General features: G+C 46.9%; 2 protein-coding genes across 4 annotated transcripts; both read right to left on the reverse strand.

Annotated features, from left to right (window-relative positions):
- Positions 1-2,534: 2,534 nt before the first annotated feature.
- Positions 2,535-49,107, reverse strand: LOC115399363 (mitogen-activated protein kinase kinase kinase kinase 4-like). Of its 3 annotated transcripts, none has more exons than XM_030106694.1 (32): positions 48,938-49,107; positions 46,957-47,022; positions 38,188-38,244; positions 35,885-36,010; positions 35,623-35,733; positions 34,419-34,509; positions 34,173-34,303; positions 32,877-32,931; positions 32,704-32,782; positions 29,749-29,921; positions 26,182-26,254; positions 25,265-25,499; positions 25,028-25,159; positions 21,972-22,037; positions 19,721-20,014; positions 19,165-19,299; positions 18,919-19,056; positions 16,133-16,203; positions 15,335-15,414; positions 15,090-15,172; positions 14,892-14,986; positions 14,724-14,808; positions 14,496-14,651; positions 14,136-14,244; positions 13,811-13,966; positions 13,003-13,146; positions 11,895-12,029; positions 11,586-11,686; positions 10,510-10,659; positions 6,603-6,762; positions 6,359-6,498; positions 2,535-6,231 (listed from the first exon to the last, which is right to left on the reverse strand). In XM_030106694.1, the coding sequence occupies exons 1-32, from the start codon at positions 48,992-48,994 to the stop codon at positions 6,148-6,150; spliced, it is 3,768 nt and encodes a 1,255-aa protein (XP_029962554.1). In that variant the 5' UTR covers positions 48,995-49,107; the 3' UTR covers positions 2,535-6,147. The 3 variants fall into 3 exon arrangements, with proteins under 3 accessions (XP_029962554.1, XP_029962548.1, XP_029962560.1); XM_030106688.1 differs by having other exon boundaries at positions 25,028-25,162; XM_030106700.1 differs by lacking the exon at positions 19,721-20,014 and having other exon boundaries at positions 25,028-25,162; positions 48,938-49,106.
- An 8,306-nt stretch (positions 49,108-57,413) lies between these two features.
- Positions 57,414-65,587, reverse strand: LOC115407341 (beta-1,3-galactosyltransferase 2-like). Its single transcript, XM_030117764.1, has 4 exons — positions 65,186-65,587; positions 61,623-61,806; positions 60,720-60,956; positions 57,414-60,580 (listed from the first exon to the last, which is right to left on the reverse strand). Exons 1-4 carry the CDS (start codon positions 65,209-65,211, stop codon positions 59,981-59,983), a joined length of 1,047 nt encoding a protein of 348 aa, XP_029973624.1. The 5' UTR covers positions 65,212-65,587; the 3' UTR covers positions 57,414-59,980.
- Between the last annotated feature and the right edge of the window lie 5,452 nt (positions 65,588-71,039).

The raw sequence follows: 71,039 nt of genomic DNA on the forward strand, positions 1-71,039 counted from the left end.
GGCGTCCCTGGATATCTGAGCTCCAGAGGGGGGAGGAGGAGGACCGAGAGCACCGCCTGTTCAGATTCACCTTAAAACTTACCACAGTGATTCACGTCAAAAGAGGAGAAATCTGTTTTCTGCACTTTGACTTTCTGAGATGACTCAACATGAAGACTGCTAAATGTTCTCAGAAAGTTGCAAAACTTGCCACACACATTAGTCTTGCTGCAGTTTTTGTATCAAAAGCTCAACAGCGCCACCTGCAAGAAGATGAATCTCCTGCATCATGTTTCACCTAACGCTACGAAAATTGGTACACATATGTAACAACCCTGGACGCACACAACAGCCTGATGATAGGCACTGACCGATGGACCCAGGCTCCCAGCGTCTCTGCAAAATAAGAAAACTACTTCAAATGAAGTTTCAGAAAAAGTGTCATATTCATGTTTTGGTAAATGTTCTACACTGATATAACTCTTAGAATCAGGGGTAGAATCAAACTAACAACCTCCTGATTGTAAAACAACTGCTCCACCAACTGGGCCAGTGAGACGTACTCCATGATTTTTAACATTTTGTGTCAAACAGCAGTTTGGATCATGCTCTCCCTGAGGTTCTTAACGACAACATGAACTCAGTGACTTCTGCAGGGCCGTGGACTTTTTGGCTGTTCAGAGTGTTTCCAGTTAGTTTTGGACAATAATTTTGTTTTCTGCAACAACAGGGATGCCTGGTGTTTTGGGTCCTTCTCCTCTAATGTCACACCTTCATTCAGTAAATTCACAGAAATGAGTGTTTTATGCTCAATGGAAAATGTCTGGTTATCCACCAGTGCGACACACTCCATGATTTCCTTACTGATTGCTAATTGCTTTCACACTGGCGTTGTCTGTGTTGCATTTTTGCTTTTTCATCATCAACATAAAATCTGATAATTATATTTACAGATAAAACATGATTATGCTAATATGATCCTGATATTATCGACCATCCTTCAAAACAGCAAACTGCAAGACTTGGTCTATATTAAGGATCGACTGATTATCAGCCTGACCGATTATTTATTTTTTTAATCTGACAGCCAATAAGAGATTACTATAAAACAGTATTATTTTGACTCAGATTCAGCTGCGTCTCTGTTGAGTCTACTCACCCTGCAGCATTGTCCCGCCCTCAGCTCCATCTAATTGGTCACATTCAGAGCCAGCAGGGCTAACAGCCAATCAGCACAGTGCCTGTCGAGCCATAGATATATGTGCATAAAGGACAGACACGAAGAAGCTCTGACAGTGAAACGCGCTCTGGAGACCAGAGAAATGTCTCCTGACTGGCAGATTAATCCTGTAAAGGCTGAATTCTGCTTTCCACACGGACGAGACGCCGTAAAGCACAGTAAATCACAACATGTATTATGAAAAAAGTCCCACTAGCTTTATGCTAACTTAAATGGGAAAACCCATTCACATGCTAACAGAACTACACAGACTTACTGGAACAAATTAAACTGAGCAACATTTCACTTACTAAATACAAAACACAAAAGCTAATTATTACAATATTAACAGGCAGACATTTCTCTAACTCGGAAATAAACTAGTGTTAATGAAACACTCTGCTGTTAGCCTACAAAACACAAACAGGAAGTAGCTATGGAAGCCTAAGAGGCTTTGTACCATTCGAAATTGTGACACCAACATTTTCACTTGTACCGAAAAAGAATATCGACTGTAATTATCAGTTCTCAGCCTCCTTGACTACCAATAATTGGTATCGGCCCAGAGAAACCCATACGGGTCAGTTTGTAGCTGATACATACCCTCCTCCTCTGTTGTTACCGGAGTGGCTGGTCCTGTGGGGGTCCTGTCGAAGCCCCCGTGGTGTGAAGCATGTCGCTCTGTAGCCATGCTTCTGTTCCCTGGCCGGTCCGCCTGCTCAGCATCTCTTCTTCCTCCTCGCTGGGATCGTGATCCATGAAGCCGCTGCATCTGGGCGCACCGCCACATTCAACTGTATCAAGTAATAACCTGCCAATGATGTATTAAAACACAAACCATGTTTGAGGATGTGTTTTTGTCATTTGTGAGTTTATATGAATACGTTGCCTATCCTGTCCACTATTTCTATCTTTCATCAGAAAACTGCACAAAACCTGCATTAAGAGCTTTTATTTCCAAGAAATAAAATTTTCTTAGTGTATTATCAGAGTTTTGGCTGTTGTTATGAATTGAAAGTTCTTTTTCACACTGTTGCCACTTATATTTTATTACAATATCAGAAAAATGTTACCAGAAAAGCACAAATATGTTATTAAACTGACAGCAAATTATGACATTACTGGTTTTTCACTTTTTAGTTCAGCCTTGTTTGGAATTTTCCATTTGTGTTTTGAGCCTTACAGGCATCCATAGCTTCTTAATGTTTCTGTTTTGCAGAGTAGTGGCAGACTTATTGATTTTTAATCATTTTGCTGCTCAGTGTTGTGTGAACAGAGTCCCGGACTGTCCTGGTGTGAAAGAAGCCAAAGAGTCAACGACACTGAAGCACATCAGTGGACTCAACACTTTTATTGTCACAAAGAAACGAGTATGAGAGAGTTCATCTGGAAGCAGTACAGTGTGTGATGCATCAAACAGGGGTCCAGTGCATAAATCATACAAAGTAACTCAAGGCTCATCTTTATTAAAGATACATGGGGACATTTTCATTTTTCTATAATATCTGGTTTTATATCATCTATTCTTCTTGAAACAGAAAAGTCTGAGTATTATGGAACTAAGCACTCTCCAATATGTCACCTGTTGGATTTAAATGAATTAAGGATCTCTAAAATGGAAGCAGTAGGTTTGTTTTGGCCAATCAGGCTTTCAATACAATCAACGTGTCACTTCCTCTTCATCCGTCTCTTCGTAACTCCTGTCAACTCCAGACAACTGAGTGGAATACTGATTTGTTTTTTGGTTTATAACTTGAAATGAATTCAAACTAAACCCAAAAAATGTGAAGAAACAACAGTCAGGTTGAGATTATCAGCTAGGAATTCTCAAGTCGACCAGCCCGAACAGTGGTTTCTCCACAATGATCAAATCAAACCCTTCATGTTGCACCTTTAGAGATCAGCACCGCTCCTTCAGCCAGCCGACTCAGTCCACCGCAGCGACTTGCTCTGACTCCGCTCCTCACGCTAAATCCTTCCTCTTTCTGAACACCTGCTTCCACGACACACCCGCCCACGAGACAACGCTGGCCGCAGAACCCTGACGGAGATCCGCCGTCACGCAGACACTCTCAGCAGCCATGGCCGACACTGTTCATTCACCAAACACAACGAAAGTCAATCAATGCTCAACCGTTACAGTTCAACCCAACCTACCTGAGAGGCTATTCTAAAACAAGCAATTTCAAAAGTTTATAAAGTATAAAACAGTCTGACTTTGGTCCCACACAATCTTACATTTATCTGATCATATATTCTTTAAAAAAAAGAGAGAGAATATCAATCTTGACATACAACACTGCATTGCATATAATTACTGTTTCCTGTGCTTCCAATATCTTATGGCAAAATCTATCACAAAATAAAGCATTTCTGATTAACATTAGTTACTAATACTACGACAGTTGGTTTGTAAAGGTCCTTTTTTTCCAATGGTGCTTCTGTTTTGGACTTCAGAGAAAAGGTTGATGCACTAAAGAAGTCTGAATGATGAGTGAAAGTGAAATGAGAGAACAGAGAGAAAGCACAGGATCATCAGCGTAGAGGAGTTTCCTCTCAGAGCTGAACGGAGCCAGGTTCTCTCAAGAGACCGGTTTCTCCTCACTGATGGACAGATGAGGAAGAGAGACGGAAGAAAACCTCTGGAGGAAGAAAAAGGGAACAAAAAGATAAGTGGCTGATCATAGATCTAACAAAAAGTGCATTTTTAAGGTTTCCTTGGTGTTTGTTATCAATACTGATCTGGATCCAAAGAGATCAATCAAACTGGGTTCTGCGTCCTCAATGAGCTGAAATGAGTGACCAGCAGTGAGCGCAGTGGCAAGAAGGTGTCTATTGACTTTGAACACAACTTCGGATTTGAAGATGTTAAAAACGAGTCATTAGCAAGATTTGGTTTGTCCAATTTTCACTGCTGGTTTTAGCCTCAAAGCAGAAAGACTGAAGAATAAAACAGATTAATAAGCTTTTGAATCTGTACGATTCTGTGTTGAATACAAGCGACTCCACTCAAACCGACACTTTTAGACATGTGGTTAATAATAATAATAATAATAATAATAATAATAATAAAAAACACTGTGAAGAAGTTGACTTTCCAGTTTAAAACATTCTCACAGAACCAGCTGTAATATTCAATATTCAAGTCTAAAACTCACTGAATATAAAAACACTGAGAACTTCTGAGAACCACAGAATTCAGGAGGAAATAGGATGCAGAGAAGAAAGAAAGGCAGAAATTAATGAAGGACAAAAACAGGATGTGGTGAAGGAAGAAAGACACTAGAGCTAATTCACAGTTCAAACCAATTCTTCCTTTTCTGACACAGCGACTGTTATTTTACACTGACTTGGATATAATGGGTCCTGAAGGAATTCGGATTCAGATCTTACACTGAATAGTAACTTCGTCTTTGGTTTCCTGATAATCAGAAGATTAATTTTTATTATAATATCTCTTCTGAAAAGGACACGCCTCTCATAGTATTTAACGTCTCTAAAAAACTCATAATACTGACTGTGGACCGGGTTTCAGCTCTGTCACTGTGAACCAACGTGTTTTAAGGTAGAGCAATGGAAAACAAATCACGTCCGGGACGCCTTTTGTGCAAAACACCCGGCGCCAACAAACCGAAACCCAAAGGACGAGCTCCCAGTCGATCCTGGAGGGAAACCGCCTCCGGTCACTCCACGTTAGTAGCTCAGATTCACCTCCGCAAACATTCAACGATGGTGGTAAGAACGTGTTCCACCGTCACATTCATCTGCCTTAATCAACCACACACACACTCACACACATACACACACATAAAGATGGCTTGTCGTTTATAAAATATTTAGAAAAACAGTGCATCATACGAGATTATATACATCTGGAGCTGTACAGAAAAACACAGAATCTTGTCGGGAATGAACTGGATCTCCTGGAGCTGTTCCAGAGACGCAGACCCAGGACGGTGTGGGACGGACCTCTCAGGCTCACCTTTCCTGCCGTTCCACTAACTGGAGCTGAAAACCCCACAATATGAGCAAGAAATGAGGAAATACTGTCACATCTGAAAGTGCATTAACTGCCATTAACGAGGAGCAGGGGAGTTCAGCATGAGGCCCAGGTGCTAAAACTGGGCCGTCGGTTGGTCCATTTGGGTCTGTCTGGTGGCCAGACCAGATGAAACCATTATAGAGTCAGTCCTTTAGTAGAACTGGCTCAGACTCAGTGAAATAAGAACATTTTAACAATGCAGGCTTTTATCATTTGTGGTAAAACTTCAGGGAAACATTTGGAGTTGTCTAAAGGTTGTCCACCTTTACTTCACTGACAGCGACTCCACATGCTTCAGCTTTCATCTGTTTGGGTTCTGGGATCAGCTTCAGTGAGGACAGCGAAGAAAACCTCCAGTTTTAAAATGGTTTCAGCCAATACTTCAATAAAGGGAGGAAATGAAGTGGTGAGATCAGAAGCAGTGGAGATAAAACACGGAATGAGATGGAGAGGCCGTCCTGCTCAGAGTCCTGGAAATGCCCACAAGACGCTCATGTGCTGAAGAAGTCTGGCGGAAGAGGAAGACGGAGAGGAGGCTCACGGATCCAGCTGGTGGACGGTGAGCCGGCAACGCATGAACATCAGAGGGAACCAGAGGATCCAGGAGAGCCGGACGTGGAAACAATCCCATCTGAAATCCAGACGCAGAGCGGGAATCCCCACACCATGGTCCAAACGGGGTCCTCCAGGCGGGGGTCCTCCAGGGAAAGGCTCGGGATGTGGAGGGGCTTCCGTGACCTGGGCTTCAGTAGTTGAAGTGATGCATTCAAGCTTTTGTGCTCGGACTGAGGAACGGACGGAGGATTATCGGCCGTCATCACCCCTCTGATCCAAAACTGAGGCACCACTGGTCCAGCACCGGTCCAACCAACACCCGGCAGACTGCAGACGGGAACCAGACCGGGCGTTACCAGTTGAAGAGCGAGTTCTGCCCCAGGGTCATGAAGTAGATCTGACTGCTGCCTCCCGACTGCACCGAGGCGAAGAACACCTGGGAGGACAGAGGAGAGACCGTGAAGCTGCTTCCAGGCACACAACTCGCTCTCAAAGACATCATTTAAACGTAGGAGGAACCTCCTGCGGACCACGGCGGCAGGAGTCCATCCAGTCTGTCCTACCTTGTCGTTCCGTTCACACAGGAACTTGAGCTTCTGGGCCTTCTTGTGCATGAACACGCCCTCCAGGTTCCCCGTGGTGGCCGACCGCAGCTCGATGGCCTTCTCCCCCCAGCCCATCACCTGGTTCGACTGCAGGTACGCTGGAAAGAGACGCCAAGCGTCACCACACCATCGTCTGGATCGCCGGCACAGGTACCAAAGGTTCTACCGCATTTCAGTTTGTTAGAGATCATCTGATGCTTACCGACGGACGCAGGCATCTCGCCCCACTGCAGCACCGTGTCCTTGGTGATCCGGCCGTACGTGTCGATGTAGACGCCCTCGTCCTCGTAGCAAACCAGGACCTCGGTCCCCGCTTTGTTGGGCAGAATGATGATGGCGTGAGGACGGATGGATCCCTGGATCTGTCGAGCAGACAGCCGTTTCAGAGGAATGAGTGAAGATCTGGATCCGAGCATCAGAGTGTCTCGGAGGGGAAGGTTTGTGTCGGACTGATCCCGTAAACATGACACTTCCTGTAAAAACACAACTGAAGCTCATGCTCCAACAACCGACACCTTTCAACTCTGCTTTGTCTTCTTGTTTCCTCGAACTGTTTCCTTTACAGGTCTGAGGATTTTAACTCGCAGACGCTGTTTTAATGTTGTTTTCGCAGCATTTATTTTCAGGTCATTACAGCTGGGACTCATTCTGAAGCGCTATCTGTGGGCGTTCCTGAGAATGAAATGCACTGTTTATGTGTTTCCATGTCTCCTGCATCCACACTGAAGATGCACATTTTACCGTGAAACACTGAAGAAAATCAAAAATCACACGGCTCAGACACAGCTGGCGTAAATACGGGGCGAGAGAAAGAGCACTGGTGTTAGGAGGAAAATATCTCAGAGCAGAAAAACATTAAAATCACCTCACAAGGAGAACAATATCAACACATTCCCCTCATAGTGCGGAGTCTCAGAAACGACTGGACAAGAGGTCGTTCTCACAACTCCCTGAGATCACGTTTCATAAACCAAGTGGTTCCTTTCTACAAAGCTATCAATGAGCAATCATCAACAACTAATGAGGAAGATGGCAGCGAGTTCAATGGAAGCACTCATTCTGTTGCTTTAAGACACGTTTGACTCTGAAATAAACTCAGAAACACAACAATACAAACTGAGCTGAAGTGACGGCTGCTCCACATGTTCTTCAATTAACTGTAAAACCAATAACTCCTTCATTTTTTTGAACACTGTTTCGTATTATATAAGCATGAGAACCACATGGGCTTTAAAATTAGAGTTTAATGACTTAACAGATTACTAAAGAGAAGCCAGACAAGAGATCCGAAGTGAAACTATAAACTATGGCCAAAAAACTAAAGCTTTTATGGCCACAAGTTAGTAAAATGTGGCACAAAATATCAATTCAGGCTACAAAATACTGAATTGTGACCATGAAATTGTAATTTTAGGCCACAACACAGTATTTTTTAGTCAAAAAATGGTAGTTTGAGGCACTTAAATAGTAACTTGAGAACATGAAATTCTGTTTAGTTGGTTTACAACAGTATCGTCTCTCGACCAGGAGTAAAAACAGTAAAAAACGAAGAAGCTGCGCCAAATATCTGCAGGTGACACAACTAAAGACAGAGAAAACCCAACAGAGAGCTGCTAAAACACTGAAACCCTTTCTGGCTGTTAGACAGAAAACCTTCAGTGAGACGTCTGATAAACCACTGATCGAACTGACTGAAAAGGAGCGTCACCCGGTGCATGCTGGGTACGTTACCGGAGGACGAGCCACCACGATCCTGAGCACCAGAACGGGCATCCAGAGGCGCAGCGCGATCTTAATCCTCTGCCTGGGAACCTGCATGGCTGCATGCTCTGCTCGGCGGCGTGTGTGTGTGTGTGTGTGTGTGTTCTCTGAGTGTGTGTGAGGACGGAAAGCAGAGGGAGCGAGTGGGAGGGCGGGATGGGGCGGCGGCGGCGGCGGAAGGCAGCGGTGTGAGGAGACACTGTGTGGAGACTGGGTTATATACTGCAGGAAGATGGAATAAAAAAGCGGCGGAGGTCAGAGGTCAGGGGGACGAGCAGGACGGCGCGCCGGTATTTTTAGAGCCGAGTTCTAGTTCGAGCGGCTCCAAACCCTCCTGGAGGACTGAAAGTAGCACGCGCTGAACACCGCGGCTTCACTGGGAAGATGAGTGGAGTGGATGAATCCGCTCACGGGCAGAGGAGGGAATCAAACCTGGAACCTTCCGATTGAGAGATAAGCTGCCGAGCTTCAGGCGTCCAGGAGGACACTCGGTCTGTTCCAGTCTCATGTCAAAACCGCAATGACTTCATTAGACTCTGAATGGCCGCCGCCATGCGTGCAGTGGTTGGCACCGTCACCTCACATCCAGACGGCTCACGGTTCAAACCTGCTGGCTGAAGTTTCTCCTCTGAAAACCAACATTTCCATGAAGATTAAATAAAAATTCTTCAGTGTAACCTGTCACATTCTCTGACATGCAGCAGCGGGTGCTTGTAATTTGACGCCAGCCTCACTGCCATGTGATTTACCTGGGACAAATGGGAGAGTTAAAGAGAAACGAGCCTGCGCCAGCCTCCCACTCAGCTCTCACACTGCAGAAACAAACCATGAACCTCCTCCCACCTCGACGCCCAGCGCCGCGCCAGGAGCCCCGACGTGGCGGTGACTCACCGGAGACCGCAGCGCCCACGTGCCGCCGAGCACAGCGGGAACGACGGGACTAAAACTCTGATGCAGAGGGGGAATCGAACCAACGCCAGCAGAGTCCAGCACACAGAGAAAGGCTGGTTCGCAGTTCTCTGACTGTTCGTCAGATTTCTGCAACATTTGTGACCAAATTCAGACGAACGGAAGATTTTCCAACCAAACCAACAAAGTAGCCTGGAGCCGCGAGCGGGCTGAACGTCTGGGATGAAGATGAAGCTGGTTTTTAAAATGTCCTCTTTTCTTTCCCATTTTTTTCTCCATTACTTTCATTCATTCTCCTTTTTTCTTTATCCTGTAAAGAAAAGCAACTTCAATCACTTTATTTTCCGTCCTACTTGTTTCCTATTTGAGCAGATAAAGTAAAAAAAGAAGCACGTTTATCTGTAGATCATCAGAGGAGATGAAGAGTCGATGCAGGTACAGGTAGAAGAAGGTAATCTGATTACCATGAAGCCTGAATAAACATGAGTCAGTCGCTCTTCAGCTGCCCACAGACGCCGAAGAGGCGAGAGAAGAAAGAGAACAGGCACTGTGGGGAAACGAGAAGGTGGAGGGCAGAGTGACGGAGTGCCGCCGAGCAGGGGAGAGGGGGATGCTGGGAACTCTTTTATAGAGCGTGGGAGGCGACTGGAGACAGACGGAAAGAAAGAGAGGAACCTGGTATGATCTGCAGTCTGAGTGGGAGAGGAGGAGTCAGACTGACAGGGATCAGACCCACAACCTGAGGCCCGGCGGGGTTCGTGGCACGGTGGGGTAGTGGTCGGCACGACGGAGGTTTGGAGTCGGCCTGCACCGCGTCAGGTGGAGGATAAAGCAGCAGATTACTGCCACGATCAGCTGATTTCCGATAAATCCAGCTATACTTAACATGCTAACTTGTTGATATACGTGTCTCACTGTGAAGCACTTGGTGATTTTTAGCCAATGCTAGCCCATATTAGCCCATATTAGCTCATATTAGCCTAGGTTAACCGTGTTAGCCCATGCTATCTTGACAATCCATACTAGCCCATATCACTTTATGCTAGCTCATGTTAACCCATATTAGCCCATGTTAGCCCACATTAACACATGTTAGCTCATGTTAGCCAACATTAACTTGTGTTAGCTCATGTCACCCAATGCTAACCCATACAGTAGTAGCCCATGTTGGTCCATGTAGGCTCACGTTAGCCCATATTAGCCCATATTAGCCTGTGTTAGCCTATGTTAGCTCATGTTAGCCTATGCTAGCATCTGTTAGCCCTGTGTCAGTCTGATAACTGTCCGCCCTCAGCAGCAGCAGGGACAGAGGACAGACAGCTGAAGAGCTCAGTGTGAGGACAGACAGTGAGACCGGGTCTTCTGTCCTGTTGTTTAGAAAGGAGACGAAGCAGGAGAAGGGAAATCAAACAGAGGGAAAGATGAGGGGAGCTGCTTACATGTGTGGGCAGGTAGAGGTCGTACGGCGTCCCAGAGTCCACGTCGATGGCGTGGAACCCCGACAGCGAGCCGTAGATGACCTTTAACCTCTGACCTTCCTCCACGGTCAGGTCCACGGACAGAGGCTTCTGAGGCAGAGACCTGAAGGACTGAACACACACAGGAAGATGTGAACACACACATCCTAACCAGGAAGCCAGCATGAGGGACGGCGCGGTTCTAAGAAAGGGTTAAAGCTGAGAACACAGGAAGTAGCTCAGGCCACGGAGGACGGCAGGAAGTGGGACACGGCTCCGCTGTCTGCACAGCGGAGCCTCGTAGCCTGGTTCGTGTCGTGTGGAGGTAAAAGTGGAAGCGTTCGGTTCTAGGTGACCCCGTTAGATCGTGTTCTACACCGGAGGAGACTGATCAGAGGGGCAGATGATCCATAATCCTGACCAATGAGAGTCCTCAGAGTTCAGTCAGCAGGCTTCAGGACAGTTCCTCCACTAGAAAGTAACGTGTCTGACATTTATTTTAATCCTTCAGGGAGCAGGAAACGGTTCAGTCCACGGAGAAACACTTTTGACAGAGAGTGAAGCCTGAGCATCTTAACCAGCTTGTCGTGGCTATTTGTCCCGAATACAACTAAAATCAAAAATCAAAACTGCCACTGATGCTCCGGGTTGCGGTTTACACAGGCAAAGAAAGCACTGTCCAACAAATTCCACTAAGGTTTATCGTGGTTTATTCTCCATGGCAAGCAAACAATTAGGGCAATCACTTCCTGCTGTCTTTCTTGCGCTGGTAAAACACCATAGCCCCACCCAGGTGTGTGCTCGTCCTCTACCTGCAACCCCCCTACACAACCTCCAAGTGCACGTGGTACCAATTCACTCTACAAAATTAAGCTTAACAGAAAATAACGTGTCAATTACCCAAATCAACCATGCAAGATAAACAAATAATACATCGAAACAAAATAAACACTTTATGCAATAACACAAAAAAAGAAATGAGGAAATATTCAGAAAATATTCACAGACGAGTAAATAGCTCCAACACAGCTGAAATCGGCGGCGGTCTCCGTTCTCACCTTGAAGGCCATGAACTTGTGGTACGGCTTCGGGGCCCAGGCGTAAACCTCCACGGCGTTCTTCAGGGCGATCACCAAGAATTTAATCTTCTCGTAACGCACTGAAACAAAACGGAAACACACTGTGAAGAGTCTGAGGCGCTGCAGAGATTCAGTGAAAGCCGTCCAGAAGACGCGGCGTCGGACTCGTCCTCTTGGACCGGACCCGTCCCGTCGGACCGGACCTGTCCCCACGGACCGGACCCGTCCTGTCACCTCGGACCGGACCCGTCCCCTCGGACTGGACTCGTCCCCTCGGACTGCACTCACCCACTTTGTAATGCACGCAGCCCTCCAGGTCGCCCACCGACGTCCAGCCCTGCCGCTTCTCCACCTCGGGGTCGTTGTGGAGGATTTTGTTGCGCAGCCAGGACAGGTAGTAGAGACGCAGCTTGTTCTTTTTCCCTGCAGAGAGGAAACGAAGCGGCGTCAGAGGAAAATCAGCCCTGAAGGCCTGTGAGACTGAGACCGACGCTGGGACAAGAGTTAGATACTCAGCTTTAAAATGAAACAAACAAAAACAATCATGAAATCAGTTAAGTAAACTTTTTTTTTCATCAGGAGGCTATTCAGTGTTTATATTTTATTTTATTTTTTTCTAAATTCTATTCGGATTCCACACTGATTTTCGGAAATGGGTCTAATCTAATCTCAGATCAGACAGAATAGTTGGGAGATGAATGCTAAGAGGAGTACAAAAAAAATTCAGGTAAACAGTCAAACTAAAACAATAAAAAAAATTATATTCCACATTTGTCAAGAAAAAAATAAGAAAAAAGGAAAAAATGGAAAAATAAATGGAAAAAAGGAAAAAAAACCAGAAAAAAAAACCCAGAAAAATGTCTGGTATATCTAAATCGGCTTTAACCAAGAGGAAACTTGCAGCGGCTCAACAGATAAAACAGCCAAGATGCAAAAAGTCGCTAAAGTAGGAAAATCCATGAAAAAAAGGAAAATTCTTCAAAATGGCCACAAGAGCTAAAAATATAATGAAATAGATCTAAATTGTACCTGAAACTTCAGCTTTGTATGTCTCAGCATGTCTTTATATTCTTTAGCTTTTTGTCTTCATTTCACATAATGAAGATGTTTTGAGCTCCAGACATTTATTTTGGCGGGGAATCACTAAAACGGGTCATAAAGGCTGCAGACCCTGGACTACAAGAAGTGATCACTACACACTTAAGATCCACTTCCAGCTGGTTTGTAACCATAAACGACACAAAGGAGTCATTTCTATTTGTAAAGGGGGAGCACAGGGTCAGTGAGGGGTTATGGGTTCAGTCCAGGGTTAAAATGCGGCTCTCCTGGTTCACGGGTGTTTGGATCCAGCATGTGAGCCTCGCGGCTGTACAGAGTGTGAGCTGCTCCTCCACACCTGATATGGTGATGAGAACGTTGAGTCCTTCCAGAACGTCCATCTGCTGGAACCTGCGCCTGCTGATCAGAGAGTAGACTTTCCCCTGACCGCTGCGGTCCAGCAGCCACAGCCCGTTCTCCGTCCCCACCAGCAGGTTCACCCCTGCAGCGCCGGACACACAGGACACACAGGACACACACAGGACACACACAGGACACACACAGGACACACAGGACACACAGGACACACAGGGCACATCTGCATCAACATCTGCATCAGCATCTGTATCAGCTTTAGCATCAATATCTGCATCCACATCTGCATTAACATCTGTATAGACATCTGCATTAACATCTGTATAGACATCTGCATTAACATCTGTATAGACATCTGCATTAACATCTGCATCCACATCTGCAAAAGCATCTGTATTAACAGCTGCATCATTATCTGCACCAACATCTGCATCCCCCAGGACTCCCTTGAAAAAGAGGTTTTTAATCTCATCGGGACCTTCCTGGCTAAATAAAGGTTAAATAAAAAAAAAAAAAAATCAACAGTTGCATCCTAATTTGTATGAACATCTGCATCCACATTGTTATCTGCATTAACATCTGATATCAACATCTGCACTGATATCTGCATCCACATCTACATCAGCAGCTGCATCTACATCCGCATCAGCATTAATATTTGTACTAACATCTGCGTCCACATCTGTATTAGGATGTGTTTTAGCACATGCATCAACATCTACATTAGCATGTGGATCAGCATGTGTATTAACATCTGCATTAACATCTGCAGGCGACCCTGGAGTACCGACCCCACAGTCCGGCACACAGGACCTCGGCGGTGAACTTCTTCTTGTACTTGCGGATCTCGGGCGTGTCGCTCTGCGGCCGGATGTTGGTGGGATTCACGTTGACCACCGAGCCCTTCCTGTGGTTCTCTCTCTTGAGGGGCTCGCCTTTGATGCCCGCTGCGCACAGAGACGTGGAGCCAGTAAGAGGAATATTAGAAACACTGTGGCTGACGGCTTCTGCGAGTTTCTTTGTCAACCCTCGTTTCGCTGAGACCTCTGCTTTGTGCTGCTGAACCTAAACCCTGCAGGTCGAATGAAGACGGGGTGGAGTGTGTGAGCGACTCACTGGGGCTCTGCGGTGGAGAGGAGATGGGGATCAGCCTGGGATCGATGAAGGACAGGAAGGAGGAAGATGACGATGAAGAGGTGCTTTTCCCAGAGGGACTGCAGACAGCCTGAATGAAAGCAGACAGAAACAGTTCAAGGCTTCAGACGTTACAGATGCAGCTCTAAGCAGGTCGTCTTCAGGAGAGTCGCTGTGGATACATTCAGCAGCTGGTTCCACTTTCTCTCTGCACCACAGCGCCCTCTGCTGGATGAAGGTAACTGATGCAACAGTTTTAAAGTCATTCATAATCCAGCGATTAATCTTTCATTTCCAGTTAAAAAGCCGTTCCAGCAGGATCTGCTGAGGCCTCAGACTGACGTGCAGCTCCGGGTGTGTCGGGGATCCCGGAGCGTTGGCCGAGCGCAGGAAGCCCAGCTGCTGCTGGCCCAGTGCATTGTGGGAGGGGCTGGAGAAGGAGGTCTTCTGCAGCAGGTCCGGCAGCAGGTAGGTCTCGTCGGAGCCCAGCCGGGAGATCTGGGGAGCACAGAGTCCAGGCTGAGCCGAGCCAGGCGTGGACGGAGGAGGAGCGGCGGCACCGGCGGGTACCTGGTTCAGATTGTGATGCGGCTGCAAGACGATGCCGTCGGGGATTCCTCGGAAGTACTTTCCTTTTCCATTGGAGAGCCCAGACCTGGAAACACGCAGAGGAAGACGTTCCGTCGGACTGACCAGACTATCAGAGCCGGGACAGAGAATGTGGAGACCCGTCTTCACCGGTGTCTTTCCTCCTCGTCGCTGCTCCCGACCTCGTCGCTGGAGGACGAGTACTCTGTGGCCTTGTGGAGCCGACCGGCGGCGGGTTTCCCTGCCTGGAGAGACGGAGCGAGGGGACAGAAAGACAGCAACATCAAGAGAGGGAAGGCAGCAGAACCCTGCTGGTACTTAAAGGAAGTCCACTGAGACGGCCTTTACCTGTGTGTGTCCGCTGCCGACGTCTGGATTCCTGTGCTGCTGCAGACGGTGATGCAGGACGGGACTCTCCAGGAAGAAGTAGCCTGAGACACACACACACACACACACACACACACACACACACACACACACACACACAGGTTCACATTATTCTGATCGGACTCCATCAGGTCCAGATTCCCTCCGACGCTGGAGTTTCACCAGTAATTCTACAGGACAGACGTGTGAGGTGAGGTGGCACAGACCGGGGCTTCTGCTGCTCGAGGAGGAAACCGCGTGAGAGCCAGACCTTCCAGCCTTCTCTGCTGCAGACACCGGACTGCCACTAGGTGGAGACAGAGACACACACACAGCGGGAGCTGATTCTTAAATCAAGCCTTCACCCTGCCAGTGAAATGAACCATTTTCACCTTCATCTGACTGAAAACAGACTGACGCACTAAAGACCTCCTGCTGTCTGAAACTTACATAAATAAAGTATAAATACTGGTTAGTTTATCACTAATTTACAGCCTGAGACAGACGACTGGAGGGAAAACTGCAGCGAGCAAACAAGAGAAGATGAGGAGCTAAAAGACATTTTATTCATGAAATCTCAGAGTGCTAAAATGTGTCAATAAAAGGTGATTTAAAAGCTTTGGACATTTTTTATCAGCTTTATTAGAACTTGAGAAAACTTTTATAACTATATGTTCTAACTAAAATGAGTGCAGGTTTCTAAGAAACTAGTTATTGTGAAAAGGCAACAGTCCTTCATGAAGAACTTCAGCTTTAACTGGATTCTGGAAGTAAAAAAAAAAAAAAATTCCCCCTAAAACCAAACATTTGGTCAAATTTCAATTCTGTAAAACTAAGTATAATTTATGTTTGGCGTTCAGTCACCTGATATGACTGAAGGCGACTCAAATGGTGAAACTGACTCCCGAAATGGAGTTAATTTACAGTGCGTTAGCACTGCCACCCAGTTAATCCTGAGTTTGCATGTTCTTCCAGAGCAGGTGTGGGTTTTCCTCTCTGAGACGGTTCATTGGGAGGCGCCGTACCTTGACGCCGCCCTCTTGTGTCCCATCACCAGCTCCCGACAGTAGAACTTGGAGGTAGTGCGTTCCGGGACCTGGGAGACACAGACGTCACGCCGTTACCAGGATGGACGAAATCAGAGAGAGAGAGCAGAGAACGGGTTCTGCTGGCGAGTCCCGGCTGCCTCCTTCAGCCTCCACGCAGAGCCCAGTGGGTAATCAGAGAAACCTGTGTGAACGACGACAGTGAAACTTCTAATGAACCAGAGAGAGAGAGAGAGAGAGAGAGAGAGAGAGAGAGAGAGAGAGAGAGAGAGAGAGAGAGAGAGAGAGAGGGAGAGAGAGAGAGAGAGAGAGAGAGAGAGATGTATCGCTGGGAGTGTTTCAGTGGCGTCTCCATCCTCCCTGACCTTTTCCCGTTAACGTACTGGGAGCTCACTGACAGATCAGTGTGTGTGTGTGTGTGTGTGTGTGTGTGTGTGTGTGTGTGTGTGAGAGAGCATGTGACTCCGGCCTGGCCTCTGGTCCCCTGGGTCGCAGCGAACAGACGCAGAGAGGAAGACACACCCGGCAGAGCAGGAAGACAGCAGTGGGATTACCCATCATGCCCCTGACAAGGTGCCCACATCCTGCAGCTGGACGCACCCACACACATGCTTGCACACACACACACACACACACACACACACACACACACACACACACACGCGCGCGCGCGAGCAGCACGATGCCTGCCGCTTCCTGTCTCACACACAGAAGCAGAATGCCTCCTCAGACTTTGAGCTGAAAATGAAATCACACCAGAAAAGTTGAAACGCTGCAAAAGATACGAATGAAAACAAACAAACCGGATTTAATAAAGTTGAGAAGAGATGATGAGAGAAGCATCGCAACGACACGCTTTGAGACGGAAACAAACTCGTATGCTGACGATGTTTTTCTCTGAATCTCATAACCATTGATCATGATCTAAATACTGACTGAACTGAACTGGGATTATTTTTGACCATTCACGAAAAGCTGCACAACTAATGACCTGAAACTACAAAGTGTTTGTATTTATGTCAAGTTGTATCATTTTTCACCATATGCAATGCATGCAGGCCCCATTTGACCAGATCATTTTCTATTTTGTGTGAAATAATAGAGATTATTCACAATTTTCATTCGAACAGTGCCTCAGAATTCTCAGAATAGTTCAGTTTTATGTTGGTTGAAAAAGGAACACCATTAAAAAGGTGCGGTGCTTTCCTAACAACAAGCCGTGGATAAATGTCAACATCAAGGCCCTCCTGACGAGAAAGAGGAGGCTGTTTAAAGCAGGGGACGCCGAGGGAGCCAAGGCCGCTCAGAAGGAGGTGAAGAAGGAGCTGAGGGCAGCCAGACAGCTGCAGGAGGAAGCTGGAGGGAGGGCTGCTGGCCCACAGCTCTACGGAGGTGTGAAGATCACGGGTCTCAAGCAGCCACACACCGTGGTGGAGGGGACCCGAGAGCAGGCAGGTGATCTCAACTGCTTTTTTAACAGGTCTGACCAACCTGTCCCCTGTCACCCCTCCTCCTCTCTCCATTGCACCCCACCCGAGGCCGCTGTAGCCCCCACTTCTCCTGACCCCCTCACACCCCAGCAGCAGGAGCCTCCCACCACCACCGGGTGGAACCAGGGAGCATGCTCCACACCTGGAGACGCCCACAGCTCAGTAACATCTGAGCAGGTGAGGAAGCGGCTCTCCAGAGCGGACATACACAAGGCCAGAGGACCAGACAACATCAACCCCAGGGCACTGGAGGTGTGTGCCGGAGAGCTAGCGGGCACATTCCAGCATCTCTTCAGTCTATCTCTGAGACTGAGGAAGGTTCCACAGCTCTGGAAGACCTCATGCATCGTCCCGGTGCCAAAGAATGGACGGCCCAGCACTCCAAACGACTATAGACCTGTTGCCCTGACATCTCAGGTCATGAAGATCCTGGAGAGGCTGGTGCTGCAACATCTTCAGCCCCAGGTGAAGGACCACCTGGACCCCCGGCAGTTTGCATATCAGGAGAGTGTGGGGGTGGAGGATGCCATCATCTACATGCTCCACAGGGCCTACACACACCTGGAGAAGCCACGGAGCACGGTGAGGATCATGTTCTTCGACTTCTCCAGCGCATTTAATACCATCAAGCAGCACTGCTGGCAGACTGGCAGTGATGTGAGTAGAAGACTCCCTGACAGGGACGCTGGACAAGCCGTAGAAAATGGATGGATGGATGGAAATAAATCGGGAACAAATTAATTTAAAAAAATGTTGAGAAGACACTTTAAAAATAAATATAAAAGCTCATTTTATGCCTTTTGTCTCTCTGAACATGTTTTAACCAGCTTCTATATGGCGGCGTGACGAAGCGGCGCCGCGGCGATTCAGCACGGCGGCTTGTTCTCAGTTCACTGGCGGCGTCACACTGCAGCGTTTCCCACTGGAGGGGAGAGCGCCGAGCCATGACCTGCTCCACACCGCCTCCTGGTGGCCCGGCGGCAGCTTTACGAGGTTCTCCTCCTCACTGCCTTCATCAACTCCATATGGTTCTCACCTGGCTGCGGGGAAACGCTGGACGGTTTGTGTTGGAGGTGTTTTCAGTTAGGAGCTGCTCAGTGATACATCCTGTGGCGACACACTCTCACACTCTCACACTCTCACACACATGATGCCGACCCGGCGGTGTGTGTGTGGCGGTGCTTCCTCAGCCTGGCGTGACCGGAACACGAGACGCTCGTGACGGCGCCTGGCACCATAACTTCCTCTTTCCAGCGGCCGGGTCTCTGGACTCACCTTGGGCGGGGCGTCCACGGCGTCGAAGAAGACGCTGTCGGTCGGGGACAGGGGGGAGAAGGGGGACAGCGGGGACAGGGCCATGTCGGACATGGAGCTGCTGTGGTGGGCGTCTCGGCTGGAGCGCAGGTTGGCGTTCTGGACGGGGAAACGAAACAGAAAAACGGTCACGGCAGCTCTGCGGCAGGACGGCGGCCGTGTCCCCGTCCCCGGTGGAGCCGACCGAGGGGACGGGGCCGAGCTCACCTGGCTGAACTGGGCCCTCTGCATGGCCGGGGTGCACGGGCTGGAGCTGCTCCCCGAGCCCAGCCGGGGGTGGACGGGGCCGGGCAGGCCGGCGGCCAGCAGCAGCCGGGCCAGGCCGGACTCCTGCAGCTCCATCTGGGGGGGGGGGACAGGAGGGCTCAGAAAGACGCAGGACGAGGGGGACTGTCTCCCCGTCACGGGTTATGAAGCAGTGACAGGAAATCACAATTCAGACCGGCTGATTCGCTGAGATTCACACTCACGCTTCTGTAATTTGACACCTGGCTCATTCTGCCGATGAGCTGCAGCTCAAACTGGCGACTTCACAAAGGAAGCAATCAAGCTGAGACTGATCATCTTTTTCAACAGCACTGAACCTGGCCACATGTCGGTAATTTGACCCCTGGCTCCTTCTGGAGCTGCAGTGAGTGCACAGCAGCTGGACCAGAGGAGAGGATTTCTAACGGGCTGGAATCAGCAGGCAGGGAGGACGAGCAGCTCAACATGAAGAACTGACGGCGAGAAGCGGGGAGGACGAGGCAGAGGCGGGGTTTACCGCTGAGCGCTGGCTGTTTGGGGGGCGGCAGGGGGAGGCGGCGGCGGCGGCGGCAGGAGTGTTCGCGCTGCTGAGAGTCAGCTTGTGGACGGCCGTCCCGGGACCGTCCCTCTGCCTCAGCCTGTCCCGCTCCCGCTCCCTCTCCCGCTGCCGGTGGTCGTGCTGCAGCGACAGCAGCTGGGTCTGGTCTTTGGGCAGGGTGCGGTGGGACCTCCGGCCCGCCGCCGCCGGCTGCTGCTGCTGCTGCTGCTCGGGACGGGGCCGCTGAAAGTGGTGGTTCTGAGCGGCGGGTCTCTGCGTGGCCGACGTGGAAAGCAGACGAGACACAAACAGACAGAAGGTTGACGGAGGGGGAGGAGGAGGAGGAGGAGCAGCGAACACTGAGCAGCAGGTCAAACCCAAACCCCAGGAATTCTGAACCAAGAGCCTTTAGCGATCAGAGGTCCAGGAAAACCAGAAAAACGCATCTGAGCTCGCAGGCGCACTCAATGAAATCCAAGAAAACAATGAAAAACATACACCGACTGTAAAGGCTGTGATTTATACAGAGAGGAAAGGCAGACAGTCAGGGTGAGAGCTGAGGGAAGCAATCAGCAGCAGGACCTTTAGAGAGTATCACCTACACATGAAGGGACCTGACTTATGAATAAATTGGTTATAAAAACAAAACGATTCCTTTGGGGAAGTGCACTGCATTGCAAAAAAGGTTATAAATATATTTATCTCTTCAAAAAGAGATGAATAATATTTACCGCAGCAGGAGAAGCACACTGTCCTGATGTTCAGTGTTTCAGGTATCTATCTATCAGACACATCCGTCATTAGCGGTGCAGCCTCCGATCAATTAATCATGACGTCCTAAAATACTGAAATATTGACGACTTTCCCAGCCGGAGTGACGCTGACCTGCTTAAAATCATGTTCAAATACGTTCTGGTGCCACTGGCAAGTTCTGACATTATTGGTTTTATAACATTTAAAAAAACTACAAAATTAGTACAATATTGGCTTTTTTATTAAAATATCTTTAGATACTAACAAGGGCTGTCAGAGTTAATCACATCAATGATGATTAATTAATGTAGGGATGACTAAAGATTAATTTTTTTTAAATTGTAGTGATTAATCACATCATTATTCTAGAGGCTTTTTTCAGTTTGAAAACTGTATTTTTAACAGAGACACTGTATGAAGTTGGTCTAAATGGCACTTTATTCTGAAAGAAAATCCAACAAGGTGTAAAGGAAGTCTTCCTCTGTCTGATTCCCGATCAAGACGCTCTGGTCAGAGGTCAGCCGCTGCAGGACGGACGTCTCCGCGCTGGAGCTTCAACTACGACTTTAAATTCAACCTCTGAACTGATGGTTTGGACTGACGGACGCTTTACGCTTTGGGCTGGAAACGGACTTCAAATGCAAAATGACGTTTAAACAGTGCAACAATTAATCGTGGTTAACTAAGGCAATAATGCGATAACCCTGATAAAAAAACTAATCTTTTGACAGCCGTAATACTAACATAACCTAAATATTAAGATATTAAGATCTGCTAACTTGAGCAGATCGGCTTTGAAAAGAAGAAAATACTTTATTAACAGAAGAGAACAGGTCTGGACATGCTGGTGTAATGAAGGCACATTCATGAAGACAGTTTGGAAAACGTAGTTTTCTCTGGTCAGACTGTTTTTTCTCATGAAGAGGTCCAGACCTTCATTGCAGCAGCCACTTCCTGGACTGCAGACGAGAGCCATAAAGAAACAGCAGAAAGAGCTTCCAGAACACCAAAACCATTCATTGAAAGCTTTAAAAATGAGATTTCTACTGAAGCTGCATGAGAACAACAGGTCCAGAGGCTGGAAGCAGCCACGAGCATCACTGACAGTCGGCATATGAGACACTTTCTGTTCTCACAGCCTCATTCCCGCATCGACGACCCCTCCTTCTCCCTGCACCCAAACTACTTCAGTCCAAGCTGGAGGATCCTCATTAGTGAAGCATAAAATGTCCAAACGCTGCAGGTCAAATCGATTTTTAGGCCCAAACAATCCAAACTGCCAAAGAACGGATCAAGTCATCAGCAAACCATTCAATTTAATCCATTTTAAATAAAAAGTTAACTGTTTTCCCCTAAATAAATATGCACGTAAGAGCAATAAGTAAGTAATAAGAGAAGTAACAAGACAATGAAAAATAGAGAAAAAAATGAGTAAAAAAAGAAAAGTGAAATTAAAAGAGAGGTGAAGGTTTGTTACCTGCTCTGCTGCCGAGTCCACAGGCCTCACTGACACTTCAGCACTGTGCTGCCGGCCCGCCTGCTCCTGCACACACACACACACACACACACACACACACACACACACACACACACACACACATTACATATTGAACTTTGTGACGTACTTCAATCTCCACATGTAATTTGCTCCTGTTTCGGACCCCACCCCAAGACGTACTCTCTCTCTCTCTCTCTCTCTCTCTCTCTCTCTCTCTCTCTCTCTCTCTCTCTCTCTCTCTCTCTCTCTCTCTCTCTCTCTCTCTCTCTCTCTCTCTCTCTCACACACACACAGACACAGACACACACACACACACTCTCTCTCTCTCTAATTGGGGTGTGCTCCGGTCTTGGGGAGCACTCTGGGAAGGGGGAGCTGAAATATTCAGCTGGTGCAGGATGGCACGGAGCTTTTAGCCAGAGCTACTCTGAATATTTAATCCTGACCTCATTCTCAGCTCCTCCTAGAAAGTTAAACAAAGCCGGAACTGTGATATAATGCGTGTTTTCACATTTCCTGTGGTGTTCACCTGCATTCTGTTTGAATATATTTGTGTCTCCTTTGCTTTGTGTCTCCTCAGTCAGAAACGTTTCACATGTTTGATCCAAACATCTCCAAAAGTTGAATTTCATTCAGAAGGCGAGCGGCGGCCAGGCAGCTGAGAGCAGGCTGCAGTCTGGAGCTGAACGGCCGAATATTCAGTGTCCTTCAGCCTCTCACTCAGGAGCCAGCAAAGGAAACCTTCATCAATGTTCATACAAGAAGTGAAAAGACGTCGCCTTTGCGTTTAAGTTTCAGGACAGTTTTGTGTTTACGGTTCAATATCTTAAAAATTATGTCCGTTTGCACAGAAACGGAAGAAAAACTGGAACACTGTGAGCATAACGGGCTTCCTGAAATAAAACCACACACACACACACACACACACACACACACACACACACACACACACACACGCAGAGGAATAATATTCTAATTGATCCTATCAGCTGTTTTTTGGCGTCTACATGGAGTCCGGTTTAGAGGGAGTGAAAAGCGACACAAACCAGTCAGACTGGATGAGACGAGCTGTCGTTATAGAAGACGCCGTCGCACACACACTGATCGAACACGTGTGTTTAATACACACATCCTGAAGCTACACACATGATTAATCTACTGCAGGAAGAGATGGGAGCGGCTGATAGGAGCCCTGTGAACGTCGCTGGACCGGAGGACGGGTTCATCAGGTGCATCATGCTCACACTAATGGGGAAGAAATGAATTTCTAAAATAGCAGGAAGAGCGATGCGTCTTTATTTAAAGAGCCTGAAAAGGCGGTTCACTGCTCACTGATTTATGTGCCGAAGCAAATTAAGTTTTAACAACGTAAAAGGTATTTTTATTACGACTCTGTGTGAAGTAAAGGACTCTTTATTTAGATCTCTGTTACAGGAGCAAAAATTATTCCCTGCTATTTTCCTTTTTCTGCACACTCACCGACCTCTCTCCACCCAATCCGTACAAACTGAGCTCACAACGACACATCTGCAGTGACAATCAGCATGGCGTCCACGTCAGAGTGTTTCTGTTTCAGGCTGAAACGTTTCTGGACACTTCTGCAGTTTGAGAACATTGGGAAACCCCTCATATCTTATCTTTCTGACACAAACTCAGCACAACCACACGGCTCTAACACACTCCAGACCCTCTGAGGGCTGGCTCTGGGTACCGAGAGGTCTGAGAAGACGGGTTTTGCTTTTGTTTACTTGTTGTTTTTTTTTGGTGTGTGTGTGTTCTTCTTTCAGGGTCGGGTGGGTTCTAATGAGTGTAAACAGATTCTGGTCGTGGCTCATATTTGCTCCCGACACACACACGAGAGAAACAGATTTCCACGGTGTGAAAGAAAAACAAAACAAAGTGAAACCTCTTGTTTTTCACCGCCTGCATCAGCTGGACGTTCACCAGGCGGGATCAGGAAACACCGTTCCAACTGTCATGGATGCTGGACGAGGGTCCTGCTGCAGGACGGAGTGTGTGTGACGGACCAGCAGTGTGTTACCCATAATTAGGGATGGGTACCTTTCACATCTGAATCGATACGATACCGATACTCGGTACCTGCGAATCGATACCGGTATTTTTCGGTACCTGTTTTCGATACTTTTTTTTTGGGGGGGGGGGGGGGGGGGGGGGGGGGGGGGGGGGGGGGGGGGGGGGGGGGGGGGGGGGGGGGGGGGGGGGGGGGGGGAATATGCATTTGGTAATTAAAGTTATTTTGTATATTTAAAAAAATAGTCAAAACTTCGGAGTTTTCAACATTTATGCTTCAATAACATCAACTGAAATAACTCCAACATAGAACTTGAGAAAAATGTGTGTGGGGATAAAGTAAAAAAATTAAATAAATAACAATAATAAATAACATAATAAAAACAGACTCAAAATAAATAGCTGTATGAAATGTTTCACATTTGCACCTGCTGCCTGTACTGTAACAAACAACTTTCAGAATAAATAACTGTATAAAATGTTTCACATTAGCAGCACCAGGCACCTCTACAGTAAACACTCAAAGGTATACTGGAGGATCAGAATTGTATGGTTCCAACTCGTGATTGGGCAGTCATAATGCCAATCAAAGCCACGTGGGACCGCTTTTGTGTGATGACATATCATGTCGAGTCGCCGCCTCGATGCGCGCTCTTGTTTCGAGCCGCGCATGCGCAGAGCATTGTTTAGGAAGTGACATGCAGCGGGAGCGACCATCGCAGAAGCAGAAGCCGCAGAAGCGGCTTGTTCCTCCCGCGAACAACTCCGAACAGGGGCGGGGTGGCCCATATGTCTATGGGGTGGCCATCGGGAGGTTGTTCCAGGCCAGTGGGGTCTATTCCGGCCGGCAGCCACAAGCGGGTACTTCAGCGGGAATTCGGTTGGTACCAAAAAATTACCGAAATTCGGTACCCATCCCTACCCATAATGCACCCTGCGCCCTGACAATAATGAATCGGTGTGTGTGGGCCTGATGGCGGTGGTGCAGTGGAAGCCCCGCTCACCTGTCTCCGGTCACACCTCCTGCTCCTGTCGTCCAGCCGGATCCTGTTGTCAAGGAGATCAGACTCCTCCCCCAAGATGATCTCCTGGAGCTCCGCCCACTGAAAGGCGCGGTCCGCCAGCTGCTGCCGCTGCTGCTGGAGACACAGCAGAGAGACCGGCGTGGGTCCCGGACCCTCCAGAAACCAGAGAGGAATCGAACCCTTCCTCCTCCCGGCGAGGGACCGGACGGCACTCACGTCCTCCAGCCTCTGCCGCTGCTCCTGCTGCTGCTGGATCCTCTTGTGCCGGTCGGCCAGGAGCTGCTGCTTGTAGCGCTCCTGCTCGGCCAGCTGCTGGCGCTGCTGCTGCCGCTGCTGCTGCTGCCCCCCGCCTCCTCCCTGACCGCCGTCCTTACCCCCGCCGCGACCCTCCGTCTGCAGGCGGAGGAACTCCCGTCTCAGCGTCCACTCGCCGGGAACGTTGACGATGGAGCTGGGAGAGAGAGAGAGAGAGAGAGAGAGAGAGAGAGAGAGAGAACCGCCGTTATATAAACGCCGACTTTAAGGCCCGTCCTGGAAACCGGAGCTCAGATCGTAGAGCCATCTGCTGTCTGACATCCGGGGACGGACGCAGAGACGCTTCTGTCCACACGGAACCAGGACGGCGTCCCAGAGGCCTCGGCAGCGTGTCTGAAACAGCGGTCTGACTACGGACAACGTTTTCCCGCTCCAGTTACTGCCAACGTTTCTGATTCATATCAACAACGGAACAATTAAAATGCATCTTTAAACTTCAGCTACGACACGGAGTCGGTGCATTTTCATGAAGTTGCGCTTTCCCCTGTTTCCATGGAGACAGATCATCCTTGTCATGTAAACAAACTTCCAAAACGCAGCAATAGTTTACGCTTTAAAGAACCGTGCTGTTGAAATGTGATCTCTTGCTAATGCTAACAGCTGATACGTACTGAGCTTCAGCAAATGACAGCTGAAACATTTGAGTGCACACAAATCTTAACACAACCTGGCCGTTACAAACCAGTGCTAGCCAGAGTAGCGCCTGCTGCTGGCGCGGCTGCGGGTGAAGGCTGGCATTTCACCGTCACCCTTCTGTTTCTGACCGAACCCGTTTTTCACAACACGATCACAGACCGAGGGAGACGAGGGAGTTTCACCTGGGCTCTCCTTCCTCTTCCGCAACCTCGTCATCCTCTTCCTCACTGCCGCTGTACTCGTACTCTGGACCCTCTGGAGAAGAAACAAGGAGACGAGGATCTTTGGTTGGACATCAGCGAGGATAATCGCATCAAATAACTTTATTTCTGGAACGATCCTCAGCTTGGCACATTCGCACCAGTCGCCCCGCGTCTCTCGGGCCTCCTGTAAAGTGACGGGCGATGTGGCGGCGGCGGGCGGCGCTGAATGGCTCTGATGTGTCGGCACCGTGGCGGGAAGCGAGCGGCCTTCATCGTGTAGCGCCGCTGGTAGTTTCCTCATCATCAAGGCCACAATAAAGAGCAGCGGGCGAACTCGCCGACAGTAAAGTAACCGACGGTCGTCTTCTGTGGAGGAGGGATTGTTTTACAGTAGCCTGCCTGCAGAGCAGTAAAGTCGTCCCCCACTGAAGCCGACTCATACGTGGGAACAACTCTTCCCTTCTGTTCGGCCTCTTCACTCCAGGCGAGTCATAAAACAGTGTAAACGTTACAGGGTCGCCTCATTAGCTGCAACAGTTGGAGCGCTCATTAACTCATTTATCTGATCGGCCAATCACAGGACTGCAGCGGGTTTTCAGTCATGAGGAGAATGGAGAGACTTTTAGAGGGAGGGCGTGAAGACATGTCTGAGCATGTCCACCAGGCAGCAGAAGACCACAGGAACAGGAAGCTGAGGCTCAAGTTCACACAGGAAGAGGAACCCTGGACCACTGACGAGCAGCTATGGGAGGGAAAATTGCTATTTTTAGTAGCGAGGAATCTAAACTTATTACTTTTCCCAATGTTAGTTACCACTGCTGACTGTAAAATGAGATGCGGTTCTGCTTATTATAATTCTATAATTCAGCTGGTTTTTCCTCCTCTGGAGTCCATCTGACCAGGCAGAGATACAGCCGTACAGCCCCGATCATTCAACGGCTGCTTTTAAATGGAAGTGCAGGCATCTATTGACATACACCTTGACAGTAGAAATGCCATATAAAGTTACGAATGAAATGTGACTGGTGTCTTGTCTCATAGTAACACACGGCTACATTTAGATAATTTAGGAGAACGTAGTTTTTCCTGTTTATAATTTATTCCGTCAAGTTTCCATTTATTCCATTAATCACACGTTCACAGAGCTCAGATGAAGTGAGAACGCCTGAGAAACGTTTTGCAATTACAATCTGCAAAAAGTTGCACCTTGGGAACAGTTTTCAAAAGGTTGTGTTTTCAGTGGCTCTACGCACTGTCGTGTAAATAAACACCGAAAACACAACGAAAGCTTTCTATTTTCACGTGAAGACAGTCCTGACTGTTTACTGAGGTCCATCCTGTGACGAGCCAGGTGTTTATAATGTTTTGGCCAGTGTGTGTGTGTGTGTGTGTGTGTGTGGGAAGAGCACGTTTTGGATTAATAGCTGCACTGTGGAGGGGATCTACAGGGGACATTTCTTATTGGTTTTGTGCTTCTTGTTGCTCATTTGTGAATATCCTTCTTGCACAGGGGGAAACCATTCAGCAAATATACTTCTTACTTCCCATAAAAGTTGCAACCAGTTTCCCAAAGGCAGCTAAAATATTCCTTTTTCTGTAAATACAGTCTGAGTGTGAGCCAGCGGCGCTTCTCAGCCAGATGTCTGACAGCTGATAAGTATTGAAACAGTCTTTTGTTACGCGGCGCGGACCGGGGACGGCACATTAAAACTCACCGAGACGGGCCCGTCCGCCTTTCTGCACAACAACATTTGGCCGACATATGGCGCCGGGGCGGGCCGGGCTCGCTCCGGCCCCGGGTGGACGCTCCATATGCCGGCCCTAACAAGCCGAAAGGTAACGCGACACAGGTGTGTTCGCTCCGAGCGGAGCGGAGAAGGAGGTCAGGTTTAGAGGAGGAGGAGGGGGAGGAAATCCCGTCCATGTTTCTCTGATGTCACATTTGGCTCATGTTGTGTCTTTCTGAGCCAAAGCTGCTGCAGAAGACGAGGGAGGGGTGGAGGGGTGGGTTGGACCGGTATTCACTCACAACTGGGGCAGTTTCAGCTGCTTTCTATGTACATATATATCTTTAGCTTTCCAAAACACAAACCTTCCTTGTCCTGCAAGCTGAACAAGAAAGTTGTTTTTATTTAAATGTAGTTTTTCCCACGAGTCCCAACACAAACCGATGGTCTTATAATCGTTTTTACTGTAAAGAAGCAAACAGACACTTGAGAAAAGAGAGAAACGTTCTTAAACACCCTGCATGCAGAAAGTGGAGCAGTCATTAGAGTGTTTTTATAAGCTAAGAGAAGATTAGAACCAGATGGCGGTTCTGTTTCCGCCTTCCTTCCCCTCGGCTTCGTCTCGGTTTCTCTCTCTCTCTCTCTCTCTCTCTGTCTGTCTGATTCCTTCCTGTTATCACCGTCTCTCTCGCTCTCTGAATGAGGGAGGATAAACCCTGCAGATGAGCGCTTCTTACGCCGGCTGACATTCAGCGTGAGAACAAAAGAAGAGCAGAGTCATAAATATCTTGTCCTGCCCCCCCCCCCCCCCCCCCCCCCCCCCCCCCCCCCTCCTCCGTCTCACTCCTCATGTCGGCTCAGAGCGTCCAGGACGAGCAGCTCGTCCACAGCGGGAATGAGGATGAGCCGCTCTCAGACTTTCTGCCCTCCATACTTTGAATTCCCGTCCTTCCTCTTTCATTCTGCCGTGCGATTCAGTCCCAAGTGCAGCAGGGAAGGGAGGAGAAGGTCAGCTGTGCAGCAACCCCAGGATCCCCCTCGCATTTTATCTCTCACCAGAGTCGTCTTGAGAAATCACGTCTTACCTGCAGAAGTGAGCATCAGGATGGAGCTAAACGCCGATAGAGCAGCGGCGTCAAACATGAGGCCACAGCCGAGGGGCTGAGATCTGGCTAAAACCGCCAGAAAACGCTGCTATCTCAGAGAAAACATTGATTTATTTTAAAATCTGACTAGACACAACAAAGCACAGAGACCCGAGCTGAGATACCGCGATTCTGCCATGAAGGCTGGAACATGAGCATCAGCCTGAAAGCCACGCTGCCAGGGGGAGCTCAGGAAAACGTCCATAATGCAACAGTTATCCAGACATTTCACCGGATTCTGGACCAGAAGGTTTCATTAAAACAGGCTTTACGTGGAGACTGTTGTCACTTCCGGAATGAATTCATTGATTTTGTGATCGCAGATACTCTGCACAACAACAAAGAGAAACTTCAGTTTAGATTCAAAGGTCATTTTGGCTGGATTTGAGTGTGTGTGACCCCTGAACTCAAACGTGTTTTCCACCCCGGTTCGTTTACACCAGCTGTGATTTAGGGCTGAATCATTCAAATTAATGGTTTTGTGTGAATTATTGAGATTAATGGCGCATTTCTCTCACAATTAAAACTCTGTCAGCATTAATCTGCATGAACGCACAGTGGATTAAAACCTCATTCATCACGGTTCAGTCAGTCTCTGAAGTCTTCGCTGACTCACATCATACGAAACCATCGTCCAGTATCCGTGTACGAGGCAGTTCCTAAAGGTTCCTCACCTTTCTCCCTCTTCTTCCGGGTCCGGTCCAGGTGGTCCTTGAGCATGATGCGGACCTGCCTCTCGTTGGCCAGGTCCCGGATGAAGGCGTGCCGCAGCAGGGCCTCGGTGGTCGGCCGGTGGAGGTGGTTCTTGATCAGGCAGCTGTCCACGAACGACAGGAAGCGCTTCGACCTGCGTCAGACAGAAGGAATACACGCACGGCACGTTTTTATTTCAATCGATAAAACAACTGCTCCACACTGAAAAGTTGAGCTTATCTTGGAAAAATAAGATCTCGGGAACTGCATCATGAAATCTAAATAAAGTTAATCGAGCTAACAAGAAGGTTGAATTCTTTCTGTTCTGGACCATTTTCAGCAGTTTCTTCATCACAGAGGTCCAGTGGAGGACGTGCTTCAAATCAACCTTTGATTATACAGTCAGTCCTAAACGAGCTCTAAATAAAGAGAGTCTCTTAATCTTTATCATCGTCTGATAAGCTCATCCCTTTCTTCCTATTCATCCTTTCTTCATTCGTTGCTGACTCAACAGAAGAAGAGTTCATAAATGAAATAAATAACATTAATGAGTAAATGCAGCTACTGTAGTGGCTCATGTTCAGGGTTTTCTCACATTCTTCATGAAATAATTCCTATTATTATTCATTTTTCCCCTTAAAACCAGCTGTGTCCTGATGTGAGAAAGAGCTTCCAGAATCATGTGCTCGTAATTTGACGCCAGCTTCACAGTCCTACAAGCTGCCGCTGTCCTGGTAAGAAAGGATTGTATGAAGACAGAAGAGGGAGAACTGTGTCTGAAATGTGTTTATCAAAAAGAAAATCAACACCCAGACCTCCACTGAACACGCGTCTGTTGATCATAAATCACACCGATGAGCTGAACCAGCGGACGTTTCTTTAGGATTTACACCTCAAAAGAAGTCTTAAACAAGTCACTGCAGCATTCTTTTCCCCAGAAAGTCCAGTTTGTTCTGGTTCGCCTGCTTCTGGCTGTGCTCTCCAGCAACAACAAGCACCAGCTGCCTGTAATTTCACACCAGGCTCAGAGAGATACTGAAATCGAGCTGATGTCGGCAAACCTCCACCACAGTCTGAAGCCCGATATCTCCCCTCAAAGCGGCTGCTGAGCTTTACAGGTGAGCCGAAACAGCCACGAAACCGCTTCTTAACCAGCGTCAGAAAAAGAAAACAGCAACTGATGGCTCTGAAACTCTGTTTACGCTCACACGGTGGGATTCAGCTCAGATGTGGAGATGTCACCGCACATTGTGGTAAATCGACAGGCTATAAATAATCTCGCGTGTGAAATGCTTCAGCTGAGCAGCAGTTTCACACACACACACACACACACACACACACACACACACACATGCATACACACAAAGAGGAACAAACAGGAAACAGCTTGGTTGAAAGAAGTTTTCATGATGGAAGTCAGAGCATCGCAGACATGGTAGACTTTTAACGAAACTCTTAAATGTTGCATTAAAATTAAAACGAGATCAGATCGTCTGTTTCCATGAAATAATCTCCACTGCTGGAACAAGATCAGGAGCAGTCCAGACGCAAGACTAAGACAAGACCAAGACCAGAGCATCCCACAACCGAGTCAAGGCCAGCGTCCCAAGACCAAGACTAAGACAAGACCAGAGCATTCCAAGACCAAGACCAGATAATTCCAAGATCAAGATAAGACCAAGACCACAGCATTCCAAGACCCAAAAAAACAAAAAACAAAACAAAAAACAAAACAAACAAACAAGACTAGAGCCACCAAGACGACAGCATCCCAAGATCAAAAAAAGACCAAGACCGGAACATCCTCGGACCAAGACAAGAGCAAAACTTCAAAAGGCAGAGACCAAGTCAGGACCAAGACCTTGAAGATGTGGTCTGGAAACTAGTCTTGAGTCCTACCAACACTAATGATCAGGCTATAATCAGAAAATCAACAAACATTGAAAATGCAAGTTTAAAACACTGCAGAAATGTGCATCATGTGAAAAAAACCCCTTTAAGGAGCGATTCAGGCTTTCACAGAGGACACGTCCCGATCGTCAGCCACTGGAGTCCACTCACCTGGACAGCGAGAGCTAAAAGAAACTTCTCGATGAAAAAATTAGGAGCGATAAAAGCAAAGTGTACCTGCAGTAGCGTTTCCTACACTCTGAGACGTGGTCTGCTGTCTGAGCTGACAGAAAACAGGGCGTGCGTTGGCCCGGAGGCAGGGAGAAGCCTCCGCACCGTGGAGGCTATTAAAAGCCGGCCTGTGAACCAGAGTTTCTGACACCATGAATACTGAATGGCAGACAGCTTGAGATCAATCCGAGGGGCTGGTTCACGTTAAAACTGAGCAGAAGGAGAGGAGAGCGACACAGAAAGAGCCTTCCTTCATATTCTGGACTTCCACAACAACAGTCTCTCACTCCTCACTGCCACAAAACATATTTATATCCTTCTTCCTGGCTGTGCAGCTCCTGTCACACACATATATCACATATACCGTCTGACAGTGAGGAGGAACTCTGTTCGGTGGAAGACGACGTTGCAGCACTTCAGACTGGTCTCGGCTTCCAGGAAGTCACTCTTACTCACTGAAGCCCTCAAAATCATTTCTGTCCTCCATCCTGTCGGCATGCAGTGGTGAGTTTTAGTAATTTAACACCTGCTTCATTACATAATAAACTGGAAATCTGTGTGCAGCTTGTCCAAACCGTCACAGACGTCTGCAGAGTTAAGATGTGGCCTGAAATCCTCCTCGGTCTCTTTTAAGTTCTGCTTTCAACGATTCCAGCCCGCTTGTGAGATTTGAAAATGAGTGTGCAGGAGTGTGTTTTGTCTGATGTTCTGATGCATGAAACCACTTCAAAGCTCTGCCGCGAAAAGACTAAACAAACCTGTCACAAGTCGAGGTGCGGTGAGTGTGTGTGTGTGCGTGTGTGTGTGTGTCTTACCACTTTCTGGATTTGAGTTTGGGCGGAGGGTTTCGGGGGATGAGGAACAGCGCTCTCATGGGGTGCATGTCGCACAGGGCTGGAAGAGGAACAGGAGATGAAGGGAGAGAAGTGGGAGAGCAGACCCAGCGGGCCCGGCGGACTGTACGGGCGTCTCCGGCTGTTTGACTCACGAGGAGCTCCTTCGGCCATCTCCAGAGCCGTGATGCCCAAAGACCAGAGGTCGCTCTGAGAACGGGACACACAGGAGGCATCGGTTCAGACCTTTCACTCTGGACGGCCTCTTTCTCTTCTTCGCTGGGCGAGCAGAGGGCGGCCTGACAGCGGTCCTGCTGCCTGCACCATTTAGCCATATAAGTATAACATGGTCTTGAGTTTCCAGTTTTTATCTGTTTTTATTGTAAATACTTGTTTGTTTTTATTAACGTTATGCCTCTCTCCTTTGGGTATTTATCCTTTCAGTAGTTAACCTTAATTTAATTTAACTTGATTTAATTTGACTTTTGTGTCTCTTATCTTTACTGTGGATTTCTCCTTTCGTTATTTATCTGTACCCTGCTGAGAGCGCGGCTGACCGGACTCGAATTCCTAGTTTGTGTGTCAAACTGGCCAATAAATGTTTCTGCTTCTGATTCTGATTCATCTGGGAGTTACCAAAAAACAACACTCGACCAAACAGGCCTTTGAAGGACGTGTTGGATTACAAAAAGTAACTTCCAGAGGAACAAACAAACGGAGGATGATCCTGTGATGAATTCTACCTCCAAGTTTAGAGGAAAGTGACATGAAAGGCCTTCAAATGGGAACCATCTCCTCCTGATAGACCATCATACGGTTTCAGCTACAGTGAATCGCCAGGCCTGATGACGTTTCTCCAGTGAGCTGCGTTTAATACACGAAGGGAGTGTTTGCACTGTCAGGGGAAAAGTCTGTTTTTATCATTTTATTATGGCAGAACATGGTCGGTTCTCATGACTGAAGTGTTTTAATTCCACAAAGGGTTCAGTGTTGTGTAGAAATGGTGTGTATTACTGACTGAAAGGGATTTTTATGGTGTTTAATAAAATGGAATATGACTGAATATCTGCATGGCATTTAAACTGGCTGGACGCTCCCATAATGCATCACTTCAGGAGCTCAGTTTCCACGTTAAGAAAACGTCAGATGATGCTGTTAACTTCTCGATGGTATTTGGACGGCAACAAAAAAAGGTTTTTCAGTGAAAAAACAGAAAACTTTCTGTGTGTTTTGAGCGTCCGTTTACACCAAGGCAGAGCGACGACTTCTGAAAACTTCTCCTGAGGTGGAACTTTTGGAAAATGCTTCGAGTCTGTCTCCATGGAAAAGGAGATTGAAACACGGTGGTGTGAACGAGGCCTTTGGGTTTCTATGAGGGGAGTCTGTATTCGCGCTGCTTTGTGGCGGCCGGGCGGCTTCGCAGAGCAGAGAGCCTCCGGATGGTTCCGTACCCTGTAGTCGTACGTGGCCTCTGGGTTCTCGTCGCAGGCGATGACCTCCGGAGCCATCCAGTACGGAGTACCGATGAAGGTGTTCCTCCGGCCGATCGTCTTGTCCAGCTGAGCCGAGACCCCGAAGTCCACTGCAAGAGAGGCAAGCGGGGGGCGGGGTCAGGTCTGGGAGCGCTGAGGTGTGTGTCGGGAGAGCGGAGTGTGTCGGGAGAGCGGCGTGTGTCCGGAGAGCGGCGTGTGTCGTACCCAGCTTGACTTCGGCGTTCTCCGTCAGCAAGACGTTCTGTCCCTTGATGTCTCGGTGGATCACATGATGGGAGTGGAGATGGGAAAGACCCTGCGGGACGGAGCAGAGACACGTCCATTCACAGTCAGATGACCGCCGTCGGTCTGAGCTCGGAGCTCAGAGAAGAGCTGCCTTGTGAGGAGGGGGGTTTCTGGACACACTCCTCGGAGCTGGCAGCAGAGGCGCACGGCCTCGGCGTGTGTGTTCAATACTCTTCAAAGGAGGTTAAACAAACAGAGGAAGTGGGTCTTATTCAGACAATGACTTCACCGTGGATGCCTCTGTCTGTGTGTGAGAGTGTGTGTGTATGCGTGTGTGACGGTGAAACAATGAGGAGACAGCATGGCTGACAGCCGCACAGAGAACCCTGGACTCGGTCCAGAGAACTCCGTCTCTGAGGAGTTCTCATATCGGTTCCTGATAACGGGCAGAGACGTCCAGCCTGAGCGGAGACGAGCTGATCACAGCTCCTGCGTTCCTGCGTTTGGTAGAGCACCTCGTGATGTTCCATATCGATAACCACAGCATCTTACAGATCGCAGCTCTGAACGGGCCTTTTATAATCAGAGGATCAGCGGCTCTGCTCTGATGCTGAAAGTCTCCTGTGACGGCAGGAACTCATTCAGTCCGACGCCGCCGAGCAGGAATCACAGTTTTCACAAACTGTCTTCGGGAGGAAAAGGCCCCGGGGAGGAGATCTCTGCTGACGCGTCATGCACTGATCGTCCATGCATGCCAGAGATTATGGTCACAACCCGGCTCGGTCTCTGCTCAGGCAGCGTCAGCTGCAGCGGACTCAGAGGCAGCCCTTCAGTGACCACTCGTATCTGGTTCATTACAGCCTGAATCATTACTCTTATTATTATCTTTATGATAGGTGTTAGCTAAGTTACAAGAATATTTATTTACATGTTCATCACTGATTCCCATTTATTTTGATTCCATAATAATGATAATAAACCAGTAATTATCTTCACCGTTAGTAGAGAATTCACACCGCCTTGCTGTTTAGTTCTTGAAAGTCTCTAAAACAGACTCTTTTCTCTTGTTAGACTGAGGGTTTATCTGCAGTGCTGCTAAAACATTTCTCCCCGTTTTGTGTAAACCGGTAGGAAGCAGTAGGTGAGGGAGAAGTATCCGGGTATTTCTGGGCTGCGGCCTCACCCTGAGCACCTCTCTGCAGATGTAGGCGATCCAGTCCTCCTTCAAGCAGTTTCCTTTGGTCTTCTTCACCAAGTCGGTCACGGAGCCGGCGCCACAGTACTCCATCACTAACTGCACGGAAACAACAGCACAAGAAAGAAGGAGGAAAACATTGATTGGACACACAGCTGCCGGCCGACGGGCCATAAATCTGTCTTCTGCTTTTAAAGCGAAACATGTGATATTTCAGACAGCAGCGATGTGAAGCGCAGCAGGTACGGACCCAGAGCTGGTGGTCCTGTCCCGCAGGACCCTTCTTAATGAAGGCTCCGTAGTAAGTAGCGATGTTTCTGTGGTGAGAGTAACTTTTTAGCATGTTGATCTCCAGCTTGATCTCCTCTTCTTCCTCCTGAATGGAAACACAGAGAGGAGACATGGTCAGCCATTTCACATTTCTCATAAAAGAAATAAAAGAACATAAAGCTGATGGTTTTCAGGGTGGGGGTTTGTCAAACTTTCTTTCACCAGCAGAGTCCATAGAAAGAGCATCACGTCCACACCCAGACAGAGAGCACATCCAATCAGAGCCTCCTGTAACCCCTGGACGACCCTTCACCCCGGCGCCTGCTCCCACTTTCCAGCAAAGTAACTGAAGCTGGCGGCGGTGAGGAGACGCCGGGACTCGCGGCCCGGGACAGGAAACACTCCGCGTCGCTTTCTGCCGTCTCGCTATAAATCCTGGAAATGACTCCAAATCACTGGACCACCGAGATCCACCCGGCGGCCCCGAGGGGAGCAGGGGTGAGGAGGAGCGCCGGGGGTGGAGGAGGTGGAGGAGCGGCCGTTCATCAGAAAGAGGAAACAAGCCAGAGATTCTGCCCTCCGTTAAATCTCCAGGACGGGACGGGAGAAAATGACAAGTCAGAGGCTGAACTTTCACCTTCATCTCAAACACAAAGCCTCCTGCAACTGCTCTGTGTGTGTGTGTGTGTGTGTGTGTGTGTGTGTGTGTGTGTGTGTGTGTGTGTGTGTGAGAGGAGGAAGATAATAGCCAAGCATTTCCTGCTCAAGACTTTGAAACACAGAAGACCCAGAAAACCAAAACCACAGAAGAAACCAGCAAAGTGTAGAAAATGTTTGGAGTCAAACTTGTTCAAACAACTGGAAACTGGACGGGATCAGCTGGAAAAAAGAAAAAAAAAGATCAAAGAAAGAAAGAAAGACAGTAGCTTGTTGTTTTTTTCTATGAACAGATAAATAAGACGTCCAGAAGAACCGTCAGCTTCGAACTGGTGAAACCGAAGAACAGCCCTCCAGTTTTACTTCTAACGGTGAGCTGCAAACAAGGTAATCCATCTCAATTCAGAATGTGTTTCACGTTTTTTGTAGAAATCTGCAAAGTTTTCAGTCCAGTTTTATTGCTGTTTGTGTAATTTAATGTTGGACTGTCTGCAGGGACCTGTCCATGTCCCTCACCCCGCCTCAGACAACATATAAAGGGACAGTCTCTAACTACCACCATCAGCAACAGGAATTTATTCTTTATAGATCATTTGTTAAGATAAACTAAGCGTGTCCGGTGTGAACCGGGGTAAGTCGGGCCTCCAGAGATCCAGTCAGACCTTCTTCAATGAGTTCAGCTTCAGCTGAGCTCATCTGCAGAACACAGACCTGAAACACCGGCTGACCGTCCACCACATGTTCCTACAGCTGCAGGTGTAAAACAAGCACATTAAAGAAGTTCATGGTTCAGATTTCACCCTTTTGCTCAAGACAGTCGAAGTCAAACCTCCAGCCTCGGTCTGCAGGAGAGTCTTTTCACCCTCAAACTAGTTTAAAGCACAATAAGTCACCATTACTGTTCTATGATAACCAAAACAATCCAACAATGAGGCTTTTAAACTCTACAGCAAGCCGAAGTTTAATATCAGAGAGATTCACCTTAAAAGCCTTTTTTTTCTGAGTGTAAACAGAATCTCAGGTGATCCCCGAGCCGAGCCGAGCCGAGCCGAGCCGAGCAGCTCCCCGATCCGGTTGACTGCAGCCAGCCTGTTCGGTCTGGACTGCATGAGCAGACGCTCACTAATACACACACCGACGTCTTGATCCTGAGCTCAAACCGGTCCCCAGGCGGATCGCTCGTGACCGGGACCTGGTCGCCCGTCTGGGGCCTTTGGAGGCTCGGGGCCGGGGAACCCCAGAGAAGACAGAACGACCACAAAGCCCCGTCTGTGGCTCCAGCTCCATACTCTGCTGAATTCTGGAAGCTTCCCCGGCGCTCGCCCAAAGCCGCCGACAGCTGTTTGTCGTGTGTCCTTTGATGCTGGCGGTGCTGCCCGGGCTGCTGGGTAATGTGCGGATGCGGCTCTAGAACATGCTAAGACGCTTTCACAATGACAGCACTCTGAGCGAAGACAAGAATGTGCGGTATGAGACGAATGGCGGGTACGCCAGAGAGCCATCCCAAGACACGCCGGAGGAGCACCGGTGGCGGTGAACCCACGCTCCCACTCAGCAGAGGAGGCAGTTCACGTAGAGGAAACACATGGACGTGAGGTGTGTGAGTGTGACTGAACAGACCGTTACCTCTGTGACCTCCATGACCTTGATAGCTGCCAGTTGACCCGTCTTGACATGACGACCCTGATGGGAGAAGGAGGCGGAGCCAGTTAGGACCACGACACTTTTGAAACAGTGATCAACTCAAGTCCACACATCATTTTTAAAGGAAACATACCAGCTAAACACTGTAAGTAGTCCACATTCCTCAGAGTAATTAACACAGATTACTCTGTTAATTCTCTTCAAACATCCACATTTCACCAAGGGAGAAGTTTCATCTCAGTGGAGCTGATCTGAAAAGCGATGCGTAATCGCTGAGACGATCTGGGAAAAAACTCAAACACCTTTGTTCTTTTTATTCACAACAATCAAACCGATGGAAAAATCTCAGCAGGGTCTTTCTGTGAAGGGAAACGAGGGTGATGCTCACTTCCAGGTCAAGGTACAAAAATGGAAAATGGAAAAGGAAGAGGAGCAGAATGGAAACTATACCTGAATAAACCAGATAATGGAGGAAAAAAAAACCCGACCATATAGTAGGTTTAATTTAATAAAACCAGCCGGCCTCATCTGACGGAAACACGTTTTTTTCCACGCTGAATCCCTCCTTTCTGAAACCCTCACTCCGACCCGACGTCGTTCTCAGGACTGTGAAGCGTTTCTCAGGACCGGTGGACGCTGACGTGTCCACGTAACTTCCTCTTGTGAGAGGCGCAGTCAGACAGAAGAAGACATGACACCAGATGAAAGAGAGGCGAGGGCCTGAGCTGCAGAGAGCAGCCGGCTGAGGAGGAGGAAATTGAAAACCTTGTCATGAGTCAGAAAGCTGACAAGATACTAGAGGAGCTGTTCTCTGAGACTTCAGGCTGTGATCTACCGCAGGACTGAGTGTGTGTGTGTGTGTGTGTGTGTGCGTGTGTGTGAAACAGACCAGAGGGCATGACAGATCCAACTCCACTCAATCAGCCTCCTGATATTCAGGCCGAAACAGAAAAACTGAGGCGGAGAGAAAAGCTGGAAATAAAAGGAACCTGCTCCGACGTTAAAGCTCAGAAACACTCTTTTTGCTGTTGCAAGTCACAGTTTGTTAAGTCGAGTGTCTCATTCAGCCATTTACACAAGAGAAATAAGCTGAAGAGCCCCGGAAATGGACGTGGAGCCAGTGCCGGTGTCGACAGGACTGTGAGTCTGCTTCCCTCTGTGATCCTCTGCCGCAGTAAATCAAACCAAACTTGCCTGAAAAGCCACAAATACGCTCAGTGGAGTCACGCGGCACAGCCCCCTTTTCCCCAAACAAGCAATTATTTCCCTTTTATAAGGTCACCTCCTACAAATGCCTCCCACTGCCGCGGTGGCGAGGAGATTTCATCCCCAGACTCTGGTGTGTTTTGGCTCCCATCCCAGGAAGAGAGACTTCGACAGGATGCGCTAACAAACAAATGGGATGTTTAAGAAAGATCAAATATCAAAACACACCGTTTATTTCCCAACCTAATTTGTGTGGAAAATGGAGGCAGAGGTCTGACCCATCCGGAGATAAAAGCTGTGAACGGCGAGCACGGAGATCTCGGTTCGGTCCGGCTTTTCTTCCGTCGCGTCTCATAAACGGAGCCCGAGGGCCACAAGGGGATGAAATGTGATAAAAGTCCGACACAGAGAGAGCAAAGACGTGTTCATCTGCCCGGCCACTGCTGTGAATGCTGAAGCAGGACAGCGAGCTCAGTACCGATCGGTTTTCACCGTTAAAGACGAAAATGAGAATTTATTGGGCGACAAATAAACAGCGACCTGCATGTAGTGAGCTGTCAGCGAGATATTACATTCATACGCTTTAAAAGCAAAGAAATATATATGGAAATGTACTTATCTTTAGCAGTACCAGCTTGTTATTAATACATGGTTGGATTATAAATCATTTAAAACTGGGTGAGAAAATGGGAACAGCTGCTGGACGGTCACTGCAAATACACGTAAGAATCTGTGGTCATGATGGAATAAGGAGGGAAATATGGAAGTAATATAGAAAAACACGATAATTTAGAGTTTTCTGTCATTAAAAACAAATCCTGAAGTAAAATAATGAAGCTGGCATCGAACTACAAGTACTGCCTGCAGGCCGGACCGCTCAATGAACATTATCTGTTAGTCTGGACTTCCAATATACGCTATCCAACGTCGTTTTATGTGATTTTTGTTAATATTTTGCTCAGTATGTCAACAGTGTGCTTAAAGGATCATCTTCTCAGGAAAAAGAAAGATAACTGAACCTGTTTCACATAATTACTGAGTCAGCTGGACTGCAGATCAGCAGGAAGTCGTAAATCTGACGGTGCGAGCGCTGCCAGCCGAAAACATGAGAGTCTGTTATCCTCAACCCGGGGAGATCGAGGGATTTAAGGGGTGCAGACGCTGAAGTGGAGTGTCGACGACGCCACGGGAGGCGGAGGTGAAAACGCTGCGGCCTGCTCCACCTGGAGATTCACCAGCAGCCATGAACACCAGCTGATCTGCAGTACTGCTCAGGCCCCCCCCCCCCCCCCCCCCCCCCCCCAATCCCCCCACCCCCCCCATCCCCCCCACTTCCTCGCCACGGCCTGGATTTCATCCCAGATTCGGGCACATTGTCTCTGTGACTGCGACAAACGGTGGCACCGGAGCGGCCGCTGGCCCGACTGGGATAAATAAGGAAATGCCCTTCCTGTCCCCTCAGACTCGGCTGTGTCCGTCCGCCGCCGCCGCCGCCGCCACGGCGAGCTGATGTGAAAATCTCTGCTATTTATTAACACTGCAGCACACACACACACACACACACACGTTGTGGGGAACTTTCACTGACGTAATGCACTTGTTAACCCTTCATGTTTGGCATCTAATCCCGAATCCAACCAAATTTTGATTTAAGGACGATGTCTTAATCCCACATATGCTAATCGGCTTCAGGAGAGACGCTGCGAACGCAGACAGCAGGCGCAGACAAGACGTTCACTTTCACTGAGTCTCTGTTCGTCCAACTCTCTGAGCGTCTTCCTGGACAGTGTTGTCGGGGCTTTCGGAGTGAGCCGTGACCGGAGGCGAGGCGGTGGATCATTAACGCCGGCAGTGCAGGTCGCGGCAGCGGCGCTCACACAGCTCTGGAGTGTGTACCGGCAGTTTGATCTCTCTTTTTAATAAACATGGAGGTTAAAGGACACGTGTACTGAAGGTGTAACTGATGAATAATTAATAAAAATGAGTTCTAGAGCAAAAACCAGCGGCTTCACACAAAATATAAAGAACAGCTGAACACTCAGTCTAACGACTGGATTTTCAGCTAAAAGCTTTATCTCTGGTAAAGTCTGCGTTGTTTTTTTGTTTTTTTAATCACACATCTTAAAACACCAGTTTAGGGCCAAAGGGGCTGGAGTCCATCGTATCTAACAATGGGTGAACACACACACACACACACACACACACACATTCCCACCTACGACCAGTTCAGATGACAGATTTCCCCCCGGCAACGGCTGCAGTGGAAACGCATCACTTTCATGTCTTCGTTTCAGAAAAGTCTGACATTGTCCGTGGCTGCCGGCATCGCCCATGAAAGTTTTCCGTTTTCACATTTCAGGGTCGAAAGCTGCTTTTCACAATCATCACTTCTAACTGTGGGTTTCTGCTTCCTCTATATGTGTATTGACCTGGTCTTCAGTGGGTTATTATAAAGCATGGCTCGCTCGGCCTGAGGGTTGTCCCTCCCGGGACGTGGTCAGGCTTCTTTAAACCGTCTCAGTGGTGTTTCGTGTGGAGCTGCTGTACTTCCTCATTTTCCTGGTGCTGGGCTCTTCCAGCTCTCATGGGGGGCTGGGTTCCTCCTCTCTCAACAGTTCTCATCTGCCTCGCTCCCTCCTCCTTCCTGTCTCTCTCTCTCTCTCTTTCTGCCTTTCACCTCTGCCTTCCTTCCTTCCTTCCTTCCTCGCTCACTTTCCTCTCCTTTCTCTCCTTTGTCTCTCTCCAAATTCCTCTGTTTTATCTCAAACGCTGCATCCCAACACCGAGTTTCTCTACATCGAGACACAACAGCTCCCTTTAACAGAAAACTGCGAGATACAGAAAATCAAGAACTCACTGACCACAGAGAAGTGATTTTGCGGCCTCAAAATTCACATTTGTTTTTTTTTTGTTTTTTTAAACTGGGTCAGCAGATGTGGCTCTCATGAGTAAGTGAAGAGTGATGATATGTGGACAACAGAAAGGGAAGTGACGCTTCTGAAAGCGGAAAGGTTTGAGGAAGTGTGAGTGATTCACTCTGCGTTCAAGCCGTCCGAGGCTCGGCGTGGCGTCACTGCGGCGTGGATCTGAGGAGAGACCGTGTTCGGACCGCGCAAACAACCAGAGAGAGGAATCGCTCACTGTTCCATCGTATGGCGAGATAATCTGAGCCTTGATAACATGTTTGAACACTCTCCTCAGTTACTCAGCTAAACTGTGAAAAGTCGAATCTTTTATCTGCAGCGAGCTCCTTACTGTCACCGAGTGAAGTGTGCAGCGTCAGCAATGATCAGGTCTTCAGATCACACACACACACACACACACACACACACACACACACACACACACACACACACACACACACACACACACACACACACACACACACACACACACACACAAACAGGGCGTTTCCATGTTTGCAAAAGGAACTTCCCTTTTCTGGAAGCCACAGCTATAGAGTCATCTTTGTGTGTGTGTGTGTGTGTGTGTGTGTGTGTGTGTGTGTGTGTGTGTGTGTGTGTGAGAGGACCGTCCAACAGAGCATCTCATTAGCTTCATGTTTTCAGGCCCTCGGCCTTTAGACAGCTCGGAACCGTTTAGCTCCAGAGAATCGACTTCGACAGTCGCGTCAACTATGTGAACAACGGCATAAACCCCGAGAAAATTCTTGTTTTCCCACATATGCGGAGAAGCCGAGGCATTCACTCAAGGCTGAATTCTTTGTCCCGAGGCCTCGGCAGGACTGAAAGTCGACTAATCACATCTGTCTGTGTCCGGAGAGCCACAGCGCTCCAGCAGCCGGCAGAAGATGCTCCGCTGCTCGTGCCCTGCAGAGTTGGGATCACTTCTGCTTTGAGGGTTTGTTTCAAGGCGCTGCGAAACATCACCTGCATCTGAACCGCACAGGCCTTGTGTTGCGTTTCACTTCGCCTGCCAAGAGCTACACGGGTGGAGTCCGTCCCAACCCGGTCAGACACTGGCTCCATTATGGCCCAAACACCGAGGCTCTGTTGTGAGGTTCTGGGCTGAGGGTCATGTTTGACACTGTGTTCTCCTCATTCTTACCAACACGTCGTACAAACGGTTGCTTTTTTTAAAAGCACGTTGTTTCCCTGAGTTTCTCTGATTCCAGCAGGTCTTCAGATGTGGCGAGACGCCGCGGTTCCTGGAGGCACCTCGGATGAAAAAGGCCCGACTGTGTCGAGTTTTCTCCGGTCTCCTCGGACAGCGTCTGTTTCAGCGCGCTGGAGACCGGGAGGCCGTTCCGCCGGATCACAGTGAGGGTGGGGTTACCGAGGTTCGACCGGCATGTTGTCGGGTTTCTGACTAGCAACTGGTGCAGTCAAACAGAGGACTGGCCCACAATGCTGTGCAGCGTGAGTCACGGTTTCAATCGACTCCTGATGTGAGACGCAGGTCAAGTGGTGCAAGGCTTCGCTGCTGAAGCTAACGAACTGGTGACACAGCCTGAGTCGGGTTAGAAAACATTTCATCTGCGGATCCTTTGGACAAACACATAAACACTCCCATAACGACTCCTGGAGCTACTTCCTGTGGTAAACTCCCATGTGGGGGAGGAACAACATGCCTCTGTTACGCCACTTCTTTCACAAGTAATGGATTACTCATATGATATTTACTGTCAGCATTAGCAGGGGCTGCTGACTTAGCAGTTGCTGTTGCACTGATCTCCTGTTTACAAGAGGAAGAGCAAAGCAGTAGTGCTAAACTAACTCAGTATAAAACAGCGTTTCTGGAGGAAACGCACAGTTTCATTTCAGAAAAGTTTAACATTCAGTTCGTATGAAGCAGACCATGAAACTGGACTGCTAGAATGAGTGACTCGCAGCTAAAACTACTGAAACCAAAGCTGTCAGGAGAATATGGACTTTGAGTCATGGCACTGGAGGCAAACGTTGTTATTGTCCAACTACTTGTAAATGTGCAGAGGAACTATTTGCTACAGCGCAGGAGCAGCGTTTGAGAAAAGATTCATTTTCCCTGGAGAAAGTGTCGGAGCGTTTCCAGAAACCAAATACACCACAAAGGTTTTCCATTTTCACTTGGAAACACTGCAAACGGGGTCTCTGTCTTCCTGGCAGAGTAAGAATTCAGTGACACTGTCAGGAGCGTTAGCATTAGCATCCACAGTACCTCTAATGCATGTTGGGAGTTCGTCTCGCCTTTTTCTTCTTATTATCTATAAGACTGTGGAAAATTGCTTTCCTGGAGGCCATGCAGTGGCTGATTAACCCAAACAAACCCAAAAAACACGTGTACCACCACTTTTTATCCATCCAACTGTTGCAACTTCAGATAAACTTTCAGAGTGACTCAGTTAAGAAAGTGAAAAGGAGGTAAGCGGAAGGTCAGCGGCCGCTGCTCACCTATGAAGCACTTTGGATAAAGCTGTACTAAACTTTTGTTGATCTCTTATCAGCTTCAGGCAGGTTGGAGGCCTAAACCAGCTGCCGCTGGGTTTCCTCTTCATCTCGCATTGCTTCACACTCGAAATGCGGCGTGACGACACTTATAAATAAACAGAGGAAAAGCCCAGATGCTTTGTCAGCAGCTTGTCTGCGAACGTCAATCCGCAAGTGGCTGTTTTTGGAGGGGGCTCTGTGTGTGTGTGTGTGTGTGTGTGTGTGTGTGTGTCTGCAGCAGAGCTTATTGTTCTATAGGCCCTGTTCCTGTATTCCTGTCCCGGTTTCCCATGATGGGCCTCTCTCAGCTCACACTCTTAGAAAGTGTTTGTTGGGTCTACATGGATAAACAAACCTTCGGAGTCGCCACTGAAGCCTGACTGACGGCGGGTTGCACTGCCGGACAGAAACGTCACGAGCCGGGATAGTACTGATTGGATCCAAACACTAAAAGAATTCCTAAAAGGTTTGGACAGCATGGAAAACACTCAGGAAGGTCGATTCCAATGTCAAAAAACAGAAAAAGCTCTCGGATGAAACATGTGGCGTTCTGTTTATTGTACCACTGTGAATCACTGGAAACATCGCTTTAAGCCGTCCTGCATCGAACTCCTTCCCGTTCATTCCGTATTTGGCGATTTCCTCCCGTTAAAGCATCAATGAGCCTGAGTCACGCCATGAGATTTGCGATCTCCGCCCCGTGTGTACAAGCGCCCTGTGTAACCGCCGACACTGGCCTCACTGTCCTGCGCATCTCTTGCTGCATTTCCTCTTTCAGGAAATCAAGTGCCAGTTTGTTGGCACACACCCACTTTCAGTCTTCAACTTCCTGCTCACACACACACACACACACACACTGGAAGCACACTCTGAGAGCTACCTCTACCTTCAGTCCGAAGCGGTTTTGGAGGGTGGAGCGCGTTGGCGTTACACGCTGCTGTTAGTGTGAGATGGTCATGTGGCGTCACTGTGGCGTCCGGTCTGTCTTCACGGTGTCAGCTGACTGTTAGAACTGAGTCATCACGTTTTCATGTTCCACCTCGACGTCTGAGCCCTCGGTGAAAACACGCCGGGCTGACTTCTGGTACTGCGAAACGCGGCTTTGGTCTGCAGACCTCATTCTCAAAGTGGGTCGGCTGGCCTTGAATACAACACTAGTGGCTTCTCACACCAAGCTCAGCCAAATATGACGAGACTTGACTTCACAGCGCTCGTGTAACTACATATCTGTGTGTCGCAAGATACAGTAACTCAGAAACTTCCAGAAATTCTGGTAAACTTGATGAATTTTGTAATAACCTGCCACCTAATCCCAGTTTGTTCTCTGTTGCCTCATAGTCAGAGGTTTCTCCGCACGGCAGACCGGGTCTGCAGGTCATGCCCTTTAGTCCTGTTTCAAGCTGGAACACTTCCTCACTGGTACATGCAGCAGCTTCGTGACCCACTAACGTCTGGGTTTTTTTTTTTTTTGTTTTTTTGAAAACCGAAACTGCACTAAGGTGGGGCAATGTGCAGTTTGGTGTAATAGCATCTCAACACATCCAGCTTTCGAGTCTAAACACGGCTAAAACACCTCTCAGCAGACCACAAACCACACACACACACACACACACACACACACGCACACAAACACAGATATTGCGATAGGGAAGTGAGCTCCACCCAGGCCCTTTAAAAGATGCTGCAGATGTGAACATGTGCTGCAAGAGCTGCAGGATATTTCAGGTCCTTTCTCTTCTTAACTGGAAGACGCTTTAGCGAAGGTTTACCAGAAGCGGCGCGTCAGGAACAGAGTAACCGCCATTACAAGGAAACAAATCACACCTGAAGGCATTTGTTTGCACCATTCCTGCTACGTGCATAAAAGTTTTGTTAATTTTTGGAAAGTGACAAACAGAAGATTTGCTTAATAAATAAACTTGCTTCATCTGAGTAAATAAAGCAACGTTACTCAAATATCAATCTGACTTCTGTCAATCACTAAAACGCTGTGGTTTGCAGTGATTGATTGATTGTGAAAAACAGTGAGAAGCTGCATGAGCAAGCTGGTAAAAAATTGTTGTTTTTGCTGCTGAATTTTATTTCTTAAGGAAAATGAAAGTCCAGACTTGCTGCCTACCTTGTAGACTTGACCGTACGTTCCATTGCCAACCACTTCAACCAGCTCAAAGATGCCTGCTGGATCCTGCAGGGGAGAGAAAACCAAAACCAAAACATGATTAACATTTTGAAAAAAGCATTGTCATCCCCAAATCCCTGATGCCGCGTGATTAAAATGTTTCCCCGCATTGATAAACCTGAATGTGGCCATTATGAAACTCCTGCAGCGGATATAGAGAACTAATTCATTTAAATCAGGAATCCAGTATGTGCTGGGAACCAGAAGAAACCTGGAGGGTTCAACCTCTGTTTAACAGCAAACTAATCCAAGATGAATACATGAAACTTGAAACTTGAAAATATGCATTTCAAGTTTGGTTGGTTGGTTGGTTGGTTGGTTGGTTGGATGGATGGATGGTTTGTTGGTTGGTTGGATGGATGGCTACGCCAACCTTCCTGCCCCACTGATTGCTATCATGAAACGAGTCAGATTCTTGCGATCAAACGGCGCTTTAAGTCACGTTAAGTTACCAATGACCAGACCAAAACCCAGCTATCAATACTTTCAATATTTTTCCTGTTTTTGGACTAATTCTGATGTTTTAATCGATGTTGACATCTTTACATCATCACTATTTTTAGACAATTAATATTCTTTAATAAACTTGTTGATGAAAACAATTCTCGTCTAGTTAAGACTAGAAAAAAATCCTTCTTCTTTATCAAGCGATCAGTGATGTTAAGGACAAAGATATGCCGAAAGGCTGACCACAAACACGTGTCTGAAACTGAAATAAAGAACAAGAAGAAGTGAAATGCTTTTGGCCTTTAGTGCAGAGTGTCAGGATCGGTATCACATCCACACAGGCCACGCTTCCTCTGGCTTTATGGTGTCGGATCAAAACGGACATCACTGCTGTCACACGTAATCTTCAACAGCAGTGTCATGTTCACTGATACAAACACTACTTTGTCTGCAGTTCAATAAACCTGCGGCCAACCGGATTTCTTGTGTCAGACTTTTTCTCTAGAAGAAATTTCTGAGGGTGGATTTCGACTGTGCCACCTCGCGGCTGAAAGCAGAACCCCTCTGCTAGTTCCTCGATGGCCGACTTCCCCGGGCTGCACAAGCGCCGCTATTGTTGGGACGCTTGGTGTTGGTGTTGGACGCTCGGGGGAGACGGTGGGGAAAAGCCACATCTCAGGGTTTGGACTGACAAAGATATGAGTACAGTGGTATTTTTCTTTGAGTTGCCCAAACTGAAAGCACACAGGGCCTCCATGGTTTCGTGATCTGAGTGCCAAACCTGGACGTGGTGCAGCCAGGAGCTCTTGTTTTCACAGCTGAGCTGACAGCAGCAGATAAAACCCAACAAAGTCACAACGCAACAGGTTGACGCCAAGCGAAACGCTGGCGGCGGGGCGGACAGGGCTCGGCACTAAAGGGGTTAGACGGGGAGGGACAATGAGGAGTTATCCTTGGATGGGGACTGAGGAAGTGGGACAGCTGGAAAACAGGGAGCATGTCCTTGATTCTTCTATTTACACACAGGCCACGGCTTCCCTGGCTCTGTCTGCCACGCTCCAACACTCCGTGTCACTGACTGGGAATCAGCTCTACAGCAAAAACCGATTCCAGGAGCTGTGACCACTTGTTGCTTTGTTTCCCTTCAAAGTCCAGTAAAGCAGCAGCCCTGAGTACACACACACACACACACACACACACTCACACACACACACACAGACACACACACACACACACACACACACACACACTGTCAACACAAACTCCGACAAGTCTGACAACAGCAGCAGGTCTGCTTTAAAGACGGGGAATGTGGAAGTGTTTAAGTTTTGGAGCACATCCCCTGAGTTCACTCTGAGGAGCCCCCTCTCTCTCTGTGTCTCTGTCTCTCTGTCTCTCTCTCTCTCTCTCTCTCTCTCTCTCTCCTTTTTTTCCTCTTTTTCCTGATAAAAGCAGCGGATTCGGCCGTCCTCACCCTGAGAGCAGCCAGGTCGATGCTGTCCAGACTCCGGGTGGTGTTTTCTCTCGACATGGCTGCGGCTGGCGGCGGCTGCTGGAGCGGACATGGACGCGGACACGGCCGGTCCTGCTGTCTGTCCCCCGCTGAAGCCTCTCTGACTAACGGGCTTCTCCTCCCGTCCGCTCCATTCCGAACTTTCACGGGCGGCGTCAGGTTACCCGGCACGAGCGCGCACCGCTTCCGGTCCAGACTTTCACAATAAAACGCTCCGCGGCTTCCACTTGGTCTTAAAAGAGGATATAACTCCACATTTATAGAATTATCACTTAGTTTTTATTCAGTTATGATTACATTTTCATTTTAACAAATTCACATTTAATTTCAAAGTGCTTTAAAGGCTTTAGTGTTTCAATGTGTACGTTTATTTGCAAAATAATGTTTTGCCATTTCCGGTTTGAAAGACGTTGTGTTTGTGCTTAACGCTTTTTCTTGAAAAGTCTTCATTTACCAACTGACTTGGGAAAGTTATGTAGTGTGTGTGTGTGTGTGTGTGTGTGTGTGTGTGTGTGTGTGTGTGTGCGCGCGCGCGCGCGCGTGTGTGTGTGTGAGAGAGAGAGAGAGAGAGAGAGAGAGAGAGACAGAGAGAGACACAGAGAGAACGAGTGAAAGTGCGCTCGCGCACGCGCCCGTCTGGACAGATAGATAACTCTTCAGGTTAATACACTTTTATTCTGGGAGACTAATCTAGTTAGCTTAATTGAATGTATACGTGTTATTGTGAACTACAACATTAAAAAAAATCTGACCTTGTTCTATTGTAAGATCAGAGTTTAAAAGCTTTCTTGGAAAAACTATCTATAATGTCACTAATCAATTTGAATTACAGTGTAAATTAGCTGTAATCCAGGAAAATGCCAGCTGTCTTTATCAGAGATTCCTAAATATCATTATTCTCCATTTACTCTGTCGTAACTCAGGCCCCGTTTATACAACGTTTAATGATTTTTGAATTTTCATTTCAGAAAAGTTTTATGTTTGCAACATTTTGAAAGCAATGTCTGTTTGAGCAAATGGCAGAATCAATGCAGTTATCATACCAGGCCACAGGTTGGCGCTGTTGGTTGTATCTGTAATGAAACTACACACATACACTGAGAACAATATGCTATAAACATTAGCAGTGTGACTTCATGGACATTTGTATGGAAAGACAACCAAGTTGGATTATGGTGACTGTCAACTCTGCTAAGTCCTGGAGAATCTAGACTGAGACCAGGACCAGGACTGGTAGGGTCTGGACTGAGACCAGGACCAGGACCGGTAGAGTCTGGACTGAGACCAGGACCAGGACTGGTAGAGTCTGGACTGGCAGTCATGACACTCTGGAGGCAAACCTTGTCTTGTCCATCTACTGAGCATGTGCAGAACGACTCCTTCCTGAGGTTGTAGTGTTCATGCGCAGTCGCAGCGTTTTGGACCAGTTGGAAAGTCCCTCTGTTTCCACGGAGACTGAGTCGGAGTGTTTTCTAAAAGGAAAAAAAAAAAAACAGAGGTCAACAAATCGCTGAGTGACAAACATTCAATCTGGCTCAGGTTTGAGTTCGGACTGTGTGGAGTTTGCATGTGCTCCCTGTGTGTGGGTTTCCTCTGCTGTTCTCCCACGGTCCGATAAGGTGTGGATTGTCTCCTGTGATGTTCAGCCTGGAATGAGATGAAGAGCAAAAAACATCCATGATATGAACTTCATCATCAGATCCTACAGAAAGAGCTAACAGCGCAGTAATTTTACTAAAAGTGAAGCAGTTAGCTCAGGACGGTACTGAAACAGAGCTGCTTTCTGTTTGCTTCACCATATTTATCAGGTGAACATAAATGTACATTTGAGAGTAAACTGTGTTGGAGTGTGAGAGCTGGATGCAGCAGTGACTCAGTCAGGACAGAGAAACGAGGCTCATTATGTGGCGGGACAGTCACGGCGTGTGTGTGTGTGTGTGTGTGTGTGTGTGTGTGTGTGTGTGTGTGTGTGTGTGGGGAAACAGAAAACGAGACTATACAAGCGCTGTGTGAAGGAGAATGAGAGACAGCGAATGACTCTCTTGCACCCTCTGTGTGTGTGTGAGTGTGAGTGTGTGTGGCGAAGAATGGTCTCTCTGTGGCCTCACACAGTGGGCCTGTTCACACCAGGGTCAGCTGCCTGCACACACACACACACACACACACACACACACACACACACACACACACACACACACACACACACACACACACACACACACACACACACAGATTTGTGGAGTGGTATCCAACCTAAACAAGACAACATTCTGTGAAACAATCGAATAAAAAGATTCCAGACTGATAAAGGTCTCTTGTCTGTTTCTATCCATCATCCTCATCATTCCTCTCTTTGCAGTGTGTGTGTGTGTGTGTGTGTGTGTGTGTTTTAAAGATGTTTTATCCAGCTGTTGGTGTTTCACTGTGAGCAGTGATCGTCGTGTCTCTGAAGGTGATATTATGTCGTATTCTGAACTGACGGGACCCGTGGCACCGGGCTGTTCTGCACGCTGGGAGTCGGGTTCTCTGCAGGAACCTCGGGGAGCGCTGGCTGTTTCCTCCTGATGAAGGCTTCAGATACTCACCGCTGCAGACGGAGGTCGGTCAGCAAAACCTGCCATCCCCCCGATGTACCTGCTGGGGAAGCCGTCGCTCTCTGGGCCTCGTCGATACTCCGACCGATCACTGCATCTGTCCATGAATATCCTGAAACATTATTATTGTGAAAGAAGCTGGGTCCAGTTTTTTTATATTGTTGTCATTATTATTATTATTATTATTATTATTATTATTATTATTTAATAATAATAATAATAATAATAATAATAATAATAATAACATCAGGACTCCTGAAAGAGAGAGATGCTGGGCGTGTTCATGTTTTCTTCTCCAGCAGATTGTTTGTTCTTCCTCCTCCTGAATGAGATGAAATGTATTTTGATGGAAGCAGCCATACTTTTTATTTACACCTGTAAACTGAACTGACCTGCTGCTCCAGTGGGTTTGATGGGTTGAGAAAAGTTCAACACGCCCCCTAGTGTTGGAAATCAGACTGAACCGTGGACAGAATCAAGTGATTTCTCCTTTATGTCAGTACAGTCTTACCACAGCTGTTAAATGGAGCATTTTAAATATTTTCCAGGATTCTTCAAGACTTATTCTTTTCTGCTTCATAACATTTAAAAAATCTTTCTCCAAAAATATTCTCAGAAAAGAGAAAAAACTAAAGGTTTTTTTTTTTCTTTTTTTTTTTTGCGAGCCATGAAGTTATTTACGGAGCCCCGGACATGACATGGTAAAAAAAAAATTTAAATTGTGGCCACGAATTACTAATTCGTTCCCACGAATTAATAAATCGTGCGCACGAATTACTAATTCGTTCCCACGAATTAGTTATATCATTCATATACTGAACAGTTCAGTAAAGTTGGCAGCATATTGACAGATACGGACTTTCAGTCTCAATAACTCTTTAACAAAATGTCAGTAGCATACAAAGGGCGCTGCATCCCATCGTTGTGAGGTGGACGATATGCTACAAGTTCATTTTTATTAAAAATATCTGTCTATCAAGCAGCAGAAACAATATTGATTTCAATCAGCACCTGGTCGTGCTGCGGGCTTCAGGGACCGTCTACAATTTACAAGACGCTGCAACAGTGAAGACAAACACCATATCCAATAAATTTGATAGGAGACAAATGAAGGTTGTAGCGATTATGGTGACACTGTAGTAAATCCCAGTGGTGGTATTACGTTTGTTTTGTTGTTGTTGTTTTAGTTGTTGGGTTTTTTTTGTTTGTTTGTTTTTTTTTGAGCTATTTGTCTTCACTGTTGCAGCGTCTTGTAAGTTGTAGACGGTCCCTGAAGCCCGCAGCACTACCGGGTGCTGATTGAAATCAATATTGTTTCTGCTGCTTGATAGACAGATATTTTTAATAAAAATGAACTTGTAGCATATCGTCCACCTCACAACGATGGGATGCAGCGCCCTTTGTATGCTACTGACATTTTGTTAAAGAGTTATTGAGACTGAAAGTCCGTATCTGTCAATATGCTGCCAACTTTACTGAACTGTTCAGTATATGAATGATATAACTAATTCGTGGGAACGAATTAGTAACTCGTGCGCACGATTTAATTATTTCGAGGGAACGAATTAGTAATTCGTGGCCACAATTTAATTTTTTTTTTTTTACCATGTCATGTCCGGGGCTCCGTAGTTATTTGTATCAGATAGAGAATTTTAAAATTAAACATATATTTCAGGGTTTCAGTCTTCAATAAATGCCTAAAGTGGATACGTTTATCAAGGTGATAAACAAGCAACAAATATGTTTCTTAAAACTTACTTTTGGATGCTATTGATGAAATATTGATCACATTTCAGTTCGTTATATTTTACACCAAAAATGGATCAAAACAAATCATTGAAGCAGGAGAGTCCTGTTCCTTCACAAACAGCAGGTTTTAATGTGTGGCTGTTAGCAGCTCACTGCCATCGGTTTGGAGAGTCGGGGAACCTCGCTCAGTGAGGAGTGTTTGGATGATGTGATGATGATGATGGTGATGATGATGAAGCAGCAGTCACAGAGGAAGGAGATGACAGCAGAGCGGAAATGATGAACATGGTGTGAACGCATGGCTGAAGCCGTTTTTCTGAGCATGTCACGGAGTGACGGCTGTTTGTCAAACTCCTCCAGGCTCATGAGTAGTCTGATTGAGCTGCTCGCCAGCAGGGGGCGCTGCTGCTCAGAGAGACGGGGGGCTGGAGGTGGCTTCATCACACTCATTCTGGCTGCGAGTCTTTTCCTCCTGCAGCACTTCGCCTGTCCACGTTTCTGCACCTTCACCGGTCCAGTTCAGCAGAGTTTCAGTCAGAATGCGTGACGGGGAGACGCCGGCTGACGGACCGTCTCTCTGCAGTCCGGCGGGACCGAAGCTTCGGGCTGAAAGTAAATGAACTCCGCTGATGGAGAGCACTCACCGCTCCGTGTGCTTCAGTGGCATTCAGACGGCAGTGGTGGTGGCAGGTGTGGGAGATGATCAAGCAGCTCAACACGGATCCTCTGGGACTGAAACGTGAAGGTGGACTTTATTTTGGAAAGTTCAGATCCAGGACATGCAGGTAGAAAAGCATAGACTTCCACAAAGTGCCATCGCTGAAGACGACTTATCAATCTCTTGCTGGTGTTTCTTCATCCTCTTCAGTTCTGACCGATAGACTTTCACCATTTTTCACCGCAGTCTGAAGGGAATCCGGTAGATTGGGTGGACTGTTTCTGGATTATACTATGTGTTATACTGTCTTTGCTACTGAACCCAGCAATGTGCCAAATTCACTTTGTAGTACAGAAACTAACCTGTGGCTACTTGCTGGTACTGGGTATCGATACGAGTGCTTCTAAAATGCCATAAAGACTGATTTATACTCCAGACACAAAGGATGTGCAAAGGCCACGGACCACTGCTTCACCTCCAGCCGTCCTGAAGGCTCCTCTGTACGTCCCCTCCAGTGCAGGACGGAGTGTGTTCCCACATATTTAACGGATCCCTCTCTGAGCTGCTATTTGCTCAGATGATACAAAAACTAGTTCTCCAGGTTTGCGGACTGTTTCTTGTTCGGGTGTTCACTGACTTGTGCAAACCTGAGAGCAGGAAGAGCCTCAGGCCACTGGCACCCCTCCAAACCACCGCATGAAGACAATAATCTGGCTCTCTGCATCTGCACCACCGCCGCACCACCATTCTGGTGACTGACTCACTCACAGTTAACGGCCTCAGTTTAACTGGTAGTTTATATAACTACATACTGTCTTTATACAGTGTTTATGTACGACTGCCGGAGGTGAGACCAAGTCATTGATTTGAAAGTCACAAGTAAGTCTCAAGTCTGGAGTCAAGACGCAAGTCCTACACTTTGAGTTCCGAGTCCTTTCAAGTCACTTCAGTTCAGTTTATTTTGGACCAAGAAAACAGTTGAAAATAAAAACAGTCAATTCAAGAGTACATAATACCACAATTGCTCATAAGTACTAGATAAAGCATTTAATGTCCAAAAAGGAGTAGGAAGAAACAAAAGCTTTTCATGTCCTGCCCCGCTTACTCTCCCTCTATATTAACCAAAATGTGTTAAGTCCCCCCCCCCCCCCCCCCCCCCCCCCCTCCCCAATTCATTAACAGGTGTGGCAAATTACAGGTGTGGAGTACATGCTGACTGGTTTTTAGAAGTTCCACTTCCAAAACAAATCACATTCATAAGCACATATACCCGTCTGCATTCACATATTGCACCCATATACATAGACACATAAACACAAATATACAAATACACAAACTTGCCTGTATTCTGCATGGTTTGACAGTCATGACAAGAATAAGTCGTTCACTTTGGGCCAATCCCAATTCTACCTCTTCCCCCCCTCAGCCCTACCCCTATGATATGCGCGTTCACGAGGCTTAAGGGCTATCCCAATTCTAATTTTTGAATAGGGGTAGGGGAGAGGGGGAGGGGCTGGTGGTGGTGTCATAATATGTTCTTCTTTTTTCATTTCTAATTAGAGCTGGGCAACAATTAATTGCACCCCAATCCTGGAGTTAATCACGATTAAAACGGCTCATTTGAAGTCTGCTGATTCCATTCAAAATGTGTGTGTGTGTGTGTTACATAAATAATTTTACAATTGATCAAATATGATTTATAATGGCTTAAAATACCAAGTCTTTACCAAGATTGCCCCCCAACACACACACACACACACACACACACACACACACACACACCAATAGCAGAGCAGATGAAAAATGGTTTGAAAAATAAGTTTCTTATGATCACTCACTTCCTCAAACTCCATTCTATCTCCAAGGCAGCCTAAATTCAGTCACGCCGCATGGTGCCTCCTACTGACCTTTATTAAGCCAGATTGTGTGTTGAAGGTAAATCTACTTTATTTGGTGTTTTCAGCGCCTGAAAAACGCCCAGCTGGCCGAAACGCTGCACCGACAAAACTCGCGATTTAAGTTTCACTTTCATTTTCGTCATATTTGCGCTTGTTAGTTCAGTTTGTGCCTCATACCAGCATTTTCCTCGTGATTTTTCTGATAATTCGGCCGAGTTCAATATGGCAAATAATGAGGAATGGACCGTGTTTTTCACCGCTAAAAGCGCATGTGTTTTTGTTTTTTTCTACGCTCAGCTGGAGCAGTGAGGCTCTCCTCCTCGGGGCACAAACACTGGTTTGCTGCGGCGCATCTCGTGTGAGGACAGAATGTGGAGCGGCCTTTATGCAGGAAAACTAAAGTTTGCGTGTAAAAAAGTAACAATTATTTTAATTTAACTTGACCTTCTTGGGGGGGCGGGGCGCCCCCCTAATATAATGGTAGGGGAAACACTGATATACTAGCGTGACAGTGTCCCAGTCATGGATTAACGTTTTAGCGCTGCGTAGCACCGTGTCCGATCGTAAATTTGTAACTTCTGAAGAGCACTAATCACTGTATTAACGTCATCTTTTATCATGTTTTTAACGTATTATGTTTGACACAGGGACCCCCGATTAAACCCGACGTCTGATTCAGTTTAGAGGTGAAAATGAAGAAAAGTTTTTGAAATCAAAATACAGCGCCAAAACACAATGGGAGTAAGTTATATTATTTGTCTAAGCTATAATATGTTAGTAATAAAACGTGTTTATATAAACATAAATGTATTACTTTAGGAAATTCATTAAAGAAAATGGCTTGGAAGGGGAAGTTACAGCCCAGCAAGCTTCAAAAAAGTGGGAGAACCTCAAAAAGAAATATAAGGTAAATAATAATACCATTATTAAAACACAAAAGTAATTTTGTAATTTCTGTCATTTCTAATATCCATAATTTTGTGTTGTTATAGGCCCTGAAACTTGTAAAATCTGGCTTTGGCACAGAGGAGGGGGAAACCACTGCTGCAAATTGGCCTTATTTCGAAAAGGGTATCCCAATTCATAGTGCTGCAAAGACAGCCCTGGCCTCAGCCCTATTCTAAAAGGGGTAGGAGAGCGATAGGGGTAGGGCCAAGGGCTGAGGGGCAGGGGAAAGGGGGAGAATTGGGATTGGCCCTGAAGGATTAGTCATCGGCCTTTAAAAATTACTTAACTCTGTTTCCATAATTCTATACCTTTCCATAATAGCTTTTTTTTTTTTATAAATTGTCTTAAGTTGATGGACATTTTTGCTCATTTTTCTTTGTTCATCCAGACCATTCCACAATTTCACCCCACAGACAGAAATGCACATACTTCTTAGGATACTATGGACAATCAGTTGCTTAAAATTGTCAATTCAGACCCTCCCTCCCTTTCCATGAACCATTTATTTAAGTTACCAGGTAGTCGTTTATGCTTAGCTTCATAAACAATCTGTACGGTTTTCAGTTTTACTAGATCCACAACACTGCTGAAACACGTCACCAGCAGGGTGAAGCGAACCTGTCTCAGGGCGGTCTGACGGCAGCTCACGCTCTCCACTAGTGGGAGAACAGTCCGGTTCTGCTTCACAGTGACAGGAAGCGCCGACGGCTGCTGGAAGCGTCGCTTCAGTGTCTGAATAGCAAATTTCTCCTTGAATAGGAAAGAACAAATCAATCGTGAATTGTATCAGACAGAATGTATTTCGTATGGAATACGAATTAAAACAGCAGAAAATGTTCCTTCAAGTCTTCCGGACAGAACTGAACAAAGACATGAAGTGGATCACACACTCCGCTCACTATTTACACACACTTTCACAAAAAGAGTCACTTGAGCACAACTTGAAGTGACCAAACGGACATTTTGCTTTATTTTGGTAAGAAAACACAGGAAATAGAGGAATTATTGACTCACTCTATGATCTAATAGAATTATGACACTATTAGGGGGGAAATATTTTAACCTGCCCCAGAATGTAACAACAAACGAATCTGAATGAATGACAAGTAAATCACGCTTAACTGAATCGGTGAAATCAACAATAAAAATTCAAGTTTGGATCGTTACACAAATACATCTACGTAGTAAAAATCAAATCAAATTTTATAATTTGATTTGATTTTACATCCAGTAAAAAGTCACTATTATATCACAATGCAAAACACTGTAATTCTTTAAGTGTAAAAAAAAAATAAAAGAACAATCTGACTTGATAAACACAAATAAATTATGCAACAAGTTGATTTTTTTTTAGTAAACTTTGAGGATTTTTTTTATCAGTGCAGCCAGTACAACGGCTATTTTGACTGCATTTTTAAACAAAACACTTCTGAGTGAATCAAATATACATCATGTAACATACAAGCCTCATTGCCTGGTGGAGTTACGTTCACCTTCCAGTGCATTAAAGATGATCAAAGTAATCTTAATTCAGGAATCAATTCAAACCTGTTTTTCTGTGGTTTGGATTTTTCCACGTGACAGGTGCGCAGCTGAAGAACGAGGGAGAGAAAAACCTCCATTAAAACGTGTTGACCCAGCTCATTGTGTGTTTTTATCTGTGTGTGTGTGTGTGTGTGTGTGCGTGTGTGTTTCTATATGAAACCAAAGCTTTTTAAAGAAGGAAAGCAGCAGAACGGATGTGATGATGAAACAGACGACTGGTGGTCGGAAAGTTTCCGTCCAACAGACCGTGGTATGAAAATGTGAGCGAGAGCCGGCTGTGCAGAATATTCACCTTTTTCAAGCCTCATGCTGCTAAATGCTACACAAGCTAATATTAGCGTGCTGCGTTTAAATGATGAATTGAACGGACGAAACTGACAGTTTCATTGCTCCAGCGCTTCACACATACACACACACACACACACACACAGATACACAAACACACAAAAACACACAGGAAACCAGGGGCGACAGACACAACACACAGCTCAAGATACTTGCAACATACAGCATGTGTGAACAAACGTCATGTCGTCGTTTTCCAGAGATTCATTCAGCAGACAAAATCAGTTTGAATGGAAAAAACAGTGAGCGACTGCAATTAATAAATTAAAAACCCATGAATTCATTTCATTCCTTAGAAAAAAAACCACACACACACACACACACACACACACAGGTTTCATCATGAACCTTTAAAGAAACATATTTACAAAAACATAAATAAGCCAGTTATCATACAGTAAAATGCCAACGGACACTGAGATTTAGGATTTTAACTTTGAACCAACTGTATAAATTTGAGTGAAAAAGTGGCAGATTTATAATTTATTCAAATCCATCAAACCAAGACAGTTTATTGCAAATCATTTTTGGAGATAACGACTTTAAACGTCATTAAAAAAGCACTTAAGTGACACTTTAATGAAATCAGCTGTTGTTGAGATTGGTTTGGTAAACGAGAGCAGAGAGGAGGAGGAGTGGGAGGATCACCTTCATTATCTGGAGATCTATTAAAAACAAGTGGAGCAATGAGCCAAGTGGTTACACGACTGCCAGTTAATCTAGTTTGCAAAGTGGTGCAACATGTTAAGGGGGGGTTGTGTAGTTTTCCCAGGGTATGCAGAGCCGTGCTGGTACACGTCTGCAGACACCAAAACCACATAGCGTGCAGCGGAGGACGGGTTTCTAACACTTCCCTTTGTTCAGTCAATAAACACGTCTCCGCCAACACGAGCGCCCGGCCTCTCACCGCCTCAGCGCGGGGAGCAGAGCGGATTCCTGCGCATCGTGGGGCTAAAATAACGGTTTCTTTCTAAAATCCAGGAGTGGTGAGCTCCACAAACACCACCAGAGGCAGGGAGACAATCCTCATCCATCCCCACCTCGTCAGTGTCCCAGCACGCCGTGGAGATCCTGACAACAAACTGTCAAGCTCCGATGTTCATCTCTGCAGCGAGTCCGTGTCTACCTGGTAGCCTCAGTAATCCTCAGAGTAATCCCTGATTTACCCTCACAGGGCCTGAACGCCTCTGAGGCAGCGCCGCAGAATGTAAACAGTGTGTGGTTCCGTGCCGTTCAGGGTGTGTCTCTAAAAGCAGCCAGAGACGGGTCAGCAGCCCCCCTCTCGCTGGCGCTCGTATGTTTCCCACACGTCCAGCAGTTCTTTGGAACTGTCCATTATTGTGGTGATGACCGACGTCCAGTGACAGTTGTCTATTAAAAAAGGCTTGGAGCTTTGAAACAAGCCTCCTCGTGGGGGGTTCGTCACCTGGATGCCCGAGTGCTTCAGGCACAGACCCACGTACACGTCCTCGATGTAGATCGCCCTGACGTGCGGCGCCGCCTCCAGGATGGCCCTGGTTAGATCCAGCGAGAACACGTAGCCCAGTCCCAGGACGTACGGCGGGTACACGGGGTCGGGGAAGACGGAGGCGGGCACGAACCACTTGGACTGATGGAATCGGAGAACCAAAGCCCCCCGGGCCACCAGCCCCGTCACGTAGCGCCGCTGGGGGGCTGTCAGCAGCATGTCCACCAGCTTGTGCACATTCAGGAATATGTCCGAGTCGACCTTCATGGCGTAGGAGGTGTTGGGGCAATGAGTACTGAGCCATTCGAACATCACCATGGTCTTAATGGTGAGGTTGTGGTAGCTGTCCAAGAAGTCACTCTGGAGGATGTCATGGTGTTCCCGGCTTTCCTCTAAAACCTGAGGGAAGTAAGACAGGGGACTTTAAAACAGTATGCTCATCCTTCAGCTCTGCTTTCGTGATCTGATCGCACAAAACGTCAGTAAAAAGTCAAATGCGATTGATAGCGTTTGATGGGAAACGACGGTCTGGACTCACTGCGTCCTCCACGGGCTCGGTCCCGTCTCTTCCCGCCGACAGTCCCAGCAGGAAGTAGTGGCTGACCACTCGGTTCAGCACGCTGGTTTCTTTCCCCCACGTGTTGCGGATGGCGTCGCGGGCCTCTCTGTTGTGAGGGTCCACCGGGATCACCAGGACCAGGAACGGGCTTTCCTGGAGACATCTGTCGGGTTCGTCCAGTATGAAGCGGTACTGGTGTGGGTATTCCACAAAGTACTGGAACCATAGAAGGCGGGAAAGTGAATTTAGTGCATGAATGGAAAAGACCATGACATGACTCTTCCGTCTGGTCATACAGGTATGTGAAGATCTGTGCAGAGCTCAAGCATTGCACCAGAACACAGACGATTCCACATATTTGACGTGACATTCTGGGCATGAAACCAGACAGAGGGATTTTTCTCAACACACTGCGCTCTTATTTCTGAGAGAAAATCACGATGAAACCAGAGTAGTTTAATCCGTTAACAATGAGGACTCCTCATTTAGGGAGCAGCTGGAAAACTTTGCCACAAACAGCATAATTCGGTGACAGCTCGGGTTCATTCGCATTTTTAAGGCATTCATTTTTTAATCTGCTGTTTAAGCAGCTTTAATCATCACTTCGAGGAGATTTGATCTTTTCAGTGGTAAAAATGATGCAGCTGAGTGAGCTGGAGTGTGCAAACCACAGGTTTGGTTTTTTTTCCGTTTGCATGCAGTCGATATCTTTAAAAATCACACCCCGGCTCTCTCACTACATGTGACCAACGAACTAACTGCTTCAGTCTGTTTTGAAATCACACCTCAACATCTTATCTCCTGACTGATGACGAATCAGAGGAAGGGCCCACGCACGATCACAATCAACTGGTGGAAATGACAGCGACTCAGGCCACTCACCCTGCTGTCTGAAGTGTCCTCGCCGTCCTGTGGCTGGTCCGACCATGGCCGGGCTTCCCAGACGCTGGAGGCCCAGGACAGCTGCTGGCTGGGATCGTAGAAGACAATCGCCGCCGCTCCCATCATGAGGACCAGCATCAAAAACAGCAGCCACCGTCTGGCTCTCGTCAGAGGGGTTCTTTCACTGCGGAGACAAAAGTGAAAACATTCAGAATCTGGTCACCATTTATATAAGAGCGACAATCCTCAACCCTCCTGACACCCACAGCACTCCTGCAGGTCAAAACCCCTCAGAGTTTTTGTCCCATAAGTGAGTACGCTCTGGTCAAGTCAGTGGCAGTGGTGTCCAGTCCTGGTCCTGGAGGACCCCAGTCCTGCAGACAGACACCTGCTTCAAAACACCTGAATCAAATCCAAGCTCCGAAAAACGCCCAGTCTGGAGTCTCTGGTGGTAATCGGGTGTGTCGCAGCAGGGACGGACCCTAAAGGCCCAGGACTGGACACCCCTGATGCAGGGCAAGATTTCAGAGTGATACTCAACACAAAACACAGCTGTGTGGCAGCTCCAGGTCTGCTGTGCTTCAGCACGGCGTGGAGGAGGGGCTTTCGCAGCCTTTGGGTCTGAATCGGGGGCGCTCTGGTGCAGTGGGGGACTGGACGTCCAGGACTTGGACCAGAGTGGACGGGCGTTGGGTTTAACGGCCTGCCATGCCGGAGGTGTCATAGGGTCTAGCTGCAGCCCTTGGTCTGACGCTGGGTCTTCGCCCCTGACCCCTGTACCAACCCTGGTGGGGTTTCCAGGCCTCACAGCATCTTTATCTCCGTGGGAATCGAACACAGACTCAGGTGCTTCTTGGGGAGCTGGTAAGCCTCAGCAGGAGGATGTGGGTAACTTGCACATACTGTTGATGTGCACAGAGCTTGAGGAGACACAGACAGAGAGGAAAAGCTCTGACTTCAATCACGACTACCGCCGTCACGATCCTGACGTTTACTTTGTCTCTGAGGTAGATAAAGCAATGCATTGAGTTTGCATAGCTGGTTTGTTCTTCGTTGCGTGGTTTGTTGAGGTCAGAGTACTTGCTATTTTTTTGAACCAACATAACTGTGCCTGAATTCAACAGTCATCTTAATCATTCATCAGTCATCGGGACAGAATCACACCAGAAAAATGACTTCTTCTAAAGCAAGGATCGGACAGATTCAGGATCTGGTCTCCTCAATTTCTCAAGCACTAAAGATCTGTCAGACATGCAAAATAACACAAATGATTCATTGTGTCTTACAAACACAGGTTTTCCAGATGACACCATACTGTGGTCGGAGTTTATGCAGCCAGATCAGTGTTGAAAGGTGAATGTATTTGCTTCTGCTTTCAGTGAGTCTGAAGCTGTGATCGTGGTGGGCTGTATTTCCCCTCCTGGTTTCCCGTGACATTTATTTGTGGTCTTCATCTGTGTTGCAGCCATTCTCACATCCATCTGCAGTCGTTCCAGAACCTCCTGAATTGGTCTTCATCTCGGTTTTTCTTTATGTTTTGGAGAAATTTCAGATGTATTTACCTTGTTCTTCCAATAAATTTGATTACTTTCTGCACCAACACATCCACCCTCATGGCATCCAGCTGAACCTGTGTTAGTGGGGCTCTCAGTTCCATCCAGTCCCCTCCGGAGAAAACGCAAGCAAATGATCCCGGAAATGAGCCAATTTTCATCCAAACCTGCCTGCTTGCATGCAAAACCCTCATTTAAATGAGCTTCTCCTGCTTGCCTGCGATGTCACTCATGAACTCCTGCAAACTGCATCCAAACGTCGATATGTTGGATCTCAATAAATCAGTTGTTTTGTTTGATTGATTGCTCAAAGGACAAAACACGGACAGTTTCAACTTAGGAATGAGATCTGCTATCTGCTCTCGGTTTTATTGATCATGACGGTTACTCTCTGTCCGTTGCCAGATTGGAACAAGGACACATTCAGCATCTTCCTTTCCCATTAACATCGTCCTCAGCCTCATTAGCTGGAACTCGGTGTGCATTTAGACATTTATGGCTAATCTGTAAGATTTCCATTAGCATCTGCATCAATCAGGAGCGACCACAGCCACAGACTCAGGATCTTATTGCAAGTTGCACTCTAACAGCCCTGCATATGCAAACAGCAGCAGGGTTCATCCTTGAATCTGTGATCTGCCGGTCTTCATGATCTAACTTTCATCACACCTGAGCAGCACCGGAGAAAACGCCGATCGCCTCAGCTCAGCGCTTCAGTCTGAAAACACAACTTTATGCAGTCGAAACAGACCTTGGAATGAATATTTCTGCGCTCTCCCTGCTTGGATTCATTCAGATTAATGATCAGGCACTGCGGACTGCTGGCAGAACGCACACCATTTGCTAGTTTTCCTGTCAGACAGCATCCGCTGACTCTGTGGTGAGACAGAGGAACCGAGAAATGAAACCTTCATCCTGTGCGAGACGGCAGAGTGGAGGGAAATAACAGCGCAATTATCTGTCAATGCAACAACATGAAACGGCTAATCGATGATAAACATCTCACAGACACTCACAGACACAGACACACACACACACACACACTGAGCTGAGGCGTCTTTCTGGTCTCTTGAAGGATCACTTCATTTCCCTGGGATTTGACTGTGTGGGACAGATGTGTGAGCAGGGTGTGTTCGAGCTGCTTCGGAGTGTGTTTGCAGGTATTCTCACACTCCGGTTTGTCCCGACCGGGACAAGCAGGGACTGGCTTCTGGAGCAGCAGACATAAACACTGTAGATTTACTTTAGTTTGACTGGAAAAGAAAAGTCTTTTTTATAAAGGGGAAGCAAAAACTCCAGAATCTCTGTTTCTTTGGAAATTCGAACGCATGTAAATATGTAAATATAAAACATATTAATGTATAAACCAACAGAAAAATGTCAGTATACAAATTATTAATTCTAACTCTTAAAAAAACCCTGAAAACCATGCTTTGCCTCCAGATAATTAATTGAAGTAAGACTTTTACCTTCAGAAATTATTTTAAACCAATAATAATAAAATAAAACATGATTCTCACTGTGTCATGTCAGTTCAATTAAATAATATGTTTGCAATTTAAAAAGTAAACAAATGTTTTCAATCAAAACCTGTAAACTGTGCTGTTTCTATATCTCTCTCAACAAGGAACACATGTAATCTTTTTATTTTTTCACAGAATAAATCGACAGATAACGAAATTGTGCAGCACATTTTCAATTTGCACTTTTAGAAAAAGATTTACAAAAAAGTGCCTCCAGTATCCTACTTCTTTATAAGAGAAAACTGATGGTCTTGTCTTAGTTTACAGAATTAACTGAAAATAATCTATTAGCCTGAAATGGCAGCAGCTCTGAGTGATTCCTGTAACTGAGTAAGTTCAAGACTGAAAAAGTTACAAGTTGAAACAGGGAGTAAATCAGTTTCTATTGTATTCAGTCTTACTGAGCTGTTTCCTAAACACACACATTTACACACACACACAGTATCATCCCCCTCTGGAGCGGCTGGAATAAAAGGGAAACACTCACCTTCTGGAAGCGGCGCTCTGCAGCATCTTGAGGGCGAGTGTGTGTGAGCGCGCGAGCCGTCAGCCCGCATGACCCCACTCTGCTGTGGTTTCTGGTTCGACAGACGCTGATGACACGCGGGAGAGTTCAGATCAGGATGGAAACGCCTCGCGATGAGTGCAGCAGCAACATGACTCGACACGCCGGCTTCCCGTCGCTCCCGTCCGCCGCCGCCGCTGCCGCCGCTCACAGCTGCAGGTTTCTTTGATTCTGTAATCACCGCTTTGCCCGATCGACTCCAGGAATGCAACACTTACACTTCTCATAAAGAGCTTCAGCACGAACGCCAAAAGTTCACGCTTCAGTGACTTTACATGCAAGCATGCAGCGGAAATGTCGTCTTCTCAAACAGGTCAGTTTTTGTTTTTGGTGGAAACTGACGTCACGTGTTCAAAACTTTTGACAACAGTCTGTGAAAGTGGACCGAACGGTGAAGGACTGTGAATCCACTGCTGTGACTCAAACAGCATTCTGTGCCCAAGAGAAGAGTTCACCACCTGAAAGGCCGGACTTTCACCGACACCGACACACTGTTAAAAACAGAGCGATGGGGGGAAACATGGGGGATTTCTGCTGCAGCCACAGTGAAAAGTGTTGAAAACAGAAGAACAGAAAGGAGAAAATCACATCAAAATACAGACAATGAAAACAGAAATGATGGAAATGAAGCATCAGCTGTTGGGAGGGACTCCGGCTCTCTGCTGCAGGGAGCGCCTGGTCGGTTTCTGCCTCCACGTCTTTCATTCAACAGGAAAGTAAAAGGTTACTGCGAAGCCTCACTGCTCTCCTCTCTGTTGGTTTTTGAGACTGCTCTCTGGTGTCGTGGTTGAAGCAGCTCCTTCTGACTGTTTCGTTGGTGGGAAACAGGTTTGGAGGCGAGATGGTCTGTTCGGCTGAGGAGCGTCGTGGAAACGCAGGCTGAGTTTTGGACACGTGGGCTTCAGTTTCGACCAGTGCTTGTCGGCAGTTTAAAAAGAAACCGCGGAGAAAGTCAACGGCAGTGCGGTAGACCACAGCAAGCAATGTCGACGTCTCGGGAACTCGGGAAGACGTCCACTCGTCTGTCTCTCTGTGTCTCTGTTCAACCTGCTGAGGACTCTGAGCTGAGAGGACTCCTCCGTCTGAGGACTTCCTGTTTGAAACGGCGAGATAACATCTCATGATGTGAAATCACCACTGCTGCAATAACAAAGTGTGAATTTAGCTGCTCGGCTGCTCCAGCCGGGACACTGAGCAGTGGGACATGTGGGACAGTCCAGAATGTATTCTGGGTTCATCCCGACGTTTTATGTGAAAGACCAGTGCCTCACCACCTCAACGCCTCGTCTCTCCCTCACAACCTGGTATGTGGCGTCTGAACCTGCCCTGAAGGGAAACATCTCATCACACATTCTCATGAAACACAGTCCTCTTCCGCTGAACGAGCATGAGAGTTTTTCCTTTTAACCATCAGGGCTGGTAATTTAAGCATTTGCGTCTTTACAGAATAAAATGTAGCGCAAGAGATGCCATTCAGCAGGTAAATTAAGATTATTGGGAAATGAATAACGGAACATCGTAAATCTCAGGCGTTGTGAAAACATGGTGACGGAGCTCCTGAAAGTCGTCAGCTGGGTGATTTATTGTGTTTTAAAGCAGCGACGACTCGTTGGCTCGGTGGTGAAACTGTTTTAATGCCAACTGTTTTTAATGTCATACTTACTGCAGCTTTTAAAGGCCCGGTTGACACATCATTACATGTTCAGGTGAAGGCAGACAAACTTGTTGTGTTTTGGCTAAAATCAGTTTAAAGCTGTTATGAAAAAGTACGTTGTTAGTAGGAAAAGTCATAAGACAGGAGACTACAGCCCAGAGTCAGAGGCGACGCTCAGCTGCCTGCTGTGTTGGTCAGAGTTAACCGAACGACCACAACGTGTCAGGATCCACCCGTTCAGGAGAGATTTAACGATCTCAAGAGATCCTAAAGACTCTAAGAATTAGAGGGAAGCAGAAGGAAGAAACTCTCAGGACTGAGGATAGTTATCGGTTTCCTTTTCTCGACAGGCGCTGTGAGGAAGCATGAACTCACCGCTCAGAGTTCCCCTCGCCGTCCTGGACGCCTGAGTCACCAGTCCTCGGCTTCTGGGAGGTTTTCCACCTCATTCAGCCGAAGGAACTGTGTCTGATGCCCGGAAACACACCTGACTCATCAACACAAGATTAAACAGCATTCGGGCTTTACTGCGTTCATGAAATTCCAAAAGCTCGACTGAGATTCGTAAAAATCCTGTTGCCGGTTTTATTGTTGGAGATGTTTTAACCTTTTTCCTGTTAAAAAAGCAGCGACACTTGCAGGCAGTTTGTGGTTTGTTTGTTTTGGCTGTTTTTAGGCTAAGCGGGTGTCAGTGTGAGCAGTTTGACATGTTTTGTGGTCGAGCTGTTTTAGCTACATTTACTCACTTTTCACATTTACTCATTTACACATTTACTCACAGCCGCTTTCACTGGTTTAGGCATTTCAGGAGTTTTCCTGCTAACTTTTTTTTTTTTTTTTTAAGAAAATTCTGAGGCCAATTTCAAGATTCATTCAAATCAATTTGTTAAACAATCTTAAAGTAATTTCAACCATGTGAACTACATTCAGGTTTTTTGGGTAATTTTTTAAAATAATTTTCCCTGTTTTTTTTTTTTTTTTTAGATGTTTCAGCTATTTTAAATTATATATTTATTTAAATATATAATTAAAATATATAAAAACTATTTTTAATAACCATAATAACTGTATTAGTAGTTTTGATCAGTCTTACATAGTTCTTGTTTGAGCTGGTTAAACCATTTTAATGTCCATTTTAATTTAATTTTTGCTGCTTAAACAATTTTAGCTATTTTTTGTTAAACATTTCCAACCCTTTCTTGGCTGTCTCAGCAGTTTTAAATAGTTTCCCTTAACTTAGTTTTCTTTAATAACCATTTTGAGTTATCTTAACTATATTGGCTTATTCCTTGTTAGGTAGTTTTAATCAGTTCTACTTTTTTTATTTAGCCATTTAGCAGTTTGATTCATTTTAACATTTTTTAAACTTTTTTTCAGGACTTTCAGTGTTTGTTTTTTTTGTTTTTTTTTTTAATGTTATTTTAAACATGTCAGCCATATTTCTTTTGTGGCAGCTTTTCAATTTCGACTATTTTTCTTTTTCTGTTGTTTCCATTTAAAAAAAAAATCATTTTAAACATATCAACCAGTTTGCATTTAAACTATTTCAGCATTGCTTTCCTTTGGTTGCAGTTTCAGACGTTTCAGATGTTCACTTTCAGGAATCAGCAGCTCAGAGATCTGTGATGTTTAGATAAGAATCTGTTTGAAGGCTTCAGTTTTCAGTCTGGTCTCAGACTGCAGGGCTCTCGTCGCTTCCATATTAATTCTAACATGCATTGTGAGTCGCAGCTGCCCCGATCGACGACCTGCCGTCACACTTTAGACTCCACGTCTGCCTTGTATTAAAAAAAGACCAAGGCTTTGTGGTCAACCTTGCAGAACTGAAACCAGTCCGTCAGTCAGCCTCGTCTGCGGGAAAACTACTTCCTTTCAGCCACGTCTCGTCAAATCTGGTGTTTCTGTGAAAGTGAACTTTTGAACTTTGGAAGAAAGAAAACAGACGTGCTGAATACATTTCTGTTCTCATGAAACAGAGACGGAAGGTAAATTACAAAGCGGCTCATGTCCTCTCAAACGAAGCACCTTCACGAGGATCTGAACACACCTGCTCTACATGAGGCTTTTTCCTGGGATGAGGGGAAACAGATACATTTAATTCTTCAAATATGACAGAAAAGATCATGACATCCATCTTGTATAGTAAATTTAAAAAAGTGTAAATTGCCCTACTTGAGGTTTTCCACAGTGTGATTGTGTTCATGCACACCCAACAGAAACCCCCGGTTTGGCTGAAACATGCAGGAATGACATTTTGAAGGTGACCTAGAGGAAGGAGAAGCCAGTGTGTGCAAGACCCTCGGTTTGAATCCCAGTGGGTCCCTGAGCAAGGCCCCAGTGCCTCCAGAGCTCCTGCTGGTTCAGGTTAACCCTCAATAGGACGAGTTGAATGGGGGAGGTGATTTCCTCAGGGCGTCTGATAACACACACTTTCTCCTACAGGACTGACTGAACCGCGCTCAGGTCTCCGCTTCAGTTCCAGCTTTTTGTTCATGAAAAACTTTCTTCTCCCGAAACATTCGTCCAAACTATCTGCATTGAACTGCCTGAGACCCAGCTGAAAACTGAGTTTAGAGTGAAACGCAGGAGGTTGATGCCGACTGTGAAGCAGTTGGAGCACTGGTGCCGACGACCAAACGATCTTCCACAATCTCTGAATGAGGAGTAAGGAACTGCTGGATGATGGCGAAATAATCTCACAGCGCTTTAACAGAGAACAACCCAACAAGTCCACGTGAGCGAGCGAAAAGGAAAGAAACAACTTCCTTTAAGCAGGAAGACCCCTGCAGAGCCAGACTCAGAGGTGGACACTTTCTGCTCTTCTGTTTTTGGGGACGGAGAGGCGGGAAAACGGAAGGACAGACTGTGGAGAGAGATTCAAACCTTGGTTTAGGGTCAGGAGAAACAGATCCTCCGTCCAATCCAACACTGGTCTGGTAATTACCGCCGCAGTCTGCTGACGAAATCATTCTCCTCCTAACAGTTCCAAAAGTCCCGCGTTCATCGTCAGAAATGAAGTCGCCATGCTTTTTCTAATCAATGGCTCTGAGCTGCTGTCGCTTCTCTTCACTGGAACTTTTGAGGAAATCCCATTCAAGTCGCCGCCGCTCAGCTCGGATTAGCCCGGCGGAGTGTGAAAGCGGTTGTAAGAGCAGCGGTCTGTTTCCGCCGAACTGAACTGAAGCCTCGGATTAGTGCCATCAATATGACCGGCAGAATGATGAAGAAATCCGAAGAGGAAGAGGAAGAGGAAGAACGCCGGGTCAACAAGAAACAGAAAATGTCAGGCAAGCAGGCATCCGACATGTACAAAACAACTCATATAACCTTTATTTGCTCTCAGTTAAATTATTTCAACCAATATATCCAAAGAATAGTTCAAAGAAATGAGCATAAATCAAAGAACAATCACTATACTGTATATTGCCATCGAATAGAACAACTCAAATAATTATTGTATCAAACAACCGCAAATATCCAGAGTTCATTGGTTCTAATAAGACAATGACAGTACCTTTGTGTAAATTCAAAACATCATCCACTTTTGCTTAAATATTATGGTAATAATCCGATTTTTTTTTTCTTTTTAAAGCTCACGAAGAAGAATGTTGTCTGATTCAGCTTTGAAATGCAGGCCGACCGGAGGCGGCCCGGTTCAGGTGGCCGTACCGCCACGACACATCCACCCATTCACATATCCACCCATCCATCCGTGAAGAGAGGAACAGAACAGCGACGGAGCGAGGCAGAAACGGCGGGGAAGCCGTCGCCATCATGAACAGGTCTATACAGAAGTCATGGAAGCTGTACAGAGATTATTGTAACAAACAGACAGTAAAAACAAAGCCTGGTAAAAATGCTCACTGACCTTCTAAAACCTTTAAATCAATCGAAAAAAGCAAAAAACAGAAATAAATACTAAAAATGTTTTTTGGAGGGATGCCTCCTTTTTTCCCTTTATCACTTTTTTTTTCATCATGACGGAAAACAAATACAGAAGAGAAAACCTTCTCCAGCCTCCATGTTAAAAGAGGCTGCGATGAAGGATTGTGTCATTTACTCTCTCATCTATGTTTATTGGTTATTATTTATCTTTTTTTATCTAAATGGGTGGTCATGCAG

The sequence above is a fragment of the Salarias fasciatus genome, chromosome 2 (assembly GCF_902148845.1).
Source record: "Salarias fasciatus chromosome 2, fSalaFa1.1, whole genome shotgun sequence".
Classification (NCBI taxonomy): Eukaryota; Metazoa; Chordata; class Actinopteri; order Blenniiformes; family Blenniidae; genus Salarias; species Salarias fasciatus.

Bases quoted from the DNA above. Each gene is read 5' to 3' on its own strand.
- LOC115399363 (XM_030106688.1), bottom strand. From the start codon at position 48,994: ATGTCGAGAGAAAACACCACCCGGAGTCTGGACAGCATCGACCTGGCT. The intron at 32,932-34,172 runs GTACGGAACCAT...TCCCGTTCTCAG, and splicing joins AGGCCACGTACGACTACAGG to AGCGACCTCTGGTCTTTGGG. The intron at 26,255-29,748 runs GTGAGGAACCTT...TTTCTTCTCCAG, and splicing joins CCGGAAGAAGAGGGAGAAAG to AGGGTCCAGAGTACGAGTAC.
- LOC115407341 (XM_030117764.1), bottom strand. From the start codon at position 65,211: ATGCTGCAGAGCGCCGCTTCCAGAAG. The intron at 61,807-65,185 runs GTGAGTGTTTCC...TTGTCTCCGCAG, and splicing joins CAGAGCGCCGCTTCCAGAAG to TGAAAGAACCCCTCTGACGA. The intron at 60,957-61,622 runs GTGAGTGGCCTG...CTATGGTTCCAG, and splicing joins AGGACACTTCAGACAGCAGG to TACTTTGTGGAATACCCACA.